The 72089-nt window shown below is 34.7% G+C and overlaps 3 protein-coding genes across 3 annotated transcripts in view; 2 read left to right on the top strand and 1 right to left on the bottom strand.

Annotated features, from left to right (window-relative positions):
* The window catches only part of LOC132696715 (acylcarnitine hydrolase-like), a 2991-nt gene extending 234 nt beyond the window's left edge, over positions 1-2757 (top strand). Inside the window, exons 2-8 of the mRNA XM_060661702.1 lie at positions 300-431; positions 490-589; positions 1132-1646; positions 1705-1843; positions 1899-2074; positions 2200-2462; positions 2515-2757. Of these exons, the coding sequence (XP_060517685.1) occupies positions 300-431; positions 490-589; positions 1132-1646; positions 1705-1843; positions 1899-2074; positions 2200-2462; positions 2515-2701 (1512 nt within the window). The 3' untranslated portion in view covers positions 2702-2757. The remainder of the gene's footprint in view (positions 1-299; positions 432-489; positions 590-1131; positions 1647-1704; positions 1844-1898; positions 2075-2199; positions 2463-2514) is intronic.
* A 49626-nt stretch (positions 2758-52383) lies between these two features.
* LOC132696877 (venom carboxylesterase-6-like) lies at positions 52384-54301 on the top strand. The gene is made up of 5 exons (XM_060661971.1): positions 52384-52441; positions 52747-52878; positions 52941-53084; positions 53557-54057; positions 54109-54301. The coding sequence occupies exons 1-4, from the start codon at positions 52394-52396 to the stop codon at positions 53767-53769; spliced, it is 537 nt and encodes a 178-aa protein (XP_060517954.1). The 5' UTR covers positions 52384-52393; the 3' UTR covers positions 53770-54057; positions 54109-54301.
* Positions 54302-55267: 966 nt separating this feature from the next.
* LOC132696389 (cocaine esterase-like) lies at positions 55268-60395 on the bottom strand. Its single transcript, XM_060661192.1, has 10 exons — positions 60348-60395; positions 57794-57925; positions 57489-57626; positions 57076-57406; positions 56820-57022; positions 56277-56415; positions 56052-56221; positions 55814-55940; positions 55622-55754; positions 55268-55562 (listed from the first exon to the last, which is right to left on the bottom strand). Exons 1-10 carry the CDS (start codon positions 60393-60395, stop codon positions 55376-55378), a joined length of 1608 nt encoding a protein of 535 aa, XP_060517175.1. The 3' UTR covers positions 55268-55375.
* Between the last annotated feature and the right edge of the window lie 11694 nt (positions 60396-72089).

Below are 72089 nucleotides of genomic sequence, written 5' to 3'. Positions count from 1 at the left end.
GTTTTGTGTCTTTATGTATCCATAATGTACAAAAGATCAATATAAAATTCGATAAATTAAAAAAGCTACATTTTTTTTTTCTAAAAACAATGTCATCCATATTGATTGTTGTTTTAATTTACTCTGCTTGGCCTCTTTTGAAAAGCTAAATAATTCAAATTTGCTTACATTCAAAAAATTACGAGTTTCCAAAATTCTTGCATAAACAAACTAAAAAATTCACCCTTCAAATACATTGAAAATTGGACATTCTATGCACACTTATGTATATGTATGCTTATGCTCAATATATTTTTCAGCATTCTGATCTTTTGATCGATCTTCCGGACGGCACAATTCGTGGGGTCGAGACCACAACCGACAACTACACATACTACTCTTATCGAGGGATTCCATTTGCAAAGCCTCCACTAGGAAATTTACGGTTCCATGTAAATATCTGAGAGAAATTTTAATGGTTTGAATGTAAGATTTTCTAAATCATGGCAGGCTCCAGTGCCAAACGAACCATGGGACGGAATTCTAGATGCTACGGAGTACAAAAGTTGTTGCATATCGATGACTCTTGCTCTAGATGAGCCCCAGCAAAGTGAGGACTGCCTCTATGTTAATGTTTACACGCCTCCGCGAATTGTAAGTCGCTTTTTAATGTAACTTTTCTCTAAAAACTCAAAGTTTCAAATGTCTATTTTGAAAAATGAATATAAAAGTAACAACGAAAGTTACAATTTCAGAAAAAGTTCTTTTCCTATCGTTACGCTTTTTGGTCTCATTTCCTCGGTGCGAAACACTCCAGCAATTCATTTTCGTAACCCCGGATAGATAAAAACTTTTTTAAACTGTGAATATAACAAGGTTAGGATATCAACTAATAAAGTTATATCAATAACAAATATGATTGTATATATTCATAAATTACTGCGAATTTTCATCGAAAATAAAAATTTCCATAAATTTTTTGAAATAAATTATTTGTAGCAAATAGTTTAGTAAAGTTTTAGCTCTTGCTTTATTGAAGTATCAAAGCTTGTTGGGGCTTGTAGTGGAACTATATGTTAGAGGAGTGATGTAAATTTGATTAATAATAGTCTTCCAGTTTTGCTCTTTCGAATGAAAATCTTGTCTTGCCAGTTAACAGAGAAGCTACCAGTAATGTTGTCGGTATATGGAGGCTCATTTTCAACCGGATGCGCTACCGCCAGTGTGTCGGACCCCTATCCTCTTGTAGAAGAAGACGTCATTGTGTTGGTCTGTATGGTTTCCTCAGTACAAATGACAGCGTGATTTTGGGTAACGCTGGACTTAAGGACCAACTCTTGGCCATGAATTGGACCCAGAAAAACATTGAATTTTTTGGTGGCGATCCAGACAAAGTGACGATATTTGGTGCAAGCGCAGGTGGTATGTCCGTGGGAGCACATATCGCTAACAAAAAATCGGCAGGATTATATAGAGCTGCGATTTGCCAAAGCGGTTGTTCGCTATCCAGTTTGGCTTCCACATCTCAACCTGATCCGAAGCAAGTTGCGTACGACATTGCCAGATCTTTAAATTCGTCTATTTCCCAGGATAGCGAAGAAATCAGAGATTTCCTGCAGAGTCAATCGGCAAGTGTTTTGACTAATGCTTACAATGCAAATCCGAAAGTAAGTGTGTCGCAATTTCGAATTATACCAACATAAGGTAGAGTACATACCGTTATAGACGGGACCAGTTCTAGAAGTTGAAGACGAGAATGCGTATGTAACGGATCTTCAATTCGGGTTGATCGAATCGGGCAACTTTAACCAAGTACCTCTCATGATAGGAACAACTGCCGGTGAAACACTCACATTCGGTGCACGTTCGTAGTGACAAATATTAATTTTCAACTCATCAAATTTATACCATCGTTTCAGTTGTGTGGCCCGAACTTATAGCAGCTGCACTTATTTTTGATTTAAACCAGGGGTTGTTGATACCCTATAGCCTCAGGCTTTTGTCCGGTACCGATTTGAGAGAAGTTGCAGGTTTGATCAAACAAACCTACACCAATAATCAACCATTTCATTTAAATTTGGCGTCATTTGTTGAGGTAACTATAAGTATTGTTGTACTGCTTTCGACAACAACTAAAAAATAACAATTTTTCTTCCTTTGGTAATCGTTTTAATACAGTGTTTAAGTGATACGTTTGCGTATATCGGAAATGATTTTCAGTTTACTAGTGACAATTATTTTGTAAGACCGGCGCTCAAACAAGCGGAACTTCAATCCAATTACACTCCGGTATATTTTTACCAGTTTTCGTATTCCGGGCCAGTAGGTCACTTCCATGTAACAGTTGATGGCGCTGGGAAAACGGGACACGGAGAAGATATAATTTATCTCGTTGACTTCCCCTTGTTTCAATTAACCACAGAGGAGGAGTTTCTTACTAGAAGGAGAATGGCCAGACTATGGACCAACTTTGCAAAGACATTGTAGGTTACGTTCTTCTAAATCCGTTTTGACAATAGCGGGGTCTTTTTTTAGGAATCCGACTCCCGATGAGACGGATCCGCTCCTGAATGTAACATGGCCTCAAGTTTCGGGCTCAAATATTCCTTACCTGGATATAGATAGCACTCTCGAGGTGAAGCCCGGTAAAAAGGCTAAAGAAATGGCAATGTGGAATGAAGTTTTCTATAAATATGGTCAGCAACCATTCGCAGGCTTCTGATTTTGAAACAGCATATAACATATATATTATATATTATCCTGAAAAATAAGTTTAATACAGCCAATTGAATTTTTACTCAGATGAATTTTCTGTTCTTTCCATTCGAAGTAGGTAACTGTTTCATTTGAAAATTTCTTATACCCATAACCGAATTTAAGGACGTTAATCTGGATTAAGCTACTTATCATGTAGAAAACTATAGAAAAATATTAAAATATTAATAGAGAATACCTTGAAACCCAACACCAAGAATAGACCGCAACCTGCAAGTCTAAAGAAGTATTAGCTGAGGGAAAAAAAACACTAAACAGGTGGCATCCTCGTGTCAACTCGATAGTATTGAATTTATTCATTTAAGAATGTCCCTACTTAAGCGTATTTGCCGTTAAGTTTGGATACCATTTTCGGAAAAATGAACACTTTAATTTTTCGTTTTTGTACAAAATAACATTTCACATAACTAGCTAATTTGGATTTTCTTAATTAGTTAAACACCCAATCACAACAGTAAAAGAAGGAATCAATGAAAATAAGAATCATTTAGCCAGTCTCTGTTTTGAAGGCCCGACTAAGTGCACTAAAGAAATCGAGAAACGAATAGTTATTGGCTACAGGCACGCCTAGAGTTAATAGTATATTAAGCACATGCAAGTGTGGTAAACGGCATTTGAATCACGAGTTTATTTATCACGAGCGGATTGAAGCGCAGCTTAATTAAGTTTTCCAAACATGTTGCATATAATACTTTTTCTACGATCATTGCTTTTTGGGTACAAATGTCAAAATTCAAGCCGTGCGGTAAAATTTCCGAAAACATCCGCGTAATATCCCGGAAGTGCCCGAAGTGGCTCGGGTTCGTGGGAAACGAAGCTGTCACGGTAAATTGGCACTTTCCGCACGCTAGATAATTAGGTATTTTACAGTAGGGTGTAGAAAATAGTTTTACTACGCAACAAGTGAGGTAAAAGGCAAAAGTTTAACAAACGTGTTGCATACTATACTTTCTCTGCGACCGTTAGCTTTGGGTACATTTTGCAAAACAACACGAATACGTTCACTGATATGACCGTCAGGATTGACAAAAGTCAAAGTTCATTAGAGTTTTGAGTATTTCGGACCTTTGATTTAAATTATAACGTTTCAAACAGTTTGACACGATGTTATTGGTTCGACAAAATTTATATTACAGTCCCCGAGGCGCCTACTACGTCAAATTTGACGATTTATGGTGTTTTGAATTGTACTTTTATAAATATGCTTTCCTAAGATTTTGATGCTGCCAAATATAATGACAATAGGATTCAGGCAGATAACATAAAAATGATCAATTCGATTCAATTTGCTCTTGGATAATTACCTCGTTGCTGTTCTTGCAATATTAAATTGAAGGGTGTAAAGCTAAACAATAATCTGAAAAGAAAACAGACTGCAAAAAATCAACATTTTGTATTCAATGGGAATACCAAAAATAATTTTAAATTGAAGAAAAAACAGCGACGTGGATAATATAATTCCCAAAATATCTTGCGTTGCCTTGCATTATATATTATTTTGGATGGCAATTTCAACAATTTTAAATTTCCAATTGCTGAAAATATGGAAGTAGAAATCGACAAGCCCTCTTGATATAATGTTATAATTTTTTAAAACTAAATTTACTTTTCTGTTTATTATGAATTATTGATCGGACTATAAGTAAAATGGATATAATTTTATTGTGTTGTGTGGTTATTGTTAGGTAAAATTAAAAATCCTTTAAAATGTTAACTGGCTAGTCTTTTTATTCAGTTTTGCTTGATGTGTGATCGAGAGACTGGATATTCGTAATTTGTGGTTATGTTATTTCTCTTTTTTTGCATTCGCTTTATTTTTTGGTTCCAATTTACGTTACGTTGGATTTGCAGAGTTGGTCCATAACCTAACGATTTATTGCCTCGTCATCATAGGTTTTTAGTATTATGGCAGCAATATCAAAAATATAAGCGAGTTCGTCTGTTTCAGGGCAGGACGAATTAGAGAGTTAGACCTAAAACAATTCCAATTGGAGTGTAACGTTAACGAATATGTCAAAAAATTATTGCCATATCCACTAGCAAGGAATTCACCATTAACATTTCCTAGCATAAGATCCCCAAATTCCAATAGCGAGAAGTTGAGTTACGTAAGCATCATTACTTTGTACTTCGAACACAATTTTCGTCTGCTAAATATAAAAAAAATACCGGTGTTCTGAGCAAGCTTTCTAGAAAATTTAGTACTTGCTCAGAACCCTCAGTGTGACGATTTGAAAAGTCTAACACAATAATACTTTAGGACTGGAGGCTATTGACAGCTTTAATACCGCAATGGATAGGTGATACGTGTAATTTCAGTTACTTGGCAGAATTCACGGATAGGAAAAGTGGACGTGAAGACTAAAATAAGCCAAATTCTATACCCACCAAAACTTTTTCTATATTCAAAAGACCTTTTAAAGTGTCGACAGTTTGACTTTTAAGATTTTTTTTATATCTTCAGTGGTATTTTGTTCTGTGATGAAGATATTTAATCACTTGGCAGCTGCGTAAGGATTAAATTTCGCATCAGTCCGAGGCCTATCAGCGAACATCCTCCACTTTCAAACATAGCTAGCTGCTCTTTACATCACTAATAACCGAAAACACTTTTAAGTGTTTATGTAAATTATATTGGTCCCCAGCGCTTTGAGTAATTATTGTCACTTTCCCGGGATCACCTCCATCATTTTTTGTTGATAAAAAAGCGTAAATCCCTAAGCTGTAACCCGTCGTAGTTTTCATAATCTGTTTCAAATGCATGCACGTAGAAATATACCATGACGGGCAGTTGGTCTATGATCTACAAATGAGAATAAAATTCAAGTTATGTTGATCATTTACATTCCGCGAAGGAGTGCAGATATTGACAAGCATACAGTTTTCATTTTAAATGGATGGGTTGTAGGTTACTGAAATACAACAGTTGATCCGTTTCGTAGCATCTCGAATGCCTTTCCAGGATTCTACTGGGACAGAATCCAAATAGAATAAACGCCGTTAATAAGCGCCAGATTTTGAATTCGCATGTCAAAAAGTCTTCTTTAAAAAGGCGTTTCTTTCTGCAGAAGCCTGCCTAGAAGTGGTACTGTTATGGGCAACTTGTTTGAAAAATTCCTTATTTTCGAGTGTCATTGTTGGTACGATTTAATCAACTTACACATCGTTTCTTCGAATCTCGGTCTGCCTGCGGGTGGTCCAGTTGGACTTAGTTGACCTCCATCGTGTATACTTTTCCCAGTTTCCCAGTTTCCCAGTTTTTACAACCTTTTATGATTTTGGCTTCGGAATGAGTTTAAGACCCGCCTGTTGTAAAACGGAAGGGACTATTTTTTCAGCACGTGTACCACAAGCCAGGGCCGTATTTAAGATGTTAGCCGACAAGAACTATACCGTGCGGACTGTAGTATTTTAAGAGTAGAGAAATTTTCTTTCTAAACTCAACTCGATTTCAAATTGAATTTGCCCATTAGATAGGTTGATACCCTATATTACAAAAACAGATACACGCACACACACACACACACACACACACACACACACACACACACACACACACACACACACACACACGTACACACGGAAAGCTTAAACTGATTTCCAAGGGTTTAACGTAGTGACTCTAAAATATTTTCCGTTGTCCGTCTTCCACCACACCACTGCAATTTTAATCCATTAAAACTGATATGGTGACAGCTGAAACCCAGTTTAAGAAGAAACAACACCTCGTCGAAATTTAGTTCTGGGCCAATAGAATTAATTAGAATTTTTCACTGCATTTACTAATAAAAATAGGGGAATCTCACAGATCAAATTCTACACAAATCAGCATTTCTATGCGCGAAGTTCTGAAACGTCATTGTGGAATTGCGAATCTATTTATTGAGGATTACAAAGGGAAACCTAAGTGAGGTAGGCCTGCGGTAAAACCATCATAAACATTTACTAATGTTAAATACAGAATTATGTCATAAACCCGGTATTCTGTTTGGCGAACTCTACTACTTTATGCAAAGTTGGTGCGTACATATGTGGGTATTTTAAAGCACGGACTAGGAAAAACTAATTTTGCCACGCAATATGGAGTTATTTTAAAAATAATTTGTGTTTGTGTTTGTCATTTTAGCTCGAAAGTTTGCCCAGAAAGTACTAAAAATAACTGAAGTAAAAGTTCGCTCTAATATAGTCTAGGAACTCTCGGTGATATGTTAGACACTTGTGAAAAAGCACCATTGCGCATTGAAACATTCGTGATGACACACTATTTTTATCAAACAAGTGCGTGAAATGTTAATAGAAGATTTTGATGTTTTACCGTGATTGGCGTAGCTTTCATACAGTAAAAATTAATCATTTTCATCAGCGATAACATTTAAGGTCTAGTGTTTGTTTGAACTTTCGAAAACAATGATAAATGATCAAGTATCTGCAGGTGCCTTCAAGTGAAATAGCACTGGAAATAAATATTTAATATAGAGAAAATTTGATTGTAGTTTCAATCAGATTTTCCTTTACCTATATTGAATCTTAATTATTTTCAACACTGCGTATATTAAACATTTTTGACCGGTGAAGGACTTGCATGGTAAATTAAGCTTCAAGAAACTTACTTTAGAGATTGCGATTGATTAAAGATTACTTAAAACTTAGCAACCAATTACCATATTCAATGCTCCAACATTTCGCCTTTTCACAAGTGGGGTATGTTGGGTATAGTTGTTAGGACGGACGAGCGACATGCCGTTCCAGATACGCAAGAACGAACGGCAGTACGATGTACACGGAAGAGCCGAAAGCAATCAATGTTGTAGTAAGTGGTCAAATAGAACAGTGCTTTGGTTTTTGGGGAGACTTTTATTCATGGTTGAAACCCTTACGCCACCCCTTCAATTAACATAGTTACAGTTATACCCATTTTCCGCAGGTTTCATATTATTTCATATTGTGACTAGCTACGAAAACGTTTTTAGTATATTATTTTATTTTTAATATATTAGTATATTATTATAGAAACTTCTAATAAAAAAACATTTTTTAAAATATCTTGATGCCCTGTAGGGCAATAATATCAATTTTTGGATAGTCTTCTTAAAATCAGCTAAGAATTCCTCTACTTAAGGATTAGTAACTTATTTTAAAATATCATATAGTACGTGGTAGGAACCGGCTGGGGCACTAAATGTTTACTGTTTATTGTTAATTATAGAGCAACGATGTTTGATGGGTTGATCAGTTTTTATATAAAACCAAAGTCGTAAATTCATTATAATTTTATTTTAAGTGTTGTGTTGTGTTGTTAGTAAATACATTTTAAAATCTTCAAAAGGTTTGGTTTCGTATGTATAGAAAACTTCATTCCATATTGTCCTATTGATATTTATCCTTGTATTTGTTGCCACGTCACATTCAGAAGCGGATCGGAGACATCAGGTATGGGATTCCTAAATCATTGTCATTCTGTTTCGTTGCATACGCTTTTATTCCTACTTAGTTGCCTGGTATAAAATCGTAACCTTCACATGCAGTTCCCGCAAATACAAAAAATACTTAGAAATATGCAACAAAATAAATGAAACGTTGGCTCGCATGCTGATGCGTATCTTCAAGAACTTGGAATACGAATAAAGAGCAATTTGAAAAGTAAAGATACCTAAAAACAATCTACATTTTCTCATATCGCAGATGTTATAGGGACATGGCGATATGTATATATTTAATACTTATTAATGAAACCGTTAATGAAGAGTACCGTGGATAACATTTTTTCCAAAAGGTTTATCATATTATTTTAGAAACATCTGTAGATACTTATTTGAATTTGTCATCTGAAAATCACCTAAGGATTGACAAACTTAAGGATCGGCAAATAATTTTGAAATATTATATATAATATTTTCGAAGTCACCAGAACTAACCATTCTGAGTTTCCAATTGCTGAACCGGCTAGAGCACTAAATGTTATACTGTTACATTGTTAGAACTAAGTTTGCCTTACTTTTTTGATCGGTTCATCAGTTGATATATAAATTTAAACTCATAAATTCATAAAATTTTATTTTAAGTTTTCTGTGGTTGCTATTAAATAAATTTGAAATTATTGCCCACTCTATTTTGTCTTTCTATTCAGTTTTGCTTGAAAAGTGTCGCCGATAACGAGATTCTAAATATTCGTCTGTGTAACTTGTGGCCACGTTTCATTCAGAAGCGAATCGAAGACATTAGGTGTGGGATTTCTAAAACAATGTTATTCTCTTCGGTTACATTCACTTTTTTTTTGTTCCAATTTAGTTACATTGTCTTTGCAAAGTTGCTCTATAATGTGAAGTTAAGTTGTCTCGTAAGATGGTCATCGTCGCTTGTTAGTGGTGCTTACGAAATATCAAAAATATAAGCACTCCCTGAAATAACAAATTTTACTCTAATCTTTTTAAACAAGAATATTTTGTAGTGATACCCGGTATAATACCTTCACTTGCAGTTCCCACAAATCAGAATTGGTAGAGATACACGGGCATAAAATTCGATTTTAGTTCCGAATGTTTGATGGTTGGTCTTAAGAAATTTTCATCAGTGATTAAGTAATTTAGTTACGAAGAAGAATCCAAATTTATTTGTTTATGAATTATGAAAATTATTTTACATATTCTGTAGCTACGAAATTGTATATGGCACCAACATCTTTGTGATATTTGTCATACTACTATTTGTTAAGCATATTGCTCGTTCGTTGAGAGAAATTAGATTATTTGAAATACATTTGGGTGTACCCTTGAGAGAAGTTCATATAGTATTGTAAATGCAAGAATCAGACTTAAAGGATTCCAGTTGGAGAGCAACGTTAACGTATTTGGACCAACTCTTAGCGACGAAGTCGCCCCAGAAAAACATTGAATTTTTAGATACCCAGCCAAACAAAGTGACAACATTTGGCGCAAGCGCCTGTGGTATGTCCGTACGAGTACAAAATGTAGATGACATGTTTTTATAGATTGAACCAGTTTTAAATGTCGAAGACGAGAATGAATAAGTAACGGATATTCAATTGGCTTTGATCGAATCGGGAAACTTTAACTAAATGCCTCTCAGGGCAGGAACAACTGCCAGCGAATCACTCACGTTTGTTGCGAGAGGTTGTTGATACCCGGTAATGTCGAGCTTTTGCCGAGTACCCATTTGTTAAATTTGTCGTCATTTGTTGTGGTAGAGTTCTCCAAACAATATACCATTTTTACGACATAATCCGGTATTTAACTTTGGTAAATTTTTATGAAGGTCTAGCCGCAGGCCTACCTTGCTTGAGTTTCTATTTGTAACCCTCAATAAATCGATTTGCAATTTCATAATAATTCTCCAGAACCGTACTTCGGTACTTCGTGCATACAAATGCTGAAAGCTGACGGATTTGGGTAGCGTTTTATTTACAACAGTCAGCATGGCTCAGTTCTTGTCCCTTCCGCTTTACAACAGTCGGGTCTTGAACTCATTCCGAAATCAAAACAAACATAAAAGTTGTAAAAACGGTATATCGTTCGGACTTCTAACTACTATCAGTTTTTAATTGCTTCCGACCATACAATTAAAAAATGCAAAAATTTCTTCCTTTGTTAATTGTTTTAATACAGTGTTTAATGCTCTTTGTTGCGCTCGTGCTTATCACAAATAATTTTCAGTTAACTAGTGACAATTATTTTGTAAGATCGGCGCCCACAAGGCCTCAAGTTTCGCGTCAATAATTCTTGCCTGGATATAGATACCACTCTTGAGGTCAAGCCCGGTCAAAAGGCTAAAGAAATGACAATGTGGAATGAAATTTTCTACAAATAGGGTCAGCAACCATTTGCGGGCTTCTTATTTTGATGTGTATCCTGAAAAATGTAAGCTTTATAAAACAAATTGAATTTTTATATTTCTACTCGAGGTACATAACTGTTCAATCTGAAATTATGTTGACCCAAATTTGCAGAAGTTAATCTGGAATAAGCTGCTTATTAGTTTGGAACTTAAACAAAAGAACAAGGAAATTGATGAACATTTATGAAGAAAAATATTAAAAAACAAAGCTAAATTTTCGTATAAACCGTCCAGTCTGGTCAGAAAGACATTTTCAGGGAAAAGTGTATATAACCTTAGATAGTACTAAATCCTGCTATTCATTAAAAATAACGTCTCTTCGCGCCTAGTAATTATAGACATCATTAATTAGTCAAATCACTCAAACAAACAACAAAAGAAAATGAGAGACACCATGAAAATGAGTGGCAGTCAATCTGTCACCTATTTTCAAGGCCTTTAAAGTACGCCAAAGAAATCGAGAAACGAATGTTGATTGATAATAGACAATCAACAGGTTGATGAAATGTTTGCCTTCTTCTGGTATAGACTCTTGAGCCATGAATGCCTACTAACTTTATAATAGAAAATAATTATAAATCGCAAAAAGCCCTTGATTAAAATTTCTTGTATTAAAATTTTTTACGAATTTTGGGCTAAGAACTAGTATTAAAGGAAAAAGATTGCAGTCATTGAGATAGTCAGTTTGCATAAAATGCTTAATATATCCTGGAAAAAACAAAGAACGAATTTGTCTATCAGTTGCATATCGCCTTGAGCTTGTCAGCACTCGCCCTGCACAATAATCCAGTATAAAAAAGGGATGAGCGGTCCAATTTAAATTTATAACAGATGTACCATTAGTTCAGGATATTTTAAAGTCTCAAGACTATAAAAATTGTAATGATTATATTATATGTTGCGCTTAGAGCTGAGTTAATAAAAATAAATAAATTGGAAAAACTCGGAAATCAATTGTGAAGAATATTTGCAGGACTGTTCAAAAATTAAAATTAAAATGTTGACAGTAATTAGTGAAGACACGATGACACGACATTTCGTAATTTAAAACGATACAGCATTTATCTTAATTAACTTTATTCAATTTGGAATAACAAAAACACAGAAGAGTGCATGTGTTTTTGCAAACAACGTCTCATTGGGATGTACACAAGTTTTGCTTTTGTAAATAAATTGATTTAAATATTAAAATTTTCATTACTCTAAATTTCAGCAACACTTGCTCGTATTGAAGACCATAAAAACAAACCCATTTTTAAATTATTAAACAAAAGCACAGAACAATTAGATTCACATGTGTAAGTAAAAAGATATGTACAAAAGTTATTTATTCGGTAGAAAATCGATTCAGGCCATACACTTCGCAAAGTTGATCGATTCATTGCTAAATGATATATTATATTATTATCCACCTAGTTGCATGCTAATTTGACTATTTGTTCGACCACGTGTTGTTATTAAATTGTTATGCGCTTTTTACAAAACTGAAACAGTTTCAGCCACGCTCTGAAGAAGCCAACAGGATGATTGGCGAAACGTCAGCAATTTCGACTAAGCAAAAACCGATGCAAGAAGAATCCAGAAGTTTTGTAAAAAGCATTACAGTAGCCTGTCGAAGTTTCTTTGAAAAATTAAATTGTTATGTATTAGAAAGAGCAAAGAATATAAGACCAAGAAGAAATTATTCGTTAATTAAATGTTAAAGTTAAAGTGTACTTGATGTCTTACATAGATTATGAGTTGTATGAAGACTTGGGCCTCACAATTTTATTTCGGATATAAAATATAAATGTAGGTTTGTTTATCATTAGTCTTAGATCATGAGTGTAGTCTTTATGAAATGAATACTACTTGTTAATAATACATTTAATAGTTCGATCTAAACATTATATTCAAGGCGAAGAGTTGTACTGTTACATTCAAAGCTTTTTAATTACTGAATGATCCAAGCCTAACTTTATCCTTTCGTGGGCCTCTAAAAGTAATATAAAACTCATAGTGTTTACAATATGGGAACAGGGGGTTGAGTCCCTGATAAAGGACGCCGACGGTACCATTCTGTGTGAATGACGAGACGGCACGTCGCTAAGATGATAAAAGGGTGCCGAGGGCACTCGACTATCCTGACCACACGATCGTCCTCGAGCGTACCATCACCCATGACATACAAACTGAAAATATTAGTTCATGGCAATTGTACACTTATCAATTGCACATGTTCATCAGGTATGCTACCCAAACAATATTCAACACCGTTGCCCAAAAGTTTAAAGTCTCTTAAATTTATCACATCAATATGTGTACATCCACTACGTAACAATCGAATCAAAATTCGATCCTTTGTAACTTGAATTTGTGATCGTCGGATACGTCACAGTTGAATCAAACATTCAGCACTACAATTTGTGTACGTCACATACGTCACGGTTGAATCAGACATTCAACACTTAAATTTGTGTACGTCAGATACGTCACAGTTGAATCAGACATTCAACACTTAAATTTGTGTACGTGAGATACGTCACAGTTGAATCAGAAATTCAACACTTAAATTTGTGTACGTCAGATACGCCACAGTTGAATCAGAAATTCACCCGTCAGCCGGCACATCAAGTTTAGTGCCTGGATTACGTGCCCCGCCGACAACAACGGGAAGAACCGGGCAGACATGGGATGCGGACTCTCTCTTTAACATAGCCATCTGATCTTGAAGGGAATTAATAACCATTAACTGGTAACGTATCGTTTCATCTTTTTGTTTGAGCAGCTCTTTCAGATACCGTATTTCAGTGAGATGGTTACTGGATATGTGATCAGCCAACGGCTGGTCGCTGGTATTCCCTGCGTCCACAGTGGCGGATTCAGTGGAGGCGGTGGAGGGCCCAGCGGTCTTGTCGACGACACGAGGGTCATATGTGCAGCAGTCTATTTTATCATCCTGCAGAATTTTAACGAATTTACATATTTTGGCACAAGACTTGTGCATTAGAACACCACAGACGATGCACTTCAGACCCGTGCCAGCAACACCGTCACAGCGCTTACAGGCTTTTTGCACCATTGCTATACGTCAGTTTAAGTTATTTAGCACAAAACCGAAAACAATCGGATCCGAACTGTACAATAAGTTTTCTACGAACCGTGGGCGGAAACAACCTTTTCACGCGCTCTCCGAAAGGCAAAAAAAGGTGGGTGATCCTAAGGAAATAAACCGATCGGTTTATACGCGTAATAAAGAATGATTTCAATGACACCAATAAGTACTGTAGTTCACACCACACTTATGTTATTAGTAAAACACTTTTGAAGATTTAATTTGAACTTTAACTACGATTTTAAGGAAGACACGTGGAGAGAGCACTCAGTAGCTTGTGGTCCGCTTACGCCAGCGGTAATAATAATAATAATAATAATAATAATAATAATAATAATAATAATAATAATAATAATAATAATAATAATAATAATAATAATAATAATAATAATAATAATAATAATAATAATAATAGAATAGAATAGAATAGAATAGAATAGAATTTATTGGCCATTCAGATACGTCACAAAAACAACAAATGGTACGTCAAAGGTTAACAATACAAAAGAATTTATATATATAATATAAAAGGTTGTACAAATTTTGAGAACTAACACACTAACGCAGTGGTCTATTCAAGTGTAGTATGTTTGATCAACTCCAAGTATTCATTAATATCATAGAAAGGATTATCAGTAAAAAAACTTTTCATTCTCTTTTTAAATTGTCTGTATGGTAGATAATAATAATAATAATAATAATAATAATAATAATAATAATAATAATAATAATAATAATAATAATAATAATAATAATAATAATAATAATAATAATAATAATAATAATAATAATAATAATAATAATAATAATAATAATAATAATAATAATAATAATAATAATAATAATAATATATATATATATCGTTTATTGACCATTTACAAATACAAAACGTATTTTTAAAGTCAGCAAAAGAATAACAATTTATAAAATAACTTAAAATAATTTAGATCTACTGTGCCCGATAAGTAACAAATTCGTTTATGGAATAGAAACAATGCTCTTCAAAAAACTTTTTTGATAATTGTTTGAATTTTTTGATGGAAAGTCGTTTAATATCAATATTTTTGGACCGAAAAATAGTGTTTGCAAAAATATTATACAATTCTAGATTAAGTTTATTTTTTTGTGTAGTACACAACCTCGATCTTAATGTTTTGATATTGTCAGCTGTTCGCGTCATGTAACTGTGATATCCACCATGAGTCGGAAAAGCAGACAAATTTGAGTGGATTTCAACTAAAGTTTGGAGAATAAACATACATGGTAACGTAAGTATTTTCAATTCTTTGAATATTGGGCGGCAGTGGCTGGACGGCGGAACACCCCCAAGAACCCTAACCGCAGACTTCTGCAATCTAAAGGCTCTCTCGGCCTCCGTCGCGTTCCCCCACAGTAGTAGACCATAAGATAAGATACTATGAAACAGTGCAAAATAAACTATACGGAGAGTGCTTTGCGAGATCGAACCTCGCAGTTGTCTCAGAACAAAAACCTGAGATGACAATTTACCGCACAGGTAGTCTATATGAGGCGACCACGTTAAAAACGCATCTAGGTAAACACCAAGGAGTTTGACCGGTTCAGATTTTTTACTTCTTCGATTGGTATTGAAAATTAGAGTCTTTGTTTTATCGGAATTTAATTTAAGTTTATTTGCAGAGAACCAGTGCTCAATCATAGAGAGTGTAGTGACAGCCTTTTTATTTAAATTAGTTAGATCTTTCTCCGATTCAATCAATGATGTGTCATCCGCATAGAGTATACTGCGAGCAGCATTTGTTGCAAATACTACATCATTGACATATATTATAAACAAAAGTGGACCAAGGATGGAACCCTGAGGCACTCCATTAGTAATGTCCAACAGAGTGGATTCCCGATTATTCCAGACAACATATTGCTTTCTTCCGGTCAAATAAGATTTTAAAAGGGCTAAGGTATTTTCACGAATTCCGTAGTACTCAAGTTTAGACAGAAGTATATTAGTATCCACGCAGTCGAATGCCTTGGTGAGGTCGCACATCGTTACCGAAGTCGACAGGCCCTCCTCAAACCCATCAATCACATGCTCAATCACTGTGTATAAGGCACGGATGGTGGACCTACCTGACCGAAAACCAAATTGGGAATCTGTTAACAATTTCCTTCCCTCAAAGTAAGCAATAAGTTTATCTTTTATTATCGACTCAAAAATTTTTCCAATGATAGGAACGATTGCTATTGGTCTAAAATTATCTAAGATATTAGTATCCCCTTTTTTATGGAGTGGAAGAATTTTTGTCACTTTTAATTCATCCGGAAAACATCCCTCTTCAATGCTATTGTTTATTAGTAACGTAATAGGTTTCAGAAGTGAAGATATTGATTGCTTAATAATATTGGCATTTAGACCATAATAGTCAAGACAACGAGAGTTTTTTAGTTTTAAAATCGCTTCCCTAACATCACTCTCCACAACTGCCGACATAAAAAACGAGAAATTGGGTCTAGATGATCTGGAGATGTAGGTCATAGCATCTACTACTGAAGGTGTGATGGTTTTCGTTATCTCCGCTGACACAGAAGCAAAAAATCTGTTGAACTCCAACGGAGTAATAGATGATTGAATAGAGTTACTGTGCTTAGACCGTCTCTCCGAATTAACAATATTCCATGTCGTTTTAGATTTATCATTTGAACTCAGAATTATGTCATCATAAGTCTTCTTTTTCTCCACCTTTATAGTGTGACGATATTCTTTGTGGAACCGCTTGTAAGCATGAAAGTCTTGGTTACTTTTTGAACAATGGTATTTTTTTTTAAGGCATAAAAGATGCTGGCGCATTTGTTTAAGGTTTTCATTGAACCATTTAATTGGCGAGCAATGGATGGTAGAGTTAACAATGGGAAAGAAACTGTCAACAGCTCCCCTAAGTTGTTCAATAAACATAGAACAAAACTCAACGCCACTTTGTTCGTTACTGACAAGTTTGGACCACTCAATGTGCTCCAGACTGTTGCCGAACGCAGTTATACGTTTATTATTTATTAACCTTCTTTTAATTTTATCATGATTACGACAAAGCACTGACGAATTAACTTTTATTAATTGTCCCAAATGATCTGACAAAACGGGGTCACAGACTAGGACACTTAACCGGTCACTAGGAAAATTGGAAATTACATTGTCCAAACAGGAATCTACTGATTTAGACTTCCTGGTAGGTTCTTTTACAAAGAACTCTAAGCCAAACGAAATGAATATATTTTTTAACTCCTCTGATTGTGAGGTTTTTTGTGTTAAGTCTACGTTAAAATCGCCAACAATAATTAAGTTGTCATAACGTTTATGAAGAAAACTTATCATTCTGTTCAAATGATCAATAAAAATGGATACATTGCCTGAAGTAGAAGATCTGTAAAGAGCAAGTAAAACAGTCTTATTATCAATAATTTCCGCTGCACAAAATTCTGCATGAGTTTGAATAGCAAATCCGCCGACATCTAGATATTTGTATTTGATATGCGGTCTTGAAAAAATAGCAACGCCACCATGTTTAAGTTTTGGTCTACAAAATGACGAAATTAAAGTAAAATCGTTCATTTTAACCGACTCAAGCCCACCGCCATCCAGCCAATGCTCAGAGAGGCACAAAATATCAATATTATTTAATCTTGCAAACAGTGAAACTTCATCAATTTTATTATGTAGCGCTTGAATATTTATATGTAAAATATTGTAGAAATTATTAGTTGACAAAGAATGGATTTCCTGCACTTTTCCCCAAGCCTTAACACTGTTCATTCCCTTGGGTGGCACAAACCTCACTTGCTCCGGACCCAAACTTCTTAGATGGAAAAAATCTGTTTATCTTCACTCCCACAGGCCAAAGATTCGGATCAAGAATCTTACTCGAATCTACCTCCGGGATGGTGACTTTAAAAGAAGAATACTGTGTTGGAAATCTTGATTGTAGTTTGAACACCGACGCATTGGTAGATAGTTGATTCAAATAGACACTGAGATCATCCTCGGACGTTTGAGGGTCAAGTTTGGTAATGTGATACTGATGGCTCTTCTGGACAGCTTTTAATGAACAAACTGGATTCTCCATTGCACCGATCAAGACATTTGTGGACCTCGTGGCTCTAGGGGCCCTTGAAAACTGCTTAGAACTATCCCCGGTAACGAGATTTTGTACTTGGTTACAAATAGTCGTCGCTTCAGCTTGTTGTATCGCAACTGCCACAGCCTCAGGACTAAATTTTGAATTGTGAGGCGGATCGTTGCGCTGATTTCGATGTTTATGGTTATGTTTATGGTGTGTTTTAGGTTGCTCCAGTTTACCAGGCACGTTTTGATCATGCATCACTGAAATGGTTTCTGCAGGCTGGACAGACTTCAACAATCGTATCTGATCTGTCAAAGCTTCGATTGCAATAGCTTGATTCTGAATCGTTAGTTCTTGCTGTTTAATAATTTGTTCCAAATAATAGACTTTTAATTTATCTGTGCCATCCTGATGAACTTCCTCGACAGTAATTTCAACTGGTGAGACGACGTCAGTTTTTGCAGTTTTGGCAACCTCATATTCACAACATGTAACCGATTTACCATCAACAGACCACTTCGCAGTTTTTATCTGCTTTAGACAACTGACGTGTGACAAAACACCGCATCTAACGCACCTAAGACCAGATTTAATGGAGCTGCTCTTGCACCTTTTGCATACTCCCAAACTTTCACTCATTTTTCAATGATAAAGCAACTATCGGTCTTCAGCCTCAAATAAACCAATCAAATAGACGAAAGCTTCCGTGCGCACAGTCCGTTCCCAACAGATCAACGTCACCGGGGTGACAAAAACTAATCTGACTCCGCGCAATGACAACACACGTGCACAACCTTTAAACAGCCTACTGATAAAACAGGGGTTGTTGCTAACACTTAATACGAAGAGAAAAATGTTAGTATACACTCCGCACTAATTTTGATAAATTAAATTGCACTCCGAATGAGTTAAGTACGCTAAACATTCAGACAAAAGAAAAGTACCACATAGGGCGAGCACAGCGCGCACAATAATCCCAAAAATAATAATAATAATAATAATAATAATAATAATAGACAGTACGGCTTTTTGCGTTACCCACGTCTTTTACGTCCTTTTCGTCTAACCGTCTAATACCTAATGAACGTGGTCAAGCGTCGTGACCTACTTTCAACCTTTCGTCAGTACGTATCAAAAACTAGTCCTGAACTCCAGGAACCACCGCAAAGCGGCTTCCGTATGATTTCGACTCACGTCCGTTAAAAAAAATAATGTAAACATAGCCTACTATAATTGCAGGCAGAAATAACATTCAAAGAAATACTGCACCGGCGAAAACTAAACTTAAAGATGTGATATGTTATCTGCGCTCTTCCGTCCTGTTATGAATCCGCCTCGGATTCACTAAAATTTTTAACCCATGGCTTCACAAATTCGACACATGTTGATGTTGATACGGCCCTTCAGTGGGAGTAGCGCTCATTCGGCTTAAGCTTGGTTACTTCATATGGGCCCAATTTTTTTTTTTGCATAACTTTAAACCCGGACCAAACCGAGTTCGTTTAATTGCGACTAACTCACCGACTCTATACCCACTTGGATTCCCCCGTCGTAAATTACTGTTTCGGGTTTTCTTCTTGAACTTTTAATATCTGTTTTTTACAATTATCCCTTAATTCGTCTCTGTCTCTGTTAATCGCTTCGAATGCTTCTTTTTTTGGCATTTCCATAACTAGTATATCTTTCTGATTTTTCATCTTAACACTGTGGACATTTTATACATTCATAATATACCTTACGTGCTATGTTTCGTCCAGCTATGGGCCAATATTTTTCGCGAATACTAGACAATAAAAGTTGAGGACCCGCATGTAATAATTGTTGATGTTGACGTATAAAAAGCAACTTGGTAAATTCGTGCTTAGATGATAAAACGATTGGATATTTTTTATCAAAATCAAAATTTGAGTTAGTAAGCCTACCACCTACTCGCAAAATGCCGTCAACATCGAGGAAGGGATGTAACTTAAATAATTTACTACATTTGTCAATTTTTAAATTGTTCTCAAGTGCTAAAATTTCTTTACTAAAAGATTGGCTTTGCGAAAGCTTGATAAGATAATTTAAAGCATTACAAATTTCCTTATATGTTAAGACACCTCCATTTCGAAACTCCTTTGATTTAAGAGCATTTTCCTTAAATCTAAAACAATAGGCAATTATACGTTCAAGTTTGGATAAACTTGAACAATTTTTTAAGTCAATGGAATCTTGAATTGAGCATATTTGCGTTTGTACAACTACCTTTCTTAATTCTGGTAAAATTTCTTCTGTGTTGCACATCTTAGGCCAAAAATCTTCCGACTGTTTCCTACATTCGATAATTCTTGAATTTCGGAAACGCGATTTGCCACAAAAACTTGTAATAGATTAGACGGTTTGTTTAACCACCCTAAAACCACCGTAGAATCAGACCAAAAAATAGATTTATCGACTTGTATATTAAGTGACGTCGTAACCTTACTCATCAATCTCGCTAACAATAGCGCAGCCATTAATTCCAGCCTTGGAATAGTTTGAACCTTTAATGGTGCCACCTTTGATTTTGCACAAATGAGCTTGACTAAGACTTCATGCCTTTTATTACGTGTCTTCACATACACGCACGCACCATAGGCATATGCCTATGCATCCGAAAATCCATGAAGCTCCGTATAAATTGCATTTTTACACGTTACCTGTCGTTCTATGTTAAGCTCATTCAGTGAAGGTAAGTCATCACGAAAACGTAACCATCGGGTGTGTAAAGATTGTGGTAAGGAACTATCCCAGTCTATCCTTTCTAACCAGATATCGCGTAAAATAATTTTTGCTAATGTAATACACGCGCTTAATAACCCGAGGGGGTCAAAAATTTGCGATATTTCGGAGAGAACCGTCCGTTTTGTCACAGATTTGTTGAAAATATTCCCTATCCTGTACGAAAGCGTATCTTCCCTACCGTTCCAAATTAAGCCTAATGTTTTCGTATTTTCGTTTGCACCCAAATCTAAAATATCTGTTTTATCGGCCGTTTCAATTTTATCCAGGATTTTTGAACTGTTCGATACCCACTTACGCAAATGAAAACCCGATTTGCTAAGAATTTTCGAAACGTTGTTTGCTAACTTTATTGCTTTCTCCACGCTATCAGCACCAGTCAGCATATCATCAACATAGAAATCTTTTTTGATAACTTGCGAAGCGTCGGCGCATTCCGTTTCACATTCTATACCAATTTGATAAAGACATCTAGTTGCTAGATATGATGCAGATTTCGTACCATAAGTGATGGTTTGCAGCTCGTAAGTATCTATAGAGTTGTTTAGATCATCTCTCCATAAAATGCGTTGAAAACACGTTTGTTCCGGGTTTACGCGGCACATCCTATACATTTTTTCAACATCCGCGGCAATCACAAAATTATGCTTTCGATATCGCAAGAGAATCGAGAAAATGTCTGATTGGATATTGGGACCATTCATTTGTAAATCGTTAAATGAGTACCCAGTAGTCGTAGGACATGATGCATCAAACACCGTTCTGAGCCTTGTGGTTACGCCATTTTCATTAATGACGCCGTGATGTGGCATATAGTGACTAATTTTGGAACTATCATGATCATTTATCTTAATCATATGTCCTAAAGATCTGTACTCGCTCATGAATTTGAAGTATTGGGTTTTAAAAGTTTGATTACGTATAAATTTTCGCTCTAATGTAATCAAACGCTTTTCCGCGGCCTCATATGATTCACCTAATTTTTCCGGACTATCTGCTAAAGGAATAGTTACTACAAACCGACCGTTTGCATCGCGGGTAATAGTTTCCACGAAATGATTTTCACAGATACTTTCTTCAAGAGACGATGGCTTGACCGCAGGAAACTCTTCAATCTCCCAAAACCTCGATAATCTACTATCTATGTCCGCGTTCACTAAATTACATTGGACAATTTGATTACAATTTTGTGAAACCCGCCCTGATATGATCCATCCAAAATTTGTTTTTTGTAAATAAGGACCGTTGTGATCTAGTTTAATTTGACCCACGCATATTACCTTCCAAAAACAATCCACTCCGATTAACATATCTATATCCCCTGGTATATCAAAGCTTGGATCGGCCAATTTTATATCGCGCGGAATTTTAAAGGTATTTCTGTTAACTTTAAAGTTGGGCAAATTTCCTGTAATTCGAGGTACGATTAAACAAAAAATTTGTGTTGAAAAACTATTTAGTTTCGACTGTACCCGTACAATACATTTGTGTTTACATTCAGATAGTGTTTCGTTAAGTCCAGTGACCCTTATATCAATGGGCGCCTTTGCTAATTTAAGTTTTGCACAAAATTTTTCCGTCAAGAAACTGCTTTGTGAACCTACATCAAGTAAGGCGCGAGCAGTGTGAGGTTTATTATTACTATCTAAAATATTTACCGAGACCGTTGCAAGAAGTACTTGGTTATTATTTATGATACTACGGGAAGATAGATTCACGCTCTCTGGGTTGGAATCATTAATGTTTTTAACCGATCCTTTCGGCCCGTTATCATTGTCGCCTGCATGCAGCAACGTATGATGTTTCATTTTGCAAGTTTTACACGGACCAGAAAAGCATTTCCTAATCAAGTGACCCACTCTTAAACAATTCAAACATAGGCGTTTTTTCTTTGCCTGTTCATATCTCTCGTTGACCCTTAATTTTAAAAATTCAGCACAATTTTGAATGTAATGTTCCTTCTCGCAAAATGTACACCTCGGTTGGCCGTGACTATTAACAGAAACAAATGATTTAACTATTCTTTCGCGCTTATTCGATTGCGGCTTATTTGCTTTATTTTGTTCTAAAGATTCGAGAAGATCTGCTCTTTCCCTTAAAAAATTATTTAAATTTTCTAGAGAAGCTGTTTTATATGAAGCTTTAATCTGTTCCCATTTCCTCAGAGTGACGTCATCGAGTTTTGTGGTTATTAAATATATAAGCAATGTATCCCACGAGTCTGTCGGCTCGTTTAACGTGTTCAAAGCTCTAATATGTTTGGCAACGCTGTCTATTAGTTTTCTCAACGCGCCCGCTGATTCAGTGATAATTTTTACTAGGCTAAAGAGAGCTTTCACATGGTTTTGAATTAAAATGCGACTATTATTAAATCTATTGCAAACTAATTCCGCTTCAAATAACTCACGTTCGTTGATTTGCGTTTCAGGATTGTCGGCACCTAGTTCGATTTCACTTTGAAGTTCGTCAAACTCGTCAATGATTTTACATGCCCTTTCAAAACGTTGTTTCAATTCGAGAAATACATTTTGATTGTCAAAAATGCCATTAACATAAGTTTCTTCTACATTTGTAATATATTTCTCGAAAGTAGTAAGTTTAGCTTTGACTGCACCTCTTTTTCTAACGAGTTTTCTTGTTCCATGATTGTTAACTCACAACTACTCCACGATATGATTAGTAAAACTCGTTGATTCAATTGAGGAGAGTTTCAATTGCATGCACTAGGAAAGGCTTAAAGGGAAAACATGGAAAGGACCCACCTCTTTACTCGGTGATTTTATCACGCTTTGCGGCCCGATCCACAATCCGGTCGCGGAACCAAAAATGCTGCGGCTCGATGGACCAAAATGTTGCGTTTGAAAATTGGTGGACTGTATTTTCGTTGGTTCAAAAACACTAACGTTTTCACTACATAAAGCTTTATTCCGCTTACTGCCGAATAGATAACAATACTAACAGACTAGACAAAAAAGGAAAAAACATGGTCTCTATTCGTTCACCGCTGACATGCTTCTCCCTCTCCTTCGCGGCCGGCGCCGGGAAAAAATCGAGTATGTTGGGTTGCATACCGCACAAAACTAAACACACCTATCAACTCTTCAAAAGGCTTAGTCAATATGTTGCGTTGTAAAGTAGAATTGAAGGCTCTTTGAGTTCTAGTTATAGTAACATGCTCGATTACTTCTTCGTCGTTGCAATATTCTTGGAATTCCTTTGAGGTAAAGGCGGTCCCTTGTCCGAAATAATCCTAGCTCGGTTAGCAAACGTACTCTGCTGAAAGTTCAGTTTTTCAATTGTTTCCTGCGATGTCGTGAACTTGCTATATAACCATGCAAACTTAGAAAAGTCGTCTATTACAGACAAAATGTGCTGATAGTTATTGTTAGTCGAAGGTAGAGATCCTAAATGATCTATATGATACGTGCTAAGTGGACCTTCACCCTTAGTTATAGGGTGTAACAATCTTTCCTTTTTATCCTCTTTGCTATTTCTTAATATGCACGTCACATAACTCTTAATACAAGTATCGACCTTTTCCGTTTGGAATGAAGACTTCTCTTTTTATAACTTCTTTCTTCTTGGAGACAGCGAAATATCCAATTTCCATGTACTTTCTCTAGTATTTCGGTTTGCATCGCTTTAGGAACCAGCACTAATTCTAAACCACCGTCATACTTATATCAAATGTCATTTTTAGTACATAATTTTGGTAGTATTTGGTAGATATTCTCAAGAATTTAAAATAGATCGTATCTATACATCCTTTCGCAAGGTGACACTTTATTGTAGAAGGTGCTAAATACATGTAAATTATTAACACTCTGTATTTCAATTTTTTTCTTAAAAATACTTCAGGAAGATAAAACGATAAGTATTTTTCAGCATTAAAATTCACAATTATTGACCGAGACGAGATATTTAAATGATATTAAACAGATAAGTACTAATCATTTTCAAGAGTTGAAATTTTGAATAAATAAAGCTACGAGTAGCAACAAAGTTACCATGCACATCATACTTTTAATCGGCCTATTATTCGTATCAATTGTGGTGAGTAATTGTCCTGTTACACTAAATAACAAATTATTTCCATATTTTGCAAAGCCCTTTGAAATATTTTAAATATTTTAATATAACAATTGTATTTACATTATACAATACAATATATTGTATAATGTATGTAATGTAATATATATATATATATATGTATATATATATATATATATATATATATATATATATATATATATATATATATATATATATATATATATATATATATATATATATATATATACATATATATATATATATATATATATTATATATATATATATATATATATATATATATATATATATATATATATATATATATATATATATATATATATATATATATATATATATATATATATATATATATATATATATATATATATATATATATATATATATATATATATATATATATATATATATATATATATATATATATATATATATATATATATATGTTGTAATTTATTTAAAGAAAATGTTAAAATGTTAGACTAACAGAATCAATTTAAAATTATTTGAAATATACATGGTAATTCGTAAATATGTAGGAAATCAAATCTATATTTTTCATATATTATGGCATAATAGATCTTCATTTTATACTCACCCAATGTAGGATTGTTATGGTATATACGGAGTGTTTTAGGATTATTGGCCATTTTTTCGTTAAAATTATGCCAAGAAATTTATAAAGTGGGGCAGTAAATTATCCTATACTTGTCGTGAAGATAGTTCGGCTCGATTATACAGCCTATGTATTTTACCTACTTCCATTAATCACTTCTATTAATTTTTTTCAATTTTATTAAGCCTTCCCTATATGTAAAACTTCGTATTTTTTGAGGAATAAATATTTTTATATATATAAATAGTAATAATAAATCCCCGAAAATATTCCTTCATAGTTTTAGTGACATTATTCCAGATCCATAGTACAGACTCTGGGACAGGTGTTGTAGGAAAAGCGCACGTGCAATATCCAATTCCCATGTTGTAGACCTGATCAAGAGCACCCAGTAAACTTTTTCTTGCAGGTGAGTATAAAATACTAGCATAGTCAATTTTTGACAGAATGATTGCTTTATATATTTGAAGCAAACTTTTAGGATCTGCTCCCCACTTTGTGTGTGACAAGACTATTAGAATGTTAAGTAATTGCTTACAATCTGTGGTTAGGTTCTCAATATGCTTTTGCCAAGTAAGTCTATTGTCAAAAATCGGTCTCCTAGGAATCTGATGGTGCTCATAAACTCGATGAGATTCTCTACCAAATAAAGGACTGGGTCATAATGATGATTTCTGAGCCGACAAAAGTGCACGCATTTTATTTTTTCTTTGGAAAATTTGAAGCCAATTTTTCCCCGTTTCCGATTGTTACATTAATAGCTGCTTGTAACATTTTATCGACATCATCATAGATACTCTTTTTGATTTCAGGACTTATGTTTTTACATATATCATTTATGGCAATTGCAAATGGCGTACAGCTAAGTGTTTACCCCTGTGGGATGCCGTTCTCCAGGAGTCTAGGTGTAGAGTAAGTGTCTCCAACTCTGACTCTGAAACTTCTATTTGAGAGAAATGATTTAATAAATAGTGGAGGTGTCCCTTTAAATTCAAGGGTTTTTAGTTTATCTAATATTGCAAATCGCCACGTCATATCAAATATAAAAAAACATAGATACTAAATGTTCTCTTTTTCTAAAGACCAAGCGATACTAGATGACCAAGATCGTTTTTTTCTGTACCCTGATTGGCAGGGAACTAATAAGTTGTTACTCTGTAAGTAAGCAGTTTTGAAGTCTGTTGTTTACCATTCTCTCAAGCAGTTTGCCCGTGCAACAGGTTAGACTAACGGGTCGGAGGCTGAAGGTTCTAATTTATTTTTATTTGGTTTGAGAATGGGAACTACTACTGCCTCTTTCCAGGAATCGGGGTAAACCTTTTCTGTCCAACGTTTATTGTATACCTCCAATAGTGCTTCTTTGCCCTGTGTTGATAAATTTTGCAACATATCATTGGAAATAGTGTAAGACCCAGGAGCTCCTTGATTGGATTTGGATTATTTAGGTCATATATTTTAAAGGCCAAGTTATATTAACAGGAATCGTCTTCAGCAAAGTTCATTTCTGTTTCTTGTTCGGCTTTTATTTTCAAGAAATCAGGGTCATAATTTGTTGTTTTAATGACGATTTCAAAATTAGTGGCCATTGTCTCCACTATTTCGGTCTGATCCTGGATTATGATTCCAGCTTCTGTCTGAATGGAGCTAATTGTGTTATCTAAACTCAGTCCTTAAACTGCTCTCACTTTATTCCATATTAGCCTTACATCTTCGCTTGGTGTTATGCTAGACGTGTATTTATTCCAACTACATATCTTTTTTATTATATATATATATATATATATATATATATATATATATATATATATATATATATATATATATATATATATATATATATATATATATATATATATATATATATATATATATATATATATATATATATATATATATATATATATATATATATATATTTATATATCTCTCAAACAAACTGAACTTCAATCCAATTATAGCACCTTGTATTTTTACCAGTTTTCTTATTCTGGAGGCGGAAGTTCGTTCCATATCAGAGTTGAAGGTACAGTATATACTTACAAATAGAACAACGAAGAACACTATTTTGAATTTAAGGTGCTGGAACAGTACGATACGCAGAAGAACTGTTTTATCTCTTTGAGGCGCCTATATATCCATTAACTACAGACGAAGAGTTGCTAACAAGAAGAATAATTGTTCGTCTATGGACCAATTTCGCCAAAACATTGTGGGTTACGTTCTGCTGAATCTTATTTTAAAATTCTATAGGTTTTAATTTCATAGAAATCCTACCCTCGATGAATCGGACCCCCTACTCAACGTAACATGGCCTCAAGTTTCGGGTTCAAACATCCCTTATCTCGATATAGATGCGACTCTCGAAGTCAAGCCTGGGAAAAAAGAAAAACAGATGGCTATGTGGAACGAAGTTTTCTACACCTATGGCGAACAGTCTTTCGTAGGATTTTAATTTTGTAGCATCTTATTCACAATTTTAATATTTTATCAAAGCAAATTGGATTTTAATTTATCAGTATTGCATATCGGAAGCAGGCAACTGCATCAATCTAATCTAACAATGCATATATTTCACGTGAGCATGTTAAGTCATTCAACATTGGCCTATCCCAGTGCCGACTTCCGATTATGTATTGGCAAAAATCATTTCAGCAAACATATTGAATGCATGTATTATTAGCATATATACCGACAGTTCGCAGTTCATTCGTTTTAAAGCAGCTAACGATCTAATGGTCGATCTAATGTTCTTATATGAATGCGAACTGATATAGCCAAAATCAGAATTCGACAAACTGCAAATTACCATGGGAATGCTATTATATATTTGCACAACAATTACTGCTTACAAGGGTTTTGTAATAGAAATATAACATGTAAACAAACGCCAGCAAAGATAATTAGTCAGTTTCTGTGCTATATATGGCTATATTACTATAGGAAAATTCACCATTGGTAAAAATGGTGTGTTCTAATAAAATAGTTACAAAAATGCAGTCTACAATTAGAAACGCATTAGGGTGGGTTAGGAATATTCTCCGAACTGGTATATTAATTACTTGCAATGAAATTGTTTAAAATTAAAAAGTATCTTTTAAGGAGGTAATTAACATCGCTTGCGTAGAATTTCGTGAAATATTCTGATATGCCAAAGTCATAAAATTGATCTGAATCTTTATATGGCCTTTGCCGAACCTTTCTTTATATTTAATATACTCTTAGTAGCAACTACTTGGCGGTCCTGTAAGTAATCAATCTCAATTTTAATTTCTATGATTTTATTGGAAAAATTAGACTGAAACATATTTTTTTCTTGTCACGTGGTGATTTAATAATATATGGACTGTTGAAACTCTTTTAAAAGGTTTAGTTCCGTACGTATCGTGAATGTTGTTCCGAGTTGCAGATTCGGTAGCCTCTCTCACATTTCGTGTGTAGTGTTCCCAATATCTTATCGTATAGACCTTGTTTGTCACGAAGCATTATGGCTTAAGTTTTAAATTTTTAAAAGATTTCTAAGGCGATATTAAAAAATATATTTTACATATAATACCGTATGGCCCAAAAATTCAAAATTGAAGGACTCGTTTCTGATGCAATAAAATGTTGAAACTAAGCAAAACTATAACTTCTTGTCTTAAAAGGAAAAAACGACCCACTAAAGTCTTAAACTAAAATCGTCAGGGATATGACTGATGCAATAAATCTATTTAAATTGCTTTAAGAAAATTATTTAGAGAATTACCATTTAGGATCAGTTATCCGGGTTATTTTACAAGTGATTAATTATGATTTTGTACTTCTGTTGTACTCGATCCCTACTGAAAAATGCGGTAGCCGAATTTCACTCCTCCAACATTGGCGGTGGTCAAAAATTCAATGAATCTGTCATCATAGCATTCGCTTCTTCTTGAATTCTTCTGCTTCGGCTATTTATTCTGCCTCGCTGACGTTTCGCATCTTTAGGTCGCTACGGGTAACTGAAACAGTATGTATGACGGAACATCAGAGAGACAGAGTTAATTTAAACAAAACAATAGCAATGCCGGAGGGGTTTTACTTCCGAGAGCGCTTGAAAAAATGGAAAGTTTCAATTCTTTTTTGAATTAGGCTTAATTTACAGCAAATATAGATAGATAGATAGATAGATTATTTATTCACAAAACCAGGTGATACAATGGATGTTTCGTCAATAAATACAAATAATAAATTACAAGTTTCATTGTAAAAACAATGTATATCATAATCTTAAGTAATGTATAGAACGAATACGAGTATATATTTATATAACAAACATGACAAACAAGTTAATGTAATTTAAAATAAAAGAGAGTATACATTAGAAAAATCTCGGTAAACTTTTGACGTTATTTACGATGCTCTCAGGAACGCTTCAAATTCTTTCAGGCTGTAGAAAGCATTGGCCGACAGGAGCCTCTTGATGTGTTTTTTAAATTGATTTATAGATAAATTTTTTAAGCTTGGAGACAGCAAATTATAATAATATGGTCCCGCATAACTTAGTGATTTTTTATAAAACATATGGTTGAGTTTTGGCTTCAGCAGATGTTCTCTATTGCGAGTATTGTAACTGTGGATATCAGTATGCTTCCTATGTGAATATTTATTTTTATGTGTGATCAAAAGTATTTTAAATAGGTATATACAAGGCATTGTCAATATTTTGAGCTGTCGAAATGTCTCTTTGCATGATTGCCTCGGAGGAAGTTTAAAAATCAGCCTAAGTATTCTTTTTTGCTGTATAAACACTCTCTCAGAAGAGTAAGCTGACGCGTAGTAAAAAGCTATTAGTGCCTTCTCAAGAAATGAATCTTTAATTGTTAATATTGCGAAAAAGGTTTTATTTAGTTTATTGCAGACATTGTCAATGTCCCGGTCCCATCTCAAGGAGCTATCAATATAAGAACCAAGAAACTTCGTGGTCTGATTTATTTCCAATGGCGAACCAGCAAAACTGATCGATAAGCCAGCTAAAGGTTTAATGTACTGACCAGTAAACTCAAACACAACTGTCTTTTCTACATTCACGATCAAATGATTTTGCTTACAGAAGTTATTAAACTGTGAGACAACAAGAGATACATCATCCATCAGCATTTCTGCATCTCTTCCAGAGACAAAGACGGACGTATCGTCCGCGTACATAAAGACACGACAGTCACTGTTGAGAAATTCCGGCAAATCGTTCACATATAAAAGAAATAATAATGGACCCAAAGTTCCCCCCTGAGGCGTGCCCAGGCTGACGCTATAAAGGTCTGAGTACGTTCCATTTATTTTGACACTTATTTTCCTATGATTCATATACGATATGATCCAATCATTGATAGGCCCCCTGATTCCCAAGCATTCCAGCTTCTTTGCCATTATACTGAAAGTTAAGGAGTCAAATGTAAGATTCAGATCTATACACACGGTTGAATTAAATTAAATTAATGGGCCTGGCCTACGTAGGTGGAATTAAATGGGCGATATTGAAATCAAAAATGTATTACCGCACCAGTAGATTGATAACTTTATTGAAATCCTTAGATTCCAGTAGTGGGAACGGAAGCTGAGGGACATAAGCATAATCATTTTCGACTTGCAACGCAACTTACATAATCTATTACAATAATGTATAGTCACATTCATATAATAATGGTTCATTGGGGAAGACAATATTCTGTTGTTACTGACGTTTACAAATATTGTTACCACGAATTAGGAGACCCCGACTTGAAAAGGCAAACCTGCAATTGTTTCTTGCGGTTGTGTGAAACTTTTGAATTTGTGTGTACCTACCAAAAACTTTTGTTATTAGAAACACTACTTAAAGTTTCGATAGGGTGACTTTACAAGAAGTATTTTGATCTGTAACGAAAGCACTTAATAGGTTGGCACTGACCAAATTTCTCAGGTAGAAAGGATAACTCTAGTTACCTTTAAATGTGATCTTGAAAAACGTTTGTTTAAAAGAGATGTCCAGCAACACTTTGACCAAATATTACCTGTATTTTCTTGTTCCCATTTCAATGCGAGTAGCCGTCGGACAGCCCATTTTAAATGAAACTCCACTGAAGTACACCATCATAGGTGGTAGTTGACCTATGATTCGGAAATGGATGTACAGGATTAAATGAATTTTTTCTGTTGCGTGCTGTTACGTATTTAATAATAATAATAATAATATGTTGACAGAATATTTACAAAAACTTATAAAGTTGGTGGCGGTATTCAACAGAGTTGCTCATACAACCACCAGATTAACCAAATAACATATAAAATATCCAAAACACAGAGTAGGAGAATAACAAGATAACCAAAGTATATCATTATAACGAGAGTAATGTACGATTGTCACAGATTACTGTAGTATAAGATTACTCATGTTTAATAGAACGGTAGAAAGTAAATAATCTTAATTGGAAATTGAGATCGTGGGGGCACATCTGACACTGGAAGGTCATTTTGAGGCCTGGTACGTAAAAGAACATTGAAATAAGGTTGTATGATGCTTAGGTACCCTAAGGATTTCACGACTACGAGTTAGCCTGTTATGGGTATGGACACCTCTAACCAACTTTTCATATAAATAGATAGGTTCGCGATGGAGTAGAATTTTATTTCCGCAAACCATATACAAACCTAAGACAAGCATTCTGCAATTTTTGGAGCGAATCTCTTTCCCTGAGAAATAAGGCCGGCCAATAAACTGAAATACAATAATTAATATGTGACAAAACCAGAGTATCACAGAGTCTCAATCTTATGCTTGTATCAAAGACGTCATTATGCAAATATAAGAGCTTAAGTTTGTAAAAACATTTCTGAACTACGTCAGAGACATGATCCAGAAAGCGCAAATCACAGTCAATCGTTAAACCTGGATTTTTGCCGGACTGATAATAGTTCCGTTTAGGTTTGCTATAAATTCATTATTACTAACAATCTCCTCCCGACGCCGTCCAAATACCGTCAGTTGTGTTTTTGATTCGTTAAGTTTCAATCCATGGGCGGCGGAGACGCGACTGACGATTTCAAGATCTTCATTGAGCCTTGCAGCGACTTGATCCAGATCATTCGATTGGAAAGAATGATAAAGCTGAGTATCGTCCGCATATTGATGTGTCTTGCAGTGTTTGAGAAAATTAGGAAAGTCGGACGTGTATAAAGAAAAGAGTATAGGTCCCAAGATACTCCCTTGGGCTACGCCCTCTGATACAACACAAAACTTGGACGTTTCGCCAGCCAATACGACATTATGAAAGCGATTTGCAAAGTAGTTTTTAAAAATATTTAAAGTTACATCACCCAGACCAAAATATCTAACCTTACCAATTAAAACTTTATGAACAACGGTATCGAAAGCCTTGCTATAGTCCAGTAGAATTAAACAAGTGTTTTCGAAGTTGTCGTGGATACCTACACTGATATGCAACAGTTTCCCACTTTGATTGGATTGGGGGCCTTTGAAAATCGTTTATTTAGTGGCATATAACTGAGAAGTGATAATGCCACCATTAGTGTTTTTGGAAATGTTCGGTTTTTCGATGTCTTTATTACCCTAAAACGTTAGTGGCACTTTCATAATCTCAATGAAGTATCATGTAATAATGGGCGAAACCTAAACCTAAAATTTAGATTTTTTGTTTGGGTTTCTGGACGATCTCAGAGTTATTTCTGTACGCTGTGCAAAACGCAAACTTCATAGTTAAGTTAGCACTACCGCCCATAACTTTATAAATATTTAATGGTTTTGGATTATGCATCACTTTTTTGTGAGACATTTGCTGTGCAGGAATGACATCGCGGTGTTAATACCAATGAAAAATTCCAATCTTCAAACGTGGAATCTTAGATTTCAAAAAGGTGGAGTTGAGAAAGGGCACAGAGTGGAATTTGCTCATTGAATATACCTGCCGAATATCAAGTATGTTTTCCAGAGTATTTTTCTTATAATCTATGAAATACATATGTTTGACTATTGTTATTTGTTAAAATCTAACTCTGTCGACACAAACAATATATTCCAGGCTCCACTTTCGATATATAGCGCTATGTAGTTCTAGACAATACCAACAAATTGTCCGAAAAGACGTAAGCCCTCCCTCTTGAACTTTTGTTTAAAAATTGAAATAATTCTTTTAAAACTTTTGCAATAAACTCACTTATACACCAGATCCATAAATGTAATAGTCAATATATACGGTGGTCCAAAGTTTACAAGGATTACCAGGTACTTAACAACGTTCATCGCTGATTGATGATAGACTGCGATAACATCTTATTATATGTAGGAATTTTAATTAAAATATTTACTTGGGCCAATGTCCAATTTAATTCCAACCCGAGTATATAGACAAAAAATTATATACAATAAGATAAACTCATGTGAAGGCCTATCGAACGTGGGTGTAACTAAACCAGACGCAACTAGCAATACCAAGCAGTCACCATAGATGCTTTCGATCACAGTGATATAAAGACCAATTGCTTGAGGATTATTTGTTAGTCTTGGTAAAATATCTGGGCTGCCTGGTTGATGGTATGTTTACATTTAATTTTGTTCTTAGCTAACCGATTGCCAACTGGGTCTCCAAGTTTGCTCTGATCCAGCTAGAAATAAGTCGCATAAACCAATTTTTCAAAAATATTCGTTGGCATCGGATTTTGCAAGATTTGTATCTATCCCAAATGGTCATGAAAAATTTGAATAACGTCTGGCTGTCACAATAACATTAATGGGTACTACTAATCTGTAAGGTGCTTGTCCAGCAGCCATCTATTCAGCCAGTTTAGCATTGTGATATGTGATGATTCACTTAAAATATAAGAGAGTATTTTAAATAGATAAGCCCTTATCGTTTTCAAGCATCGCCTATTTGTGTAAATATTGAAGATCTTAAACGAAACCTCGAAACATATAAAGTCATGATGCATAAACAACTTCTGTTAGGCGTATTATTAGTATCATTTGTGGTGAGTAATTTAAAAGCAATATTTTTATTTTTTATTCTTTAAGACTAAGTAACTAAGTAACTGCTTTCTCATACATATCAAAACTGGACTGTCACGGTCTTATCTAGCGTTATAGTTATTTTGAATTATTGCTGCTTATTTGGTGTGTAACTTTCTAATCTTTTGTTTGTTGGTTTTCGGAGTTATATAGTTAAAATTTCTCAATTCTTATGGAAATATGATGGGTAGCGAGTGACCTATTATTTTGCAGACGACCGACGCTCATATATAGGCACATTTATATAAGATGAATTTCTTCTTTTCAGCAAGCAGATCTTTTGATCGATCTTCCGGATGCCACAATTCGCGGATACGAAACCACAACCGAAAACTACACTGCTACACAGATGCTACTGAAGTGAAAGATTGATGCATATCGACGAGTTTTTCTCTAAGTGGACCGACACAAAGTGAGGATTGCCTTTATATTAATGTCTACACGTCTCCGAGAAATGTAAGTTTTTCAACAGTAAAGTAAAAATTACATAATAAATATTGCACTCACTAAACAAATTAAATAAGTACAGTTTGACGAGTATTGTGTTTTATGATGAAATAATGTAAACATCAAAAATTAAGATTGCACTTTCAAAAGGAAATACAACAAGTTTTAATTGAGAAAGTATAGTATAGTTTGCAGAAATGCTAAAGTGAAACAATTATTATTAAGATCAGTTTAATTATCTATTTTTGGCGCATAGTAATTATTAATTACTTTCTTTTTCATTTTTGGTATTTAATTTAGGAATTGTTTTAGTTTAGGGGGAAAGCTTAATTATACTTCAAATAAATCATATGCATTGACAGTGTAAAAAAAAACTAATCGACTAATTTGTTTCCCTACCATGGCTAGGAGGCCAAAAGAAAGGTTTACTTACTTAAATTACTTAATTTTGCTGTTTGACGTCAAAGTTTATGTTTATTAGATTACAATGAAACTACCAGTAATGTTCTGGATATATGGGGGCGGATTTATAATCACTGATATCTTCTCGGGGGATCCTCATCCTCTCGTAACCGAAGACGTTATTGTAGTTACATTCAATTACCGTCTAGGTCTGTACGGTTTCTTAAGTACCAATGACAGTGTAATTTTGGGTAAAGCTGGACTCACGGACCAACTATTGGCGATGAAGTGAACGCAGAAAAACATTGAATATTTTGGTGGCGATCCAGAAAATGTGACAATATTTGGTGTGAGCGCAGGTGGCATGTCCGGCAGGATTATATAGGGCAGTGATTTGCCAGAGCGGTTGTTCTTTGACGAGTTCGGCACTAAGGTCTCAATCAGATCCGAAGCAAGTTGCCTACGACATCGCCAGATCTATAAATTCATCTATTTCCCAAAACAGCGAGGAAATCAGAAATTTCCTGCAGAGTCAACCAGCTGATGTTAGTTGACTAATGCCTTCAGCGCAAGCTCCCAAGTAAGTGGATGGTAAATTTAAAATACATCCTCGTATAAGTCATTATTATAGGCGGGACCGGTAATAGAAGTTGAAGATGACGATGCATATATAACGGATCGTCAGTTCGGATTGATCGAGTCGGGAAACTTTAACCTTTAATGATGGGAACAACTTCCGTCGAATCATTTACGTTTTATGGAAGTGCGTGCATATATTCATTTTAGGTTCAAAAATATGAAATTAATCACATTTTAGTTTTACTGCCGGAATTAATCGTGGCTGCCCTTGCTTATGACTTGAACCTGCAGTATTTAATACCCACAAAATGAAATCCTTTGCCGGGTACTGATTTAACCGAAGTTGGAGGATTAATCAAACAGGCATATACCAACCAATCGTTTCTACTTTGTTTGTCTTCTTTTGTTGAGGTAATCTCATTTATGGATGGAAATTATTTCCTATGAACCACATATGTGTTCATCTTAAAACTAAGTATTCTCCACAGATTGAATATTTTGAAGCTGTTTCTTATATGTAATGTATTATCAAATGTTTATGAACACTGTTAGCGCATGTCAACCTATTAGCGTTTTATATAGCTCAAATAATTTTCAGTTTACCAGCGAAAATTTGTTTGTACGATCATCATTCAAGCAAGCTGAACTTCAATAGAATTGTTCTCCTGTATATTGTTACCAGTTTTCTTTCACTCGAACATTAAATCAGATACATGCCAGTTTTGAAGGTATCTAGACAATAATTATCAATCTCTACAGAAAGAAAAAAATCTTTTTTATTTAAGGTGCTGGGAAAATGGGTTATGGAGAGGATGTGTTTTATTTGTTTGACATCTTCCTGTTAACCACAGACGAGGAGCTTCTAGCGAGAAGCAGAATGACCAGATTATGGACCAATTTCGCGAAGACACTGTGGGTTGCGTTTTTACTTCTGTTTCTGTATTTCTTTAAGTTTATATTTTTAGGAATCCCACGCCGGATGAGTCGGACCCTCTCCTCAATATAACGTGGCCTCAAGTTTCGGGATCAAATATTCCTTACCTGGATATAGATACGACTCTTGAGATCAAGCACATTAAAAGGCAAATGAAATGGCAATGTGAAACGAAGTTTACAACACGAGAGATTATACGTTATCTAAAAAAAAGTAATTAATTCCAATTGGATTTTTGTTTAACTTCACCTTGGCTATCTATTTTTTTGTCCCTTCCACCAAAGTATTATCTGTACATTTAAGTGCGACAAAAGTACACCGACATTTTAAAGCATTAAAAGAGAATTAATAATGGTAACGGTCTTCCAAATTTCCGAAATTATCGCAAGGTTACATGTTTCACAGTTTCATCTAATTAAATCAAAGTTTATAAGTCTATAAAATTTTTAAGTTTGAGGTAGTTAGTTTAAAAATAGCGCGTTTTGCGAATTATTTGCAAATTATCGGGATTTAGTTAGTACTGCAATTTGAGAAATCATCAGGTCGATAAGTATTCCTACCACGGAATTTAAAACCTTCCGCGTTTCTGAATGCCAGAGAGTTAAAAATTATTATTGCCTATGCCAAATCGTTAAAAATTAGGATTATAGTTACTTTCCTCTACTTGTTCGCAAAGTTCGTTCTTGAAAATGTCTATTGTTTCTAATTTTGTTGCTGAGAAGCTGATTAATAAAACTGCACTTTCTAAAAATGAGTAATAGTTGCTGACTTCTGCACGAGACTGCATCAGGTCACCAAAACATTGAAATTTGTTACGAAAAACTTTTTGTAAAAAAGACTTCTTATTTAATAGAGGTAGGTAAATTATCTGCTGGCAAAGACAATATTTGAGAGAAGTTAGACAGTTTCGAAGGGAAAACAGGAATAGATGTATATTATCTAGAGGAACCTTGGGTAAATGAATGATATACTATTAGTAAAACATTAAGATAGGAAGGTTGATGTCTGTGAAGACCAATTCCAGCGAATGCTGGGTCTGCTATAGTTGTAGATAATGTCAGCTACCACTCACCAAAACTGAAAAAATATCCACCTATTTAAAAAAAAATAGAAATACGAGTATAGTTCAAGGTATAAGTATTGTTCCATAATTTTACAGATTTGCAGACGGATAAAGCGCAAATCGTTTACTGTTACTGATGTTTGGTTTGATATATGGCTTTACTCCATGTATACTGTTTGTACTAAATACTGCGCATACCTTAACAGAACACAAGGAAAACTTCAATTGTTTAGTGTTATTGTAACTACCCCCTGCATTTGGGCATTTCAATTATCCACAATATTTTGAAAATATTGAACAAAATGCATGTTAGTTCTATTTGGATCGGCAGAAGAGTTGGGTACGTTAAGCATAATAAGTGCCGACTATACCATTTTAGGACTTTTTGCCTTGAAAACTATCCTTCTAGATCAACAACAACCTTACATATACCGTGTGGCTGCAACGTTTTTTTGTTAATGGACTTTGAAATTTTTTTTTAATAGATCACTTCTCTGGGGGATCAATAAGGTTACTGAGTTTTAAGCATTTCGGGCATTTGATTCAAATTAGAACATTCGGAAAAGTTTGACACTAAATTATTTAGTCAGAAACAATTTATATTACAGTCACATTACTACGTCAAATTTTATGATCTTTGTACTTTTATAAACATCTATTCAAAAGCATCTGATGCTTCAAAATATAATAACAATAGTATTTAGGTAAATGTTACAAAAATATATATTTGTATATATTTAGTAGTTGTTCACTATTCATCCAAAACCTTCAATGGGGATATGAAAGATAATTTTAAATTGAAGAAAAATCAGTGTCGTAGATATAATATTTCGCAAATTATTTAGTCCTGCATTCAGCAAAGGTGCCCCTGTTTAAAAAAAAAGTATGATAAAAAAACAAGGGCAATAATAATAATAATATGCAACTTATTTTGAAATACACTACATAACACTTTGGACGTCAATTTAAAATTTTTAATTGTTGAGAAGGTGGAAGTAGGATTCGATGATGGTATTTTTTAAAGTACTGCTGATTATTAATTATTGAGCAAGTACGAATCTCTTAAATGAAGATAATTTCATTATGTTGTGTGGTTGTTAGAATGTAAATTTGAAAATTATTTAAAGGGATTGGTTGGATATGTATAGAAAAATTCATTCATTCGTTAATTATTTTTTCATTTTTGGGTACCTAATACTTACATTTCGCGAAGTAGTGTAGATATTGACAACCAGATAGCTGCATTTTCAATGGATGAGTTGGAGTTTACTGAAATACAATCGTCCGGCTTGCCTTCCCATGATTCGGCTGGAACTGGAGCCTAATCAATTATGTTAATAAGGACAATCTCGAAATGGTACTGTTAACGTCAATTTGTTTCAAAAATTTTTAATTTTGAAATGTCTGGCATTGTTTGTATGATTTAATTAACTTACGTTTATTAATTACGTTTTTTACCTGGAATCTACTGGTGGAGATGCGAACGGAACCAGAACGGAATATGTATATTGGAAAACAATTATTTTTTCAAACATCTATCCAGGACAATTGTTTTTTGCTAATATCAGTAACTTCACATATATTTACTTTTTTTTGGACGTCTACGAATAACTCGCGATTTTTGCATACGTATTGCACACTATACTTCTTCTATGGCCATTAGTTTTTAGGAGAAAGAAACTATTACGTCGGCTGAACTGGGATTCACTGTGGGTGATGAAGCTCTCGCTTTAAGGTGAGGTCTGTTCTGGGCGAATAGTTTAATTGTTTAAATACTGACTATTATCACCATTAAACGTCTCAACTACTCGTACCCTTCAAGTACCACTTTCAGCAAATTTGATCCTTGCCCAAGTTGGTATTTTAGAGTACAACCTAAAAAAAGTTGATTAAATGCAAGCGTTGTACGCCGATATTTTTCTAAAAAGTTCTTTAGCAATCGGCCTGTGATAAAAAAACAAATAAAATCCGTTTTTATCAAAAAAGTGCTAAATTTCCTACTATTAAATCTAAAATTGTAGTTGTTAAGAAAGACGTCGTTGTGAACATTTTGTTTGGTTTCAATGATGTAAGTGTACTAGTAAGATGTTTTTATAGAAATTATTAATATTGAGTTAAGATTCTTTTTTTAAAGAGTATCCAAAACTAAGCCACCGATCACCATAGTCAAAGCTGGAAAGCTTTTTATATTATAGGGTGCAGTTACAGAACATTGGCTTGCTATGCCTTTTCGCACACCTATTTTCAACGATTGGCTTGATTTCGGCTTTGTCCGGCACCAAGAATTCGGGCGTACATTGGAACCAGAGCCATCCACCGCTATGCCGAGCATGCTCTCTACAAAAGGGATTCTCCACATGATATTAATGTTTTGCTTTATACATTTTGATTATTATTGATTATTAACATTATTAACATGCTTTTAAATTAGCGTTGTTGACTTGCATGTTGTCATGCATCTTTGATGAATTCGAACTTGATACATGATGGTGACCATAGATATAGCTACCTTGTTTCTCTCCTTGCGTTATTATGTTGAACTGTGTATAAGATTAAAGAGTACTCTGAAAAGTGGAAACCACCCAAAACTTATATTTTCTTATTAATTTGGAACATTTCGGCAAACTCCAGGTGGAGCTATGCATATACTTAACCAGTGTTAATTTTTTCATCGGAAACGGTCAATTGAGATTTCAAAAATAATTTTCGTTTTAAGAAAAATCAGTGTCGTCGATAATAATCCTGCATCCTATGCAAAATGCAAAAACGATCCATTCCTTAATAGTTTGATACGCAGCAGCGCAATAATGTTCATTTGAACTCGTCATCTTAAAATAATAGAAAACTAATTTTCGGTATCTGGAATATCCAAGGATGGAGAACCAAAGGCAAGGAGGTAATAGATGTATTTAAAACAACGGAACTGGACATACTAGTGGTGAGCGAAACCAAGAAAAAAAGGAAATGGAACAGAAATTATAGATAATGTCTTTTATTGCTGGAGCGGAGTTAAAAAAGAGGAAAGAGCAAAAGCCGGAATCGGTATCTTAATAAAACAGAAATGGATAAAATGTATCTTAATAAAACAGAAATGGATAAAATGTATAAAAAGCTTAGAACCAATAAATGATAGAGTTATTAAAATAGATATCGTAGTTTTTTGAAGACACATAATAGTAATCGGAGTATATGGACCAACTAATCGAAAAGACAAGCTTCATACAAACGATACAAGAAGAAATTGATAAAATTTAACAAAATCAAGAACTCATAATAGCAGGAGACTTCAATGGAAGAACAGGAAGAAAAGAAAACGATGCCATAATAGGTAGATTCGGAGAAGTTACGGTTAATACCAACGGAGAGGCTCTAATCGAACTATGCGAATTTAATAATCTCAAGATTACAAATGGCTTCTACCGACACAAAGAAATTCATAAATTCACTTGGGTACAAGAAACCAGAGATCTCAGATCAATTATAGACTATAATGAAGTCAAAAACAACTCCTCAATTAAAATAAAAGATATCCGAGTGAAACGAGGTGCAGAATGCGGCACAGACCACAGGTTGTTGATCGCGAAAATGGAGTTCCCCTGGTCATGGAACAAACGTGAACCAAAAAAAGAAATAGCATTTGAACATAAACAAAAAGAACAAAAGTTCAATATACAGCTTTTACACGATGAGTCAATACGGTACTTATATCAGCGAAGAATAGACCAAAAACTGGAAGAATTCAGCCTCGACGACCTAGGGACAACATAGGAGCACATAAAAACATGCATCGAACAGCTACTGAAGCTCTCGGAGAGAAGGAAGAATAACAAAACCAACATAAAATAGACATCAATAAAGACCTAAGGGAAATCATAAATGAAAAGAAGGAACTTTATATGAAGCGGTTAAATACAAAAACAGATGAAGATTGAGAGATATACCCAGAGAAAAATCGAGAAGTAAAAAGAATAGTACAGAAAGAAAAGAACAACAAATGGGAAGAGGCCTGCAAAAATGTGGAACAATATATAGGAGGAACGCGTAATTCAGAATCCTGGCGTCTAATTAAATCTCTTAGAACCAATAGGAAAGAAAAAGTACATCTAGAATACTATGTGGGAAATATACTACAAAAAACTGCTAACAGAGGATAGACCTACTTTTATTGGAGAAAACTCGGAGACAACATCAGACGAACAAAAGGATATAGATCTTAGCTTAGAAGAAGTAAAAATGGCCATTAAAAATATGAAGAATAATAAAACTGCCGGCCAAGGAGGCATTATTCCTGAACTAATAAAATACGGATCAGAAAAACTATACCGAATGATACACCAAATGATTCTAAGAGCAATAAATGGAGAACAACTACCAAAAGAGTGGACAACTGCATATATGATATCGATATTCAAAAAAGGCGACCGTAAAAATTGTGAAAATTACAGAGGAATTAGCGTAATATCATCTATGAGAAGACTATATGGAAAACTCGTAAAGGCAAAACTAGAAATAGAAATAAAAGGCAAAATTGGAGAAGAACAAACAGGTTTTACGGCGGGTCGATCTTGTATACATATATACATTACAACAAGTGATAGAGAAAAAAATGGCTAAAAATAGAGCGGTTCACTTAGCCTTTATAGACCTAAAAAAAAGCATTCGACACCATACCCAGGGGGATACTATGGAAGGCAATGAAGACCATCGGATTGCCACAAAAATTAATAGAGACCGTTAAAAAAATGTTTGAAGGAAACCAAATATCTATTAAAATCGAAGATAGACTCTCAATAAGCTTTAAAACAACAAAAGGGCTGCTACAAGGATGCTCCACATCACCAACATTGTTTAAAATATTTCTAGAGGAGATCTTAAAACCATGGAAGAAAAAATGTGAACAAATGGGAATTCCAATCAGAGGCGACCGTCTTTACACGTTAAATTTCGCGGACGACCAAGTTGTATTCGCAGACGAAGAAGACCTACGTTACATATTACGAAAACTGAAGGAAGAATATGAAAAAAATGGAATGGAAATACATTTTTCGAAAACGGAATACCTGGCAACAACAGAAGATGGAGAAAACTACCTACAAGTCGATGAAAATCATCAAATAAAGAGAACCAAAAATTTCAAATACTTAGGTTTCATAATATCTCAAAAAGGGACAACAGAGGAAGAAATGAACAGTAGACTAGGCCAGACGCGAAACTGTATCAGACAACTAAATCCAATACTCTGGGATAGACACATCACTCGACACACCAAATCACATATATTTAACATCATAGTACAGAGCGTAATGACATACGGCGCGGAAAACTGGGTGATCAACAAAAAATACAAAAGTAAAATACAGGCCACTAAAATGGAATACTGGAGGAGAAGTTGTAGAATTTAGAGAATAGACAAAGTAAGAAACGAGGAGATCAGGCAGCGAATGGGTGTCAAGAAAGATACCTTAACATTGATTGAAGAAAAGAGATTGGTATGGTATGGGCATGTAAGAAGAACGGACAGAAATAGGTGGATACACAAGATAACAGAATGGAGCCCCTTAGGTAGAAGGAAAAGGGGTAGACCCAGAAGATCTTGGAGGGATGAAGTAGATGAATCTATGGAAAAAAGAGGTATCGGAGATGAATGGCAAGACAGAGATGGATGGAGGCGTAGGTTGAGAGAAGGGAGACAGCGACAGCTGTAAAAAACCCTATATATATATATATATATATATATATATATGTATATATATATATATATATATATATATATATATATATATATATATATATATATATATATATATATATATATATATATATATATATATATATATATATATATATGATGACACTATATTCCGGGATATCATCCGTTCGCTCGTTGAACTCTGCTCCGACTGGAATCCTGCAGACGTTTCGCCAAAATCTCACTTGGCATCTTCAATGCTCGCGCTCCGAAAACACTTCGAACACTAGTTCGAAGTGTTTTAAATACGAACGTTTGTAGTACGACACCTGGTATAATATCGCGACCTTCACTTGCAGTTCCCACAAATGAGAATTCGTAAAGATACACGGGCGTAAAATTTTATTGGAGTTCGGCCTGTTTGATTGTTGGTCTCACAAAATTGTCACTAGCGAGCTAGGAAGTAGTTTTGTCACGAATAAGAATCCAAATTTACTTGATTATGAATTATTGAACTACTACTACTTGTTTAGCCTTCAGAGACGAGTTTAATATATCTTTTCTTACCTCTAACGCTTGTGAAATATTAGCTACAAATGATCGAGATTTGCCCACATACGCTTCTTTGATAATATTTCTTCTTTAAATCTGTTCCTGATAAAGCTTCTAGAGAAGGAGGAATTAAATTAGTAACACTGAGGTCATATAGTGCAGCAATAGCGAGGGTTAGAACTAAAACAATGCGAATTGGCGCGTAACATTAAGAAATTTGTAAACAAATGATTACTGTATCCATTGGCAAGGAATTCAGCATTAACGTTTCCTAGCATAAGTGGAACTTGATTAAAATCTCCAGATTCCAATAGCGGGAAGTTGAATTGAGTTACGTAAGCATCATCACTTTCTGCTTCTAACACAACTCCTATCTGCAAAATATAAAAACTTTTTACTGCAGACTGGCAAATTAACGTCCTGTGTGTAAGTCGTCTTACATCTTTTGTGTCAATGTGAGGCTATGAAAAGTTTCGTGCAATAATACCTTCGAACACACCTTAATAAATTGAAGGCTATCGAGAGTTTTAAGGCCGCAATGCGAGGTGAAAAAAAAATGAAAAATTTGAATACAGAGTATCGGAAAAAAATTTTTCGAATGCGCTTGCAGGCTTTTTAAAGCGACTAAATGACTGGCAGAATAACGGCCAACGTACCACAAACTTGTTAAAAAAATTAATGATAATTAATACCAAAAAATATATACACAATCTTATTAATTTATAGTCTACCAACTTTCCTATACATGCAGATTTCAATGGGCCAAATTATACACTCACCAAAAATTTTCCTATATTCAAAAGACGACTTAAAGTCTCAACTGGTTGACTTTGAAGGAAGTTTTTTATATCTTCGGTGGTGTTTTGGTCTGTGATGAAGATATTTAATAACTTGGCTGCTGCGTAAGCATTAAATTTCGGATCAGTTCTATCAGGGAACATCCACTTTCACAGATAGCTGCCCTGTACAGCCCTAATTAAACAAATCACTTTAATGGTAATTTTATATTGCTCCCACATTGCTACCTTGCGACTTTTTGTTCATCAAATGAACTCCAATAGATATACCACCAGCGCTTTGACCAAATATTGTCACTTTTCCGGGATCACCTCCAAAATAAGCTAAATTTTGTTGCACCCATTTCAAGGCGAATACCTGGTCTTTTAAGCCAGCATTGCCCAATATGGCATCATCTCCTGTTGATAAAAAACCGTAAATTCCCAACCTGTAGTTAAAAGTCACAACTATCACGTCTTCGTTAACAAGCGGGCCGGACCCAAACTCGTCGTAGGTGGCACAACCTGTTTCAAATCCACCCCCGTAGAAATTTACCATGACGGGTAGTGGCTCAGTAATCTAGAAATGAGAATAACATTCAAGTCTTGTTAACTGCGCATATTGATATTTCTCTTTCTTTTGTCGAGTACTTAAGACTTACATTTCGCAAAGGAGTGTAGATATTGACAAACAGACAGTCTTCATTTTCTAATGGATGGGTTGTAGTTTACTGAAATACAGCATTTGCCCGATTTCGTGGCGTCTCGAATGCCCTCCCATGGTTCGGCTGGAACTGGAGCCTAATAGAATAAATGCTGTTAATGACAGCCAGAATCTTCCTCAAAAACACGTTACTTTCAGCAGAAGCCTACCTAGAAATGGTACTGATACAGTTAACGATCAAAAATTCCTTAATTTCGCGTGGCATTGTTGTTAAGATTTAATTAGCTTACACAACATTACTTACCTGGAATCTCAGGCTGTCTACTGGTGGAGATGCGAAGGGAAGACCTTCAAACGCGTACAGAGAGATATTTTCAATTTGAATCTCACGACCGCGCAGTTGTCCGGTGGTGATCCCGATAATCGGATCTGCACCTTGAATATCAAAGAATATGATATTGTATTATGCGCGTGTATGAATTCAGTTTATTTTTAGTGTGTATAATAAGACAGCATATCTAAAGAGACGTCAGCGTCAAAATTGGTAAGCCTGTGAAAAGGTGACTTAATATCATTTTTTGTTCGTGTATTGTGACTATGCATCTCATGCCTCTTTAAGAATTCGGGTTCTACTTTTTAATGTGTATAATAAGACAGCACACGTAAAGAGAGGTCAGAGTCAAAATTTGTAAGGAACCAAAAAGTTCTCTGCATGACTGTGAGCTTGAAACCCTCGCTATGGCTCTGATCACTCTTTTTGTGTGATGAAAACTTGATGTGCGTCATATGCTTGTCGCCAGAAAATTAAACTGTAGGACATTGCTGATTGAACAAGCGCATGATATACCAACTTTACCACTACAACTATAGAATATTATAAATTTGATCAGTGCGTAAAAGTTTTATATCGTCATATAGTCCCAAAAAGTCTTGTACATTATTTACGATTTATTTTATGTTTTTATTAAGATACTGTAATCCATAGGCCGGTCCAAATTGTACTACGTTTGATTTGCTTGTATTTAAATGTATCCCGTTTGATTTACACCACGATTGCATGATATCCACCGCAGCGCTACTCTTAGTGGCTAATTTCTTTAGTGTTTTTAGCGCTAATTATAATATTATCTGGCAAACCTGATCTAAATTCTTTTTCATATTGTGATAATAAATTGAATTTTTCTGGAAAACGCTTCAGACGATCGTTGAAACAGCTTTCAAAAATTTTATCGAACTGACACTGTAATGCTACTGGACGGTAATTTTTAACCTCCCTTGCATCACCCTTGTCCTTGTAGATAGGTATGGCTTAACATACTTTAGCAACCCTCCGTGATATATCGGACACTTACGAAAAAACCCCATTACGCATTAAAACTTTCATGAAAACACACTATATTGATAACTTACCGTTAAACTTAAAATTGTAGTTGCTAATAGAAAAGTCGTTCGGAGCATTTTGTGTTTTTCATGTTTGTCATAGCCTTTAAACAGCAAAAATTAATCATTTTCATCTACGATAACATTTAATCTCAACAATTTTTTGAATGTTAGAGGCAATTATTAATGTTGTGAAATGAAATATTTTGGATTTCCATTGTGTTTATTATTTACTTCCAGGATGTTTCAATCGGTCAAGTCGCCTTCAAAAGAATACAGAACAGTGAAAGTTAACCATAACGGCAATGGAAGTCCAAAATATCTCGTCGTCATTTAATATCCATTCAAATTATAATTTAAAGAGCAACAATATTCAGGATGTCTAACTGTAGCTGTTCAATTGAAATTTTCGTGGTTAACCAAATCTTAGAAATTTGAATTTTTGGAGACCAGGGTTATTCAAGATTTACTTTCATCCTAAAGTATTTTCAATTTCGTACCGCTTCCGGTTGCAACGGAAGTAGCCATTAAATTATCTCGGTGGTTTTTATCACGTGTCAATGAATCGAAACTCCGTACTTTTATTTAATTTATTTATTTAAGCATTTATATCTATTCGAATTGAACAAATTCAAGAGCAACAAAATACAGGCTGTCTTACTGTGGCTGTTAGAAATTTTCGTGATTAGAAATCTAATTTTAAAGTGCCTATGCTGAAATCACATGTTTGTTAGATTGGTCCTATCCACTACAGGCCAAAAAAATCTCTTATCATAGCTCTGTATCGTTCATCGTTGACAGTAAGTACCATTTTTTCGTTTTCTAGAAGATATGGGACGATTATTAAACCTCCTCCTCATGGCTCCAAATCGGGCAATATTGCTTGTTAACAAAGCCACCTATCTAAAAATGAACCTCGTCATAAAACATTTTCTCCCAAAATTAGGATCGACATTCAGATGCTCTAGCTACCAATGGTCGTGGCGCTTTAGTTCTTGGATTAATTGCACCTTATAAGGGTGAAGCCCTAAGTCCTTGGGCAGGATTCGCCAGATTGTTGTCGAAGACACGGCAAGTTTTTGAGCCTGACGCGGAATATCCTGTTGCGGATTTTCATATCCACTTGCCACTTGCATCAAAATTTTCAAGGGATCTTGAATTTTTCTCATGTGCAGACACTTTTTCATCTGCCATAGTTGTTTCGAATTTGTTTATTAAACGGCGAATTGTGGATTCTGCAGACGCCATAAATTAAACGGAGTGCACGAAATGTTTGTCGAATAGAATTTGATATTAATTTTTAACACATAAACTAACCGAATATGGCGTTCAAAGATAGCACCTGTGTGACTATCGGCATGCGCTGTTGCCAAACATTGAACCTTACTATTGGAAAATCCTTAATTTATTTAAAATATTTCTAAGTCTCATACGGATATGCCAATATGTTTATATTTTATTCTTGAATTGAAGGCCAATCAGTGTCGTAGTTAGTATTTTCTTCAAAATATGTAGTCCTGCATCCCATAGGGATGCTACTGGTCACATTTTCAAATAAATATGTAAGAATTTCTAATAAAAAAGAGTCTTTTTTAACATTTTAAATGTTTATTTGAATTTGTCACCTTAGAATCACGACGTCACCATCATCATCTTCAAGAATCCGGTAAATTATTCTAAAACATTTTAGGAAGTAAATTTTCTCTCATTTTTATTAAAGTGTTGCGCGGATCGTAGTTAATTCATTTTAAAATCCTTTAAACGGTTTGGCTCCATATGTATAGAAAACTTTATTCCACGTTGCGTACTGGGTACCGTTTCTATTCGGCTTTGCTTGAAGAGTGTCGCCAATATCGAGGTACTGAATATTCGTCGGAGTAACTTGTGGCCACGTAATATTCAGAAGCGGATCGAAGACATCAGGTGTGCGATTCCTAAAACATTGTTATTCTGTTTCGTTGCATTGGTGTATCTTAGGTTAGTTACATTGTCTTTGCAAAGTTAGTCCATAATCTGACGAAACGTTTTCTCATGAGATAGTCATCCTAGGTTTTTAGTGGTACGTCTGCAATGTCAAAAATATAAACCAGTTCGTCGCTATGTCCAACTATCCCGCTCCCTGAAATAACAAATTTTACCGCGAAATCGTTTTAAATACGAATACATTCCTGGTATAATATCGCGGCCTTCACTTCTAGTACCCGCAAATGTGAATTTGTAGAGATACACTGGCGTAAAATTCGATTGGAGTTCGGCTTGTTTGATTGTTGGTCTCACAAAAATATCGCTAGTGATCTAGAAAGTCATTTTGTCACGAAGAAAAATTCAAATTTATTTTTTTTATCAATTATTAAACATTCCTTTACCCATTCGGTAGCTAAGGATTAAGCTAGGAAGCTAGCTAAGAGAAGTTCATTCTTATTTCCTGACGTACATATCACGTAAAAATGATGTATTCCATGTTTTAGCAACCTTAAGGACCAGCTTAATATCTAATTTTCTAATTTTTGTTACCTCTAACGCTTGTGAAATATTAGCTACAAATGATCCAGATTTTCCCAACATGCTTCTTTGAAAATATTTCCTAGTTCTGTTAAATCTGTTCCTGGTAAAGGTTCTAGGGCAGGAGGAATTAAATTACTAACACTAAGATCATAAAGTACTGCAACAGCGAGGACTAGATCTAAAACAATTCGAATTGGAGAGTAACGTTAAGGAATTTGTCAAAAAATGTTTACTGAACCCATTGCCAAGGAATTCAGCAGACTCAGTTCCTAGCATAAGCGGAACTTGATTAAAATCACCAGATTCCAATAACGGGAAGTTGAGTTGAGTTACGTAAGCATCATCATGTTCTGCTTCTTACACAACACCAATCTACAAAATATAGGAACTTTCTACTCGGGAAAATTACGCGACCGTTACTTAGTGTTCTGACTAAGCATCTAAAAAAAGTTCGGGGTTGCTTAAACCGCCTTGAATCTTTTATGTCAGTCGGAGGCCATGACGAGTTCCAATAATAGACAGTGCAGTAAGTAGTACAATAATACTTTGGGACAAATCTCATAGAATCGGAGACACTGACAGGCTTTTTGAAGTGACTTTGGGGACTACACGACAACGCCCAATTTCTCACCAACCAAAAAATTATTGATAATTGATTCAAAAAATGTAGACAATTTTATTAGTTTGTAGTTTAAAATAACTGCTAAATTTGCTATACGTGTATACCAAAATAGGCCAAATTCTATGTTCACCAAAAGTTTTCCTATATTCAAGAAACTACTTAAAGTCTCGACAGATTGATTTTGAAGAAAGTTTCTTATATCTTTGGCAGTGTTCTGGTCTGTGATGTCGATATTTAATAACTTCGCCGCGGCTTAAGCATTTGATTTTGTATCAAATTGATACAAACCCACTAGCGAACATCCACTTTCACAAATAGCTGCCTGTATAATCCTAATCAAACAAATTACTTTAAAGTTTTTATTATATTGCTTTCACCTTTCATCAAATGAACTCCAATAGATATCCCGCCAGCGCTCTGACCAAATAAGGTCACCTTCCCGGGATAAAAACCAAAGTAACCTATATTCTGTTGCACCCATTTTAAGACCGGTACCTGATCTTTTAAGCCAGCGTTCCCCAAGATCACATCATCTCCTGTTGATAAAAAACCATAAAATTCCCAACCTAAAGTTAAAAGTCACACCTATCACATCTTTGTTAACAAGCTCGCCGGAATCGAACTGGTCGTAGGTGGCACAACGCGCTTCAAATGCACCTCCGTAAAAATATACCATGATGGGTAGTTGGTCTGTAGTATACAAATGAGGACGAAATTCACGTTTTTCAAACTTCGCATGTTCCTATTTCCTTTGTTGGGCACCTAAGACTCACATTTCGCGAAGGAGTGTAGATTTTGACAAAATGACAGTCTTCATCCTCATTGGATGGGTCGTAGTTTACGCAAATACAGCATTTTCCCGCTTCGGTGGCATCACGAATGCCTTCCCATGATTTGGATGGGACTGGGGCCTAACACAATAAATCCTTTTATTAATCTTTCCGCAAAAGCCTCTCCAGAACTATCGCCGTCAACATCCTAATTTTGGAATGCCATGTGGGGTTGTTTGTACTTGTTTAATACCCTGTACGCGAATAATTAATTTGTGCAATGTTCCTCAACAAGTGTGATAAACGCCATCAGGTTTCATTAAGTGTACAAGTGTTAACTTACCGTGAAAGCTAAAATTGTAGTTGTCAATAAAATCGTCCTTCGGAACATTTTTTTTGTTATCCATGGTTGTCAGAGTTTTTATATAGAAAAATTAATCATTGTCATTTACGATAAAATTTAATATCTACTGGCTGTTCACAGGTCACAGGCAATGATAAATATTGATGAAACGATTTTTATGTTGATTTATGTTTATTATTTACGTTCACGTTTATTTATTATTACTACTATTATCTTTAAACTGTGTCAAGTATCTCCAGTAGTCTTCAGGCGAATTAAGTACGGTGGAAGGGAACCGAATTCCAAAATCTATCATTTCATCTCTCAAATTTTATATTAAAGAGTAACAATTTTTCGTAATTAATCAGATTCCTATGGAAATTTGATAGTAATTTCCATCACGTTTCCCTATACCCGTATTCAATCTCCATTATTATCAAAACTGTTTCTTTTAATCAATTTTGACGAGTTTGACTTTTGAGGTTGTTATTGAGCAAATATTATAGCCTAATTTTTTTTCAAATATGACCCTATATATTACAGGGTGTAATGAAAGCATTTAATCCTATACTGATTTCCTATGTGTTTCCCTATACCTATTATCAACCGTTTTCTTATTATTTCATATTGTGTTAAGCGAGCTGAATTGGCCGAGCCCGACCCTGGCCCGGCCCAGTCTGAATTTCAAGAACTCGTGCGTACGTTATTGATTAATTCAAAAATAAAATTACACATATTGTTAACAACAGAAAATTGATATTGATATATTAATATTGACACATGTAGCTTAGGTGTTGTGTAATAATGAAAAGAACAGTGAAATATCATAGCATTTATTTAGAGCTGTTAGCTTTATAATTTTGATTAGTATTTTGGGTCAGGATATGTTTGGGTCGGAGTTCAACAAGCGGAAGCGGATGATATCCCGGAATATAGTGTCATATATATATATATATATATATATATATATATATATATATATATATATATATATATATATATATATATATATATATATATATATATATATATATATATATATATATATATATATATATGTTGCCAATTGCGTCTCCAAGTTTGCTCTGATCCAGCTAGAAATAAGTCGCAGAAACCAATTTTTCAAAAATATTCGTTGGCATCGGATTTTGCAAGATTTGTATCTATCCCAAATGGTCATGAAAAATTTGAATAACGTCTGGCTGTCACAATAACATTAATGGGTACTACTAATCTGTAAGGTGCTTGTCCAGCAGCCATCTATTCAGCCAGTTTAGCATTGTGATATGTGATGATTCACTTAAAATATAAGAGAGTATTTTAAATAGATAAGCCCTTATCGTTTTCAAGCATCGCCGATTTGTGTAAATATTGAAGATCTTAAACGAAACCTCGAAACATATAAAGTCATGATGCATAAACAACTTCTGTTATTCGTATTATTAATATCATTTGTGGTGAGTAACTTAAAAGCAATATTTTTATTTTTTATTCTCTAAGACTAAGTAACTAAGTAACTGCTTTCTCATACATATCAAGACTGGACTGTCACGGTCTTATCTAGCGTTATAGTTATTTTGAATTATTGCTGCTTATTTGGTTTGTAGCTTTCTAATCTTTTGTTTGTTGGTTTTCGGAGTTATATAGTTAAAATTTCTCAATTCTTATGGAAATATGATGGGTAGCGAGTGACCTATTATTTTGCAGACGACCGACGCTCATATATAGGTACATTTATATAAGATGAATTTCTTCTTTTCAGCAAGCAGATCTTTTGATCGATCTTCCGGATGGCACAATTCGCGGATACGAAACCACAACCGAAAACTACACCTACTATGCTTATCGCGGTATTCCGTTTGCAATTTCTCCTTTAGGAAATTTGAGGTTTGAGGTAAATTATTACTGAAAATTTGTTCACTCGCTATAGATTTGGAAAAAAAATGGAAATTGCAGGCTCCAGTGCCAAGGGGGCCATGGGACGGAATTCTAGATGCTACTGAAGTGAAAGATTGTTGCATATCGACGAGTTTTTCTCTAAGTGGACCGGCACAAAGTGAGGATTGCCTTTATATTAATGTCTACACGTCTCCGAGAAATGTAAGTTTTTCAACAGTAAAGTAAAAATTAAATAATGAATATTGCACTCACTAAACAAATTAAATAAGTACAGTTTGACGAGTATTGTGTTTTATGATGAAATAATGTAAACATCAAAAATTAAGATTGCACTTTCAAAAGGAAATACAACAAGTTTTAATTGAGAAAGTATAGTATAGTTTGTAGAAATGCTAAGGTGAAACAATTATTATTAAGATCAGTTTAATTATCTATTTTTGGTGCATAGTAATTATTAATTACTTTCTTTTTCATTTTTGATATTTAATTTAGGAATTGTTTTAGTTTAGGGGGAAAGCTTAATTATACTTCAAATAAATCATATGCATTGACAGTGTAAAAAAAAACTAATCGACTAATTTGTTTCCCTACCATGGCTAGGAGACCAAAAGAAAGTTTTACTTACTTAAATTACTTAATTTTGCTGTTTGACGTCAAAGTTTATGTTTATTAGATTACAAAGAAACTACCAGTAATGTTCTGGATATATGGGGGCGGATTTACAATCACTGATATCTTCTCGGGGGATCCTCATCCTCTCGTAACCGAAGACGATATTGTAGTTACATTCAATTACCGTCTAGGTCTGTACGGTTTCTTAAGTACCAATGACATTGTAATTTTGGGTAACGCTGGACTCAAGGACCAACTATTGGCGATGAAGTGAACGCAGAAAAACATTGAATATTTTGGTGACGATCCAGAAAATGTGACAATATTTGGTGTGAGTACAGGTGGCATGTCCGGCAGGATTATATAGGGCAGTGATTTGCCAGAGCGGTTGTTCTTTGACGAGTTCGGCACTAAGGTCTCAATCAGATCCGAAGCAAGTTGCCTACGACATCGCCAGATCTATAAATTCATCTATTTCCCAAAACAGCGAGGAAATCAGAAATTTCCTGCAGAGTCAACCAGCTGATGTTAGTTGACTAATGCCTTCAGCGCAAGCTCCCAAGTAAGTGGATGGTAAATTTAAAATACATCCTCGTATAAGTCATTATTGTAGGCGGGACCGGTAATAGAAGTTGAAGACGACGATGCATATATAACGGATCTTTAGTTCGGATTGATCGAATCGGGAAACTTTAGCCTTTAATGATGGGAACAACTTCCCATATTCCTTACCTGGATATAGATACGACTCTTGAGATCAAGCACGGTAAAAAGTCAAATGAAATGGCAATGTGGAACGAAGTTTACTACACGAGAGATTGTACATTATCTAAAAAAAGTCATTAATTCCAATTGGATTTTTGTTTAACTTCACCTTGGCTTTTTTTTTGTCCTTTCCAAAATATCCTGTATACAGCTAGAAAACAATTATAAAATGTACTACATTTACTTACAATACACCAAAAGTATTATCTGTACATTTGAGTGCGACAAAAGTACACCGACATTTTAATGCATTAAAAGAGAATTAATAATGGTAACGGTCTCTCCAAATTTCCAAAATTATCGCAAGGTTACATGTTTCACAGTTTCATCTAATTAAATCAAATTTTATAAATCTATAAAATTTCTAAGTTTGAGGTAGTTAGTTTAAAAATGGCGCGTTTTGCGAATTATTTTCAAATTATCTCGATTTAGTTAGTACTGCAATTTGAGAAATCATCAGGTCGATAAGTATTCCTACCACCGAATTTAAAACCTTCCGCGTTTCTCAATGTCAGAGAGTTAAAAATTATTATTGAGGTGTAAAAATTAGTGGTTTTCCATAGGCGTAGTATGTACCTATAATTGTCAAGGGTCTCGAGAGAAGCAAGTTGACGTACAAATATTTGACGTACCTATTCCAAATCGTTAAAAATTAGGATTTTAGTTACTTTCCGCTACTTGTTGGCAATGTTAGTTCTATTTGGATCGGCTAGATTGGGTGACAAAATTTCGTTCAGAAGAGTTGGGTACGTTAAGCATAATAAGTGCCGACTATACCATTTTAGGACTTTTTGCCTTGAAAGCTCGCCTTCTATATCAATAACAACCTTACATATAACGTGTGGTTGCGACGTTTTTTTGTTAATGGACTTAGTGTGTCTGAAATTTTTTTAATAGATCACTTCTCTGGGGGATCAATAAGGTTACTGAGTTTTAAGCATTTCGGGCATTTGATTCAGATTAGAGCATTCGGAACAGTTTGACACTATATTATTTAGTCAGAAACAATTTATATTACAGTCACATTAGGATGTTTGATTGATTTAAATGTACAACCAATCTATTAAATTAGTATAATTTTATTAAAGTGTTGGGTGGTTGTTAGTAAATACATTTTAAAATCCTTTGAAAGGTCTAGTTCCGTATGTATAGAAAACTTCATTCCACATTGCTAACTGACCAGCCTTTCTATTCAGTTTTGCTTCAAGAGTGGCGCCAATATCGAGGCACTGGATATTCGTCGGTGTAACTTGTGGCCATGTAACATTCAAGAGTGGATCGGTAACATCAGGTGTGGGATTCCTAAAACATTGTTATTTTGTTTCGTTACATTCGTTCCTTTTTTATTCCAATTGAGTTACATTGTCTTTGCAAAGTTGGACCATAATCTGACGATTCGTTGCCTCGTGAGATAATCATCGTAGGTTTTTAGTGGTACAGCCGCATTATCAAAAATATAAGCGAGTTCGTCGCTATGCGCAACTCTGCCGCCCCCTGGAATGGTAAATTTAACCGTAAAATCGTTTTAAATACGAACGTTTGTAGTACGACACCTGGAATAATATCGCGACCTTCACTTGGAGTTCCCACAAATGAGAATTCGTAAAGATACACGGGCGAAAAATTCGATTGGAGTTCGGCCTGTTTGATTGTTGGTCTCACAAAATTGTCACTAGTGAGCTAGAAAGTAGTTTTGTCACGAATAAGAATCCAAATTTATTTGATTAATAATTATTGAACTACTACTACTTGTTTAGCCTTCAGAGACGAGTTTAATATATCTTTTCTTACCTCTAACGCTTGTGAAATATTAGCTACAAATGATCCAGATTTGCCCACATACGCTTCTTTGATAATATTTCCAACTTCTGTTAAATCTGTTCCTGATAAAGCTTCTAGAGAAGGAGGAATTAAATTAGTAACACTGAGGTCATATAGTGCAGCAATAGCGAGGGTTAGAACTAAAACAATGCGAATTGGCGCGTAACGTTAAGAAATTTGTAAACAAATGATTACTGCATCCACTGGCAAGGAATTCAGCATTAACGTTTCCTAGCATAAGTGGAACTTGATTAAAATCTCCAGATTCCAATAGCGGGAAGTTGAGTTGAGTTACGTAAGCATCATCACTTTCTGCTTCTAACACAACTCCTATCTGCAATATATAAAAACTTTTTAATGCAGACTGGCAAATTAACGTCCTGTGTGTAATTCGCCTTACATCTTTTGTGTTAATGTGAGGCTATGAAAAGTTTCCTGCAATAATACCTTCGAACACACCTTAACAAATTGAAGGCTATCGAGAGTTTTAAGGCCGCAATGTGAAGTGAAAAAAAAATGAAAAATTTGAATACAGAGTATCGGAAAAAAATTTTTCGAATGCACTTGCAGGCTTTTTAAAGCGACTAAAGGACTGGCAGAATAACGGCCAGCGTACCACAAACTAGTTAAAAAGTTAATGATAATTAATAGCAAAAAATATATTCACAATCTTATTAATTTATAGTCTACCAACTTTCCTATACATGCAGATTTGAATGGGCCAAATCATACACTCACCAAAACTTTTCCTATATTCAAAAGACCACTTAAAGTCTCAACTGGTTGACTTTGAAGGAAGTTTTTTATATCTTCGGTGGTGTTTTGGTCTGTGATGAAGATATTTAATAACTTGGCTGCTGCGTAAGCATTAAATTTCGGATCAGTTTGATACAGCCCTATCAGGGAACATCCACTTTCACAGATAGCTGCCCTGTACAGCCCTAATTAAACAAATCACTTTCAAGGTACTTTTATATTACTCCCACATTGTTACCTTGCGACTTTTTGTTCATCAAATGAACTCCAATAGATATACCACCAGCGCTTTGACCAAATATTGTCACTTTTCCGGGATCACCTCCAAAATAAGCTATATTTTGTTGCACCCATTTCAAGGCGAATACCTGGTCTTTTAAGCCAGCATTGCCCAATATGACATCATCTCCTGTTGATAAAAAACCGTAAATTCCCAACCTGTAGTTAAAAGTCACAACTATCACGTCTTCGTTAACAAGCGGGCCGGACCCAAACTCGTCGTAGGTGGCACAACCTGTTTCAAATCCACCCCCGTAGAAATTTACCATGACGGGTAGTGGGTCAGTAATCTAGAAATGAGGATAACATTCAAGTCTTGTGAACTACGCATATTGATATTCCTCTTTCTTTTGTCGAGTACTTAAGACTTACATTTCGAGAAGGAGTGTAGATATTGACAAACAGACAGTCTTCATTTTCAATGGATGGGTTGTAGTTTACTGAAATACAGCATTTGCCCGATTTCGTGGCGTCTCGAATGCCTTCCCATGGTTCGGCTGGGACTGGAGCCTAATAGAATAAATGCTGTTAATTACAGCCAGAATCTTCCTCAAAAACACGTTTCTTTCGGCAGAAGCCTGCCTAGAAATGGTACTGATACAGTTAACGGTCAAAAATTCCTTAATTTCGCGTGGCATTGTTGTTAAGATTTAATTAACTTACACAACATTACTTACCTGGAATCTCAGGCTGCCTACTGGTGGAGATGCGAAGGGAACACCTTCAAACGCGTACAGAGAGATATTTTCAGTTTGAATCTCACGACCGCGCAGTTGTCCGGTGGTGATCCCGATAATCGGATCTGCACCCTGAATATCAAGGAATATGATATTGATTTTAATATGATGATGGTATGGGAAAACTATTATTTTTTGCGAGAACCTATGCAGGATATTTTTTTTGTGAATATGAGTAACTTCACATGCCTCCCGGGCACTTTCTTGGACGGCTTGCGCCATTTTATTGACGAGTTTCATTTGATATAAGCGGAGTGGGTGCTTAACGAACGAGTTACTGAAGATGTTTGTATAGTTTTAGTTTTGGTTTTCTTATTAACTCCGCTCGATGTAATGCCTACAGTTAAATAATACAGTACATTATGGGATCGTCACAAATATAAAACAAAAAGATATTACATTGTAATGTACAATACAAACTGATATACAAATATACGTTAAAAAAAACAAACAAACGACATACACTTAAAGTAAAAAAAAAACCTCACGCAGAGCTTTTATAAGATCAAACCTCACAAATCTGGAGATCTCCGGTGGATGAAAAATTCGGCCAATGTATAATATGATTTTTTAACAAGGAATTGCTTGATTTTAATTTAGTTTTATTATTCCATGTCGATTCTAGCAAAGCTAGGGTCGAGTCGATAGAATTTGTTTAACCATTTAATACCAATAAATCCGGGTTTTGTTGACGAATTGCTAGCCTATAAAAAGGTGGCTCAATATCATTTTTTGGTCGGGTATTGTGACTCATGCGCGTGTATGAAATTAGTTTCTTTTTTTTAGTGTGTATAATAAGACAGCACACGTAAAGAGACGTCAGCGTCAAAATTAGCGAAAATTTGTGAAAAGGTGGCTTAATATAATTTTTTGTTCGGGTATTGTGACTATGCACCTCATGCCTCTGTAAGAATTCGGGTTCTTCTTTTTAGTGTGTATAATAGGACAGCACACGTAAAGAGAGGTCAGAGTCAAAATTTGTAAGGAACCAAAAAGTTCTCTGCGTGACTGTGAGCTTGAAACCCTTGCTATGGCTCTGATCACTCTTTTTGTGTGATGAAAACTTGATGTGTGTCATATGCTTTTCGCCAGAAAATTAAACTGTAGGACTTTGCTGATTCAAGAAGCCCATGATATACCAACTTTACCACTACAACTATAGAATATTATCAATTTGATCAGTGCGTCAAAGTTTTTAATCGTCATATAGTCCTAAAAAGTCTTGTACATTATTTACGATTTATTTTCTGTTTTTATTAAGATACTGTAATCCATAGGCTGTTCCAAATTGTACTGCGTTTGATTTGCTTGTATTTAAATGTATCCACCACCACCAGCGCTACTCTTAGTGGCTAATTCTTTAGTCTTTTTAGCGCTGATTATAATATTATCTGGCAAACCTGATCTAAATTCTTTTTCATATTGTGATAATAAATTGAATTTTTCTTGAAAACGTTTCAGACGATCGTTGAAACAACTTTCAAAAATTTTACCGAACTGACACTGTAATGCTACTGGACGGTAATTTTTAACCTCCCTTGCATCACCCTTGTCCTTGTAGATAGGTATGGCTCTAGATTATTTCAGTGACGCTGGGTAAATTCCCTGAGACAAACTACGGTTCATAATTATCGATAAGGCGAACGATATTATGTAGGCCACTTCGATTAGAATGTCACGAAGGAATTTTTCTTGCAAACTTTCTTTATAACAGTTAATATTTCGCACGGCATGGTTGGAAATAAATAAAAAGATCGCTCGCAGTTCTTTTCCGGTACGAAAGGCCCTCGACGCCCATCGATAGTTTCCATTTTATTTTTGAAGTGAATATTGAAACTATTTGCCATCTCATTGGGGTTAGTTTGTAGTATTGTATTTCTTCTCGTATATTCTTAAAGTTTGCTTACTCACAGCTTGCTGTGATTGGTTCATTTTTGGTTCCATGCTTCTGAATAAAGCAACTAACATGGCGAAATTTTTATTGCACCCAACACAAAATCACTTTAAACAAGGTGTTCCCAGCAATAATTAGCTTTCGTCTAGGCCTAAAGATGTGCAGAGTTTATGTAGTACTTGTCCGCGCTTTATAATGACTTCGTTTCACTTTGCTTTTAGTAAAATCACTGAAATATTTGTTACATTTTAAAACGTCAATTGCACTAGACGCCACATTCCGTGGTGCATACTATACTTTTTCTATGGTAATTGACTTCTAGGCAAATTTGCAACACCGTACGAACCCATTCAACATATAATTTCAGTATCACTAACATTATCAATTCCAACAAGGAGATTCAAAATTCATTACAAATAGGGCGGAGCTGGGGCCATCCAAAATTATTATGAACGTTGAGTACAGCTTTTTTTCATTTTATTTCGACCGTTTTTCACCTCTTAATATACTTTAGCAACCCTCCGTGATATATCGGACACTTGTGAAAAAAACCCATTGCGCACTAAAACATTCATGAAAACACACTAATTGATAACTTACCGTTAAACTTAAAATTGTAGTTGCTAATAGAAACGTCGTTCGGAGCATTTTGTGTGTTTTTCATGTTTGTCATAACCTTTAAATAGCAAAAATTAATCATTTTCATCTGCGATAATATTTAATATCTAGTGTGTGTTTGAACGTTATTGACAATGATAAATGCTGATATAATCTGATCTTTTTTGGATTTCCATTGTCTTTATTATTCAGTTCCACAATTGGTCAAGTATCTCTAGCTAAATTCGGGTGAGTGTATATAAATAATAAAAACAATGAAATTCCAAGATATCTCATTGCTTCATTCAAATATATCATCTATTAACATTTTAATTTAAAAAGGAACAAAACATATAGAAATTTTCGACAAAGTATTTTCAAGCGCGTGCCCTTTCCGGTCCCAACGGAAGTGGCAATGGAATTCCTTATTTTAAATGGAACTATTAGTCTGTTATCCCATTTTTGCATTCCTAAGAAAATTTAATTTCACTTTCTATCAAATTTCCATATTCTTATATTGGGTTATGATTATTTTGAACACTGCTTCTATTAATCATTTACTATAGAAATTACTTTAGAAATTAAGCATGTATTTATCTCATATAGAGTGTTGAAAACTTTGCAACCAATTACCATATTCAAAGCTGCGAATTTTTGTTTTTTAGACGTGACCCTGTATATTATAATACACAGGGTGTAGGACCGAATTTAGTTCCCCACCTACTTGCCATGCTTTTCCCTATATCCATTTTCAACGGTTTTCTTCTTGTTTCATATTGTGACGAGCGAGCCGAAACTTTGAGTTAATGACAGTGTATACGACGGCGCTACTTATATTTCTGACTTAATAATGCGAAAACAAATATTTTTCATCGAAATTGATTTTACTGTTTTTCAAAATATTCTCCGTGAAGATTAATGCACTTTTGCATGCCTTGAAACCAATCTTCGAAGCAGTTTTTCCGTTCTGAATGAGTTAACTTCGAAACAAGCTTTTTGAAAGCATCAACCGCTTCTTCGGGCGTAGAAAATCGTTGACCACGTAACTTTTTTTTAATGTGCGGGAATAAAAAGAAGTCATTAGGTGCCAAATTAGGGCTGTACGGCGAATTTATTCTACGGGTGACTAATGTGTTTAATAATAAAAAATCTTTAATAATTCTTTTTTACAGTCTTGTCAGACCCGTGTTGGAATGTGCTACGCCAGTCTGGAATCCAATGTATTTTAAATATATCGAACGGCTGAAAAATAATGACTCGAAAATGTTCACTGGTTAATTCACATCTGATAATTGGAGAGTTAAAAGAGTAGTTTATGTATATATAATACCCAAGCCCTTTACAGAGTCCGAAAAGTTCAGTTTGTAGTTATCTAGGTAGAGATCACTTTTAATTTGCAATTGTGATAATTTTTTTGTAAACAAAACACAGTGAAATTTCTAAGGATTAACAAACAATCTGTTCAGAGAACAATATTCTTCAAAATTTGACAAATCTCTCTGCAACAATACGTAGTCTGCCGCCGAGTGAACCGATTTTGAACTTTTTAGATAATCTACGTACAAGGAGTAAGTACTATGTAAAAAGCACTGGCCAACATCATATAGGAAAATAGCAAACAATAAGGGACCCTTGAGGTACTCCCGAAGTTATATTGGTACGCTTCGATTTTATCCCATTTACAACAACATACTGAGATCGCCCACACAAGTAACTCTTAAGGAGGGCGAGCAAAAGAGCGTGCATACCGAAATTCTCCTGTTTCACGGCAAGAGTTGGGTGGTGTATTTTATCAAAAACTTTGGAGAAATCGGTGTAAACGGTACAAGTTTCGAACTCCTGCTCCATATTGTCACTCACTGACTGAACAAACGGTACCAAATTAGTTAAGACTAATCTTTTACGAAAAAATCCGTACTGACTCAGGTAAATACGCCCCTTAACAATAAAAATTAATTGTTCCAAAACAATTTGCCGCAGTGGCTTAAGAGAGAGATCGGTCTGTAGTTAGCTACATTACTCTTATCACCGAATTTCAAAATGGGCACGACTTGGGCAATTTTCCAATATCCAGGATATTTACCAGTTAAGATGGATTGATTGTATAGCAAAAAGAGGGGATCACAAAGGTTTTATTTATTTATTTATTTATTTATTTATTTATTTATTACAAAGGTGCCCTAACATGAAGAACTAACTTCACAATTTACAAGGACACAGTAACAATTATACCATTATTTAATTAACAAAGTAAAACTTATAAGTAGGTACCTACCTATATCTACGATAAGCAGAAGATAAAACAAAAAAAAAACAATAACAATCAAACTTACCAAACTAAACCAAAACTAACACTGTATATTAAGTGCGTGAATTACAAAAAACAAATGTGAAAAATAAGGAAAACAAATCAAAAATTAAAATAAATTTATAGAAAAACCCTAATTGCTTGATTTCGAAACGAATTAAGTGATAACGCAAAGATGTCAATGTGCGAAAAATAATTATAAAGATAGGGACATGATTTTAAAAATATCGAAGGCCCAGGTCCCTTTTGGGGATTAACAGAGCATAAATATTCCTTTACATTTTCCTTCGATATATGATCAACATTAAAACATTCTTATGACGGAATTGGTTTTATTAGTGAAGGGGTGTCAGATGATTCAAAAATACTACTAAAGAAGCTTGAGAAAAGTTCACAGATACCAGAAGCATGTGAGGTGTTTAGGATCATTCTTCGTGGCAAATTTTTGTGTTTTTTTTTTGTTGCGAATAAAAGACCAAAAATATTTTGTACCGTGTTTATTATTTTGTTCTGTTACAGCAATGTAAGCTTTGTAATCTTTACTAATATTAATTTTAACGGCCTTTCTTCAATTCGAAAAAACATCATAAACTATTTGTAGCTTATCTTTCCAGTCTCTGTGCGCTCATTGCTTGCTTTTTATCAATCTAGTAGCGTGCTTTGAGAACCATAAGGGATATTTCCGTTGTTTAATATTGATTTTTATAATATGTGTATCTACAATTTCTGACAATTTTTCATAAAAACAGTCGAAATTAGGATCAACATCACTGGATATCAATAAAGCATTCCAAAGAATAGAACGATTTCATTAATTAATTATTGCATAATTGGCTTTAGAAAATTTTAATTTTTCTTAAGAATTACAAATTTTTTTTTTCGCAGCTCAAATTGATACTTATTTCTAGCAATGGATGTTGGTATTCCGCAGGAACTAACGGATTATTACATTCAATTACCATCGTCGTTAGAGAAACAGACTTGACCAGATCCAACATTTGTTTCTAGTATTTAAAACGTGATTATATTGTCGCAGATTATTAAGGAAAAAAAAAGTTAGAAAAGCATTTACTCAGCGGATCACAGGCACTACTAGGCAACAAATCATTGCAATTTAGGTCTCTCGACCAAGTTAAATTGGACAAATTAAAATCTCCTACTAATAGTAAGTTGGTGTTGCTTTTATAATTTCTTATGGATTCTATTTTTGAGAAAAAGTGCCTAGAGTTATTAAGCGATGTATGACATATACAATGCAAATTAACAATTTTTCACCGCCATTCAAATTAACACAAACCCATAAATCTTCAATAATATTGTTCGAATTACACAATTTAGTCACAATTTCGACATAGTAATCCTTACGAACCGCCATCAATACCCCACCACCATCAGTTTTTCCATTAAGCGAAGCATTACGATCCAGTCTAAAAACGTAATAGCCTGGAGGAAACAGCTCTGAATCTTGAATATTAGGTCCTATCCAAGGCTGTGTAATTAAAACACAAACCCGACACTACACATAGATTGAATGAAATGGACTGTTTTTGTCCTAAGGCATCTGGTGTATTGTAAGTAGACTGCGAATTCTTTCATTGGAGCCATCGGATGCTAAAATATTATCTTTAGAAAATACTTCACAGCAAAAAAAAGCTGACTATTCAAGAGAATGCAGTAAGTATTCACTAGAGATATGTATAGCTCTACTAGTGTCTTCCTTTTTAATAAATGTCTTCATTTCTTTAATCGAACCATACTCAACCTAGACCTTTTACAAAAGTCTCGTGCTTTTTTGTGTAGTTTTTGTCTCCTGTTCAGATCCGATGTCAGTTTTTAAGCCACGATTTCTGTTTAACTTAGCAGCACACAGGAACTCATTTTTCTTGAATATAGATGAAAATTTTACCACTCTGTTTCTCGAATAACTGCCAGCTCCCATTATAATTAATAAAACATTGTTATTCTGTTTCGTTGCATTGGTTAGTTACATTGTCTTTGCAAAGTTAGTCACATTCAGAAGCGGATCGAAGACATCAGGTGTGCGATTCCTAAAACATTGTTATTCTGTTTCGTTGCATTGGTGTATCTTAGGTTAGTTACATTGTATTTGCAAAGTTAGTCCATAATCTGACGAAACGTTTTCTCATGAGATAGTCATCCTAGGTTTTTAGTGGTACGTCCGCAATGTCAAAAATATAAGCGATTTCGTTGCTATGTCCAACTATCCCTGAAATAACAAATTTTACCGCGAAATCGTTTTAAATACGAATACATACCTGGTATAATATCGCGGCCTTCACTTCCAGTACCCGCAAATGTGAATTTGTAGAGATACACTGGCGTAAAATTCGATTGGAGTTCGGCTTGTTTGATTGTTGGTCTCACAAAAATATCGCTAGTGATCTAGTATAAGCGGAACTTGATGAAAATCACCAGATTCCAATAACGGGAAGTTGAGTTGAGTTACGTAAGCATCATCATGTTTTGCTTCTTACACAACACCAATCTACAAAATATAGGAACTTTCTACTCGGGAAAATTACGCGATCGTTACTTAGTGTTCTGACTAAGCATCTAAAAAAATTCGGGGTTGCTTAAACCGCCTTGAATCTTTTATGTCAGTCGGAGGCCATGACGAGTACCAATAATACACAGTGCAGTAAGTAATACAATAATACCTTGCTGTGGCTTTGGGGACTACATGACACGCTCAATTTATCACCAACGTGTTGAAAAAATTATTGATAATTGATTCAAAAAATGTAGACAATTTTATTAGTTTGTAGTTTAAAATAACTGCTAAACTTGCTATACGTGTATACCAAAATTGGTCAAATTCTATATTCACCAAAAGTTTTCCTATATTCAAGAAACCACTTAAAGTCTCGACAGGTTGATTTTGAAGAAAGTTTCTTATATCGTTGGTAGTGTTCTGGTCTGTGATCTCGATATTTAATAAATTCGCCGCGGCTTAAGCATTTGATTTTGGATCAAATTGATACAAACAAACAAAGTTTATATTATATTGCTTTCACCTTGTTACCTTGCGACTTGTTGTTCATCAAATGAACTCCAATAGATATCCCGCCAGCGCTCTGACCAAATAAGGTCACCTTCCCGGGATCACCACCAAAATAAGCTATATTTTGTTGCACCCATTTCAAGGCGAAAACCTCACCAGCGTTCCCCAAGATCACATCATCTCCTGTTGATAAAAAACCGTAAAATTCCCAACCTATAGTTAACAAGCTCGCCGGAATCGAACTGGTCGTAAGTGGCACCACCCGCTTCAAATGCACCTCCGTAGAAATATCCCATGACGGGTAGTTGGTCTGTAATATACAAATGAGAACGAAATTCACGTTTTTCAAACTTCGCATATTCCTATTTCCTTTGTTGGGCACCTAAGACTCACATTTCGCGAAGGAGTGTAGATTTTGACAAAATGACAGTCTTCATCCTCATTGGATGGGTCGTAGTTTACGCAAATACAGCATTTTCCCGCTTCGGTGGCATCACGAATGCCTTCCCATGATTTGGATGGGACTGGGGCCTAACACAATAAATTCTTTTATTAATCTTTCCGCAAAAGCCTGTCCAGAACTATCGCCGTCAACATCCTAATTTTGGAATGCCATGTGGGGTTGTTTGTACTTGTTTAATACCCTGTACGCGAATAATTAGTTTGTGCAATGTTCCTCACCTGTAATCTTAGGCTCCCTACTGGTGGAGATTCGAAAATAACACCTTCAAAAGCATACAGAGTAAAATTTTCAGTTTGAATTTCACGACCACGCAGTTGTTGATAATCGGATTTGCACCCTGAATATCAAAGAATACGTGTTTAAACTATTATTTACGATAGTCGATATAGGACTCGATCCGGGACAGTCTTTTTTTTCATGATCTCATGTCTTTCCAGCTCTTTTTCGCAACAAGTGTGATAAACGCCATCAGGTTTCATTAAGTGTACAAGTGTTAACTTACCGTGAAAGCTAAAATTGTAGTTGTCAATAAAATCGTCATTCGGAACATTTTTTTTTTGTTATCCATGGTTGTCAGAGTTTTTATATAGAAAAATTAATCATTGTCATTTACGATAAAATTTAATATCTACTGTCTGTTCACAGGTCACAGGCAATGATAAATATTGATGAAATGATTTTTATGTTGATTTATGTTTATTATTTTCGTTCACATTTATTTATTATTACTACTACTATGATTAAACTGTGTCAAGTATCTCCAGTAGTCTTCAGGCGAATTCAGTACAGTGGAAGGTAACCGAATTCCAAAATGTCTCATTTCACCTCTTAAATTTTATATTAAAGAGTAACAATTTTTCGTAATTAATCAGATTCCTATGGAAATTTGCTAATAATTTCCATCACGTTTCCCCATACCCACATTCAATCTCCATTATTATCAAAACTGTTTCTTTCAATCAATTATGACGAGTTTGACTTTTGAGGTGGTTATTGAGGATATATTTATATCCTATTTTTTTTCATATATGTCCCTATATATTACAGGGTGTAATGAAAGCATTTAATCCTATACCGATTTCCTATGTGTTTCTCTATACCTATTATCAACCGTTTTCTTATTTCATATTGTGTTAAGAGAGCTGAATTGGCCGAGCCCGGCCCTGTCTGAATTTCAAGAACTCGTGCGTAAGTTATTGATTAATTCAAAAATAAAATTACACAGTTTGTTAACAACAGAAAATTGATATTGATATATTAGTATTGACACCTGTAGCTCAGGTGTTGTGTAATAATGAAAAGAACAGTGAAATATTATATCATTTATTTAGAGCTGTTAGCTTAATAATTTTGATTAGTATTTTGGGTCAGGATGGTCAAACAGCAGTATTTTCTGTCTAGGCGCCGAATTGGCAAGAATTTTATTCTTGGGTGACCCATAAACGAGGTCAGTTGCTCCATGTCGTTTTCAGACATGTTAAATAATTGAATTAAAGTTGTCAAATGTTTTCGAAGTCGAGTACAAGTTAAAGCATTCGGGTTTTTAGCTCCACAGAGTGTAGCGTGTTTTCGTAATACTTTATAACCCACAATTGGCTCAGATGACTTAGGATTAGCGACTAAGTAATTCTTGGACATGTTCAGCATCTTACTTCTACACCTTAAAACTGTGTTTAAGTGTTCTTGCACATGCTTGCTAATTAATACTGGCAATCCCCTACCCCTTTTACCTCTTATGACAATACGCTTAAAACTGTTCATTAGAATTTTTCAGTTTCTGAAATAACTTCGCCAAATTCTTCATATGCCTTAGAATTCTCATGTTGGATTATTGATTTGTAAGTGTTTACTAAAAGTCTCTGCAACTCTCCCGGACGTCGTCTATTCAGTAAAATTATTCTGCAGTAGATGGTTTCTATTAAAGTAGTATATGATTTTTCATTACTGGAGTTTTCTTGCAATTTGTAGAGTGCATCATCACCTTTTTTTATCAAGTAATCTTTTAGTAGTTTAAGATCAGTGGCAAGGGGTACTAAAGTGACTTTATTCCATTTATTTATATTAAAATCACTAGAATCTTGACTAGAAACATCAAATGTCCAGTTACCATTTATTAACTGTATTAGAGTTTTAAGGTCAGCCTCTTGCGTTGCGGAATATGTAGATGCAAGGTCATCAGATTTTTTAAAGCTGTATACTAGTGCGATATCGCAACACTGTTTCAATGAAGTGCCCATATTTAATGCTAATGTTGGAGCTTAATATGTTTTCGAATCCTTGTCAAATCGAGATGCAGCTTTAGTTGCAGAGACTAAAATATCGTAGTTATCCGATTTAAGAGCCTCATTGAGACTCTTAATAGTGCGTTTTAATTTTTTTATCTCCAACAATAATCTGGCTAATTCTCTCATTTTTCTTGAAGCCACTAAAGTGAAATGGTCCTCTCTGTGAGTTTTTAAATATCTAGATGCAAATGCACATATTAACGGATCCTTCTTAGCAACTAGCGATATCTTATCGGCCCTCATTCTTGGGAAAACATTAATTATTAGTTGAGAGTCCACTTTTAAATTCCGAATTAAAAAGTTTTGAGCTTCAGCCTGAGAATTTCTCATAGAGTATCCTTTATTTAAATTTTTGCGGTGTCGCCACAAATTCTTAGACGAATAATATCCTAGGCAATGTACGCATGGTAAATAATTTGTATCTTCTGTTCTGTACGGGTTTACTAATATCGGTACTACTCTGCAGGTAATTTCAATTCCTTCTTAAAGCAAAGAGTTTTTTTTCTGTCTTTGCTTTTCTTATCTAGTGATAATATTTTTTGTACATCAATTTCAGATTTATGGTTTCTTTCGATAAGTCTAGGAAAATTGAAGACCTCCGCCTCGCAATAGTAAAAAAGTACTTTTTCTAGATTTTTCTTTAGAAGAAATAATTTGTTCTACGATATTCAATCTGATGACTTAGATAAAAAATTTAACACTTTTTACGAAAAACTGAAACAAATATTTATGTCGAGTTTTCCATTTACAAAAAAAGGAAAAGTCTCGTACAGAAAAAAAACCAATTGGTTTAATAGAGAATTAAGAGAGCTGAGTCGTGCGGTACACGAGATGCATCAAGTAAACAAAAGAATAAAAAATGATCTATATAATAAAAAATATAAAGGACTTAAATCCCATTACAACAAAAAACTTAAACACGCAAAGAAAACTCACCACTATTTAAGGTTAATGAAATCTGATAACATAAGTAGGGAAAGTTGGGCAATAGTCATGGAAAATAGTAACCATAAAAGTAAATGCTCTTCTATAACCAACATAACCGTTGGTGGTGAAATACTACAAGACAGATACAAAATCTGTGAAATTTTTAACAAAAATTTTGTTGATCTTGCTAACAATAGCAAGCAGCCTCAAAATCTAACGCCTGATATTAAAATACACTCAAGCTCGATGTTTCTCTACCCTACTACAACAGTAGAGATAACACAAGTATTTAGAAAAGTATGCCGTAAGAAATCATCTGGAATCGATGAAATACAGGGCACTTTGTTAATCTCTATTAAATATATTATAGCTCCTATTCTATCATATTTAGTCAATCTGAGCTTCCTCCAGGGCAAGTATCCACAGGCCTTAAAAAACTCAAAAATCTTACCTATTTTTAAAAACAAAGGCAATAAAACCAATACAGAGAACTACCGCCCGGTAGCTCTTCAATGTCAAGTGGCAAAAATTTTTGAGTCCTGTTATAATGATAGACTGCAGAGGTTCCTTGAAAAATACTCTTTGATTTCTGATGCTCAGAACGGATTTAGAGCCAACCGCGCCACAACTACAGCTCTGGACTGTGCTCTGGAGCATATCTACAATAGCCTTAATAACAAAACAGCCACATTAGGCTTTTTTTTTTATTTGAGCCGCGCTTTCGACACTGTCGATCACAGCCTGCTCTTAAAAAAAACTTGAAAATATGGGCATTAGAGGTACAGCAAACTCGTAGGTCAAATCTTACCTCTCCGAGAGAGTACAGCAGGTTGTGATCGGCGGTTCAAAATCTAGCCCTCAATATGTAGGCAGAGGTACCCCGCAAGGATCCTGCCTATCACCGCTCCTCTTTAATTGTTTTATTAACGATCTTCCTCAGGATAATATAGATGCATTATTTGTACTGTATGCAGATGACACAAGCATTTTAGTTACAGATAAAAACAGAGCTAATTTAAAAGGGACCGCAGAAACAAGGGTCACGAGAGTGAATGAATGGTGTCGCGTTAACGGACTACAATTTAATAAATCTAAGTCAATAGCTATGGAAATAGTCACAAAAAATACTCGCGTTGATTCCAGTATTCTTTTACAATTGGAGGGACGTTCTATAGAAAACGTGGAGGCTACTAAGTTTCTCGGTCTGTACATTGACAACAAACTTACATGGAATCATCACATCGACAACATATTGCCCAAATTAAGCTCCTGCTCATACTTATTCCAAAATATTCGAGATACGGTATCCATTGACGTTTTAAAGCTGGTGTACTATGGGCTGTTCCAATCAGTGATAGGTTACGGTATACTCTATTGGGGTCTAGCCACTGGTGCACACCGGGTCTTCTTAGCACAAAAACGTGCTATTCGTTACATGATGCGTGTAACTAGTAAACATTCATGTAGGGATTTATTTAGGGAACTTCAGATCATGACACTTCCTTCATTATATATTTATTCCGTTTTGATTTACGTCAAAAGTAACATGATAAGATGGAATAGGAGATGTGACTTGCACGAACATGACACACGGCAAAGAGATTACTTGGATGTTCCATTCTCTAGACTGCATATCGGGCAACAAAACCCAAGGTATTTTGACTTGAAAGTATATAATAGAGCTTTAAATTTCTATAAATGCTTCGAAGGAACTGATAGTTTATCTGTGTTTAAGAAAAGAATTAAGACCTTTTTAACTGATAGGTGTCTCTACTCAGTAGATGATTTTTTTTAAATGTATTTTTTAAATGTATTGTTTAAACACTGTATTTTAATGTGATATGACGTGCTTAATATACCCATGTATGAGTTATATGTAGTATCGAAAAGCGAAATAAATATCTATCTATCTATCTATCTATCAAAACGAGTATAATGATTATAACGAATTTGAGGAAAATTATGAACAAAATGAGTATGAAGATACACTACATGTCGAACAAAATGTCAAAACACAAAATCTAAATGACGAAAACATACAACCAACCCTAGTAGAAATTAACATTTCTTCTAACAACGCTTTACCCTATATTCATATACATAAACCAAATATTACTAATAGACACGGGTAGTTCACGTTCGACATTACGTCCGACTATCGCTGAAAAATATTTTCCAAATTGCATTTATCATAAAAATAATAAAATAAAGACAGCAGTAGGAAGTCAAAATACCAGATTTCAAACTAGCATACAAGCATTTTCTGAATTTAACATCGATTATCGAATAGATTTTATCTTATTCGATTTTCATGACTTTTTTGATGGAGTAATAGGCTTAACTGATTTAATAAATATGAATCTGAATATCGATTTAATAAACAAAAAGTTAATAGGTTTTAACAACGAAATTCCATTCAAATATAGAAAACAATCAGACGCAAACTTTACTGTAACTGTAAATCCCCATGAAACATCTTTAAAGAAAATGCCTGTAAGTGAAAGCAAAGTCGAACACATAAAAGAATTCATTACTTCTTTTAATACTTGTAAAAATGTTCTTACTTCAGAGCCACTATTATCTTATCCGGACTTTACAAAGAGGTTTGAATTAACAACCGACGCATCGAAATATGCCATCTCAGGACTTTTATCCCAAGACGGACACCCAATATGCTACGCATTAAGAACACTGAACCCAGCAAAGATAAACTACTCGACAATTGAAAAGGAACTCTTAG

This window comes from Cylas formicarius, unplaced genomic scaffold (genome assembly GCF_029955315.1).
Source record: "Cylas formicarius isolate icCylForm1 unplaced genomic scaffold, icCylForm1.1 PGA_scaffold_1__22_contigs__length_36826433, whole genome shotgun sequence".
In the NCBI taxonomy this organism is placed as follows: domain Eukaryota; kingdom Metazoa; phylum Arthropoda; class Insecta; order Coleoptera; family Brentidae; genus Cylas; species Cylas formicarius.
This window is presented reverse-complemented; position numbering and strand designations above follow the sequence as displayed.

Excerpts from the sequence above, each read along its gene's own strand:
- LOC132696877 (XM_060661971.1), top strand. The coding sequence starts at position 52,394 with ATGATGCATAAACAACTTCTGTTATTCGTATTATTAATATCATTTGTG. Across the intron at positions 52,442-52,746 it reads TATTATTAATATCATTTGTG|CAAGCAGATCTTTTGATCGA; the intron begins GTGAGTAACTTA and ends TCTTCTTTTCAG. Across the intron at positions 53,085-53,556 it reads TCTACACGTCTCCGAGAAAT|ATTACAAAGAAACTACCAGT; the intron begins GTAAGTTTTTCA and ends TATGTTTATTAG.
- LOC132696389 (XM_060661192.1), bottom strand. The coding sequence starts at position 60,395 with ATGCTCCGAACGACGTTTCTATTAGCAACTACAATTTTAAGTTTAACG. Across the intron at positions 57,926-60,347 it reads CTACAATTTTAAGTTTAACG|GGTGCAGATCCGATTATCGG; the intron begins GTAAGTTATCAA and ends CTTGATATTCAG. Across the intron at positions 57,407-57,488 it reads TCTACACTCCTTCTCGAAAT|ATTACTGACCCACTACCCGT; the intron begins GTAAGTCTTAAG and ends CCTCATTTCTAG.